The sequence below is a fragment of the Malus sylvestris genome, chromosome 14 (assembly GCF_916048215.2).
Source record: "Malus sylvestris chromosome 14, drMalSylv7.2, whole genome shotgun sequence".
In the NCBI taxonomy this organism is placed as follows: Eukaryota; Viridiplantae; Streptophyta; class Magnoliopsida; order Rosales; family Rosaceae; genus Malus; species Malus sylvestris.
The window spans coordinates 20369461-20441549 of record NC_062273.1 but is presented as its reverse complement, the minus strand read 5'-3'; the positions used below and the strand labels follow the sequence as shown (position 1 = coordinate 20441549).

The following is a 72089-nucleotide window of genomic DNA, read 5'->3' as shown; positions in this document are numbered from 1 at the left end:
CAAGGCTATGATCAACCAAGCAACAACATGTTTTCCAACGCTTACAATTCGGCTTGGAGAGATCATTCAAATTATATGTGGGGGGAACCTCAACAATTCCAACAAGAGGGATATTGGCAGCAAGAGGAGGATTTCTATTCAAAACCTATGCAATATGCTCAATCAAACTCAGGTTCGTCAATATTCTTTGGTGCAGGGCTCACAAAATCAAGCCAAGGAGGCTCAACAAGATGGATATTGGCAGCAATCTGAGGAGTTTTATTTAACGCCTATACAGCCACCACCGCATACCCCACAACAATTCCAATCAAATTCAAGTATGTCCATGGAGAGTGATCAAATTCTTCAAGTACTAACCTCTTTGACGCAGGACCAACAAAATCAAGACAAGAAGTTGGATAAATTGAAGAGTCAAATGGGAGAGATTATGGAATTCATGGTACAAATTCAAGAGCAAAGTGAACTCTCCAGCTCAACTGTTGAAAATTCGAAGGAAGATTTTGAAATCCACGATGCTATCACTTTGGAAGGTGACATGAAGGATGAAGCTGTCCCAGAACCATCCAAACACATCCCGAACATGGATGAATTGTTGCTGCAAGCAGAAGAGGAGGAGGACGACCTGGGCAGTTTAGAAGAATTCTTGCTGCAAGCTCCTCAAATCCCTATGTCATCCAACTCAGGTGAGGAAGTTCTAAATCCACTTCATTCTAACATTATTCCACCAAATGTCCTTTGTCCTTGCAGGTTTTTGATTCCAAATATCAAAGAGAGTGAAAAAGACATTGTGGAAGCTCTTCCAAAGGTGCAAAGTGATATCCCAATTCTTGGTGCACCAAAACAAGTTCCCGATGGTATTGAAACATTCAAAGAACCTTGCACACCAAGAAAAGGGATTCAAGAGAATGAAGTGGTTGAAGCATATCAAGAATACATCCAAGAGGCTGTGCATGAGACAATCAAGCCCAAAGCAGTTGAGTTTGATGACACGGGACAAGCCACAACCATCATAGTAAACCTGGCCAAGTTCAAAGTCCCGGAAATGTTCAAAGATGTGGTGTTTGTCATTGAGTTTGTGTCAGAAAAAGAAAGTAAGCCATCTTCTCCAATTTTAATTTTAATTTATACTAACATGTTTCTGATTTTGATGATTCAGGCACCCACTCTTGAATTTAAACCATTGCCGAATCATTTCAAGTATCACCTCCCATTAAAAGATAAATTCCATGCTTTGGAGCCGAGGGGAGTTTAAAGGAAAGATTCGTCCGACTGCGGACGTTAAAGCAAGCGCTTCTTGGGAGGCAACCCAAGCATTCAACTTACACCCTTATCTTTACTGCTTTCATTTTGTTTTGTTTAGTTAGTTGTGTTATTTGGTTGATTTCTGTGAGTTTGTGTTATTTAGTTTAAGTGTGGGGGAAAGTTAAACAAAGTCTTTTTACATTAATTTACATATTTAAAAAAAAAAAAAAAAAAAAAAAAAAAAAAAAAAAAAAAAAAAAAAAAAAAAAAAAAAAAGTAAAAATATTTTACAATGATGTGTAAACTAATAGCATTCATTGGTCAGGTGGTGCTTCAGTAGTCGGCGGAGCTTCAGCAGTCGGAGGGGCCACGGAAGGAGGAGGTATCGGAGGTTGATCAGTTGGAGCTTCACTACGCGGTGCCGCCCCAGAAGACGAAGGAAGATGCGGTTGGGACAAACCCACAAACCTCCGATGATCAAGTAAAATTTGACCATCAGTGTCTTGCAGCTGGTCAATTTTCCTCTTCATGTTTGTGGCATAATTGTGTGCAAGCTTGTGCAATTGTTTATTTTCATGCTTGAGTCCTCTAATCTCCTCTTTGAGACTCTGTATTTCAGCCACCAACGATTCAACGTGACGGGTTCGAGCATATAAGCGTTGGGCCATGTTGGACACAGAACCAGCACACTGCACGCTAAGAGCCAGATACTCCTTAACCGCCAATTCATCAGATCGTCTAGCGAGCAGTCTGTTATCTCTGGGGGTGACAAGGTTCCGGGCCACCACCGCAGCTGTCATATCATTTTTCATCACCGAATCCCCCACGGTAAGGGGACCGGTAGGGGATATGAAGGATGGGCGCCATATGTTGTCTGGTGAAGGCGGAGCTGCCTCTTCACCAAGGTTTAAGTCAAAACGACGATCGGAAGGGCCAGACATTTTTCAGAGGTGGTGAAGAAAGAAGAGAGTCGGACAGATCAAGATTAAACAAGTGCAAGAAGGGAGTGTTTACAGGAGGGAGCTCAAGTGTGTTGTGGAACAAAATTAACGCCTCTATAAAAAGAAGAAATCAAAGAGGCGCTCCTCAGAAATTGAAGAGGCGTCCTCTTGCAAATCGAAGAGTCGGGGCTCCTTTCTCAAACGCCTGATTCTTTTCTCAAAAGAGGAGTTTCCTTTCTCAAAAGCCGGATTCTTTTCTCAAAAGAGGCGTTTCATTTCTTAAAAGTTGGGCTTGCTCAGAAACCACGAGCCGAACCCCGGATTTCAAAAGATCAATTTGTCCAGACGTGTCGTCACTTGTCACACGCAAATTGCTTTGCGAAAATCTCGGGCAGTTTGTCGAAGCACCAATTCAGAAATCGAAGAGGGAAATTCAACAGTCAAAGACACGCTAGCTTTCTCAAAAGCTGGGCTTCAACCCACGGGCAAATCTTATTTTCCAGATTTATCCGCACGTGTCACATGCTACCTCTACAATCGACGATGCTCAGAGCTCGAAGCGCCGATTCCAGATATCAATGAGGAATCTGCTTTGCGGAAATCACGAATAGCTGGTCGAAAATTTATGGTGAAGTGGGAAAGCACGTTGCACTGTTCTTTTACTCGTGTTGGTAACCCTGGGATAATTGAACAGTACCTCTACCAGCCATTAAGAAAATTCTATAAATGTTAAACTTCATTGCAAAGTAGCCTCACTCAAACCTTCTTCATCTCCGAAAATGCATCCCCAAAGAATCCTCCTAAGTTACTCTGTGTTCCTCATTCCTTGGGATACTCCTGCGAACAACACATTCAAAGCAAAAGTATTTCATATCATAAAGGTTGAAAGCAAGAGTATCTCATATCATGCTTTCTCCCTGTCCTTTCTCTAGCCAGCACTTGCTCTCGAGTACTCATCATCTTGTGTTTCCTCTTCGTCTCTTACATATAAGGGAAGTGAAGATGATACCTCGAAGCATGTGGAGACAACGTGATGATTCATCCTCAACTAGGGACAAGGAGAAAGAAAGCAAGAGGTGGGCACTTGGAAAGATTGAAGAAAGAAACAGACCAATACCTCTACCTCGTGCCTGCCCGCCATGCAGAGGAAACAAGCAGAGAAGAATGCAGCTCGTACAATCAACCCAGCACAAGGAGTCCGAGCTGAAGAACTAGAGAAGCTGCCACATCTGCTTGGAGAACAAATAAAGAACTGCAACATCACCAAAGAGAAAAGCTCCGCCGTACAATATCATCAAATCATCACTTGCAAGTAAAAAGCTAAGTGTCACCCCGTTCAAGAGGAAAGCTGTGGAAAGTCAACAAGCACGACCAATGATCACTTGTTAGTTATATTCATTGTCTTTTATCGTGATTTTCAATTTTTCGTTTGCAATTTTTTTATATTTTCTTGTGTTACTTAACTGAATTATTTCTTTTCTTTGCAGGAACTTTTGGTTATTTCCACCCTTGAAGTTGATTGCAGAATTTTAGCTTGGGGGTCATCGCTTGATTTTACTGCAAATTAGGGAAGTTTTCAGTCCAATTGCTTTATTTTGTTTCTTATTATTTATTTATTTTATTTTTATTTGCATTATAGTGTTTTCTGACATTGGGGACAATGTCCAGTTTAAGTTTGGGGGTAAAGAGTATAAAAAAATGACCAAATTGAAATTTTTTGTACCTTCAACTACGAACGGGTTTCATTTGTTTCCGTGTTGTTGTTTTTTGTTTTCTTTAAAAAAAAAAAAAAAATTATTAAAAAAAAATCGGAAAAATTTAAAAATCCAAAAATATTGTCTTGTTTCCCTTATTGTTTTGAATTAGATTTTTGTTAGTTTCCCGACCCAATGATATAATTGGATCAAATTTGAACCATGATCATCAAGAACTTAGTTAACATGTGTTTTGTGAAATTCCTAATTCTCTTGTTAGTTTTGTACATGTTTGACCATCTTTGAAAAACCAAATGCACATAGCCTTGTTAATGTGAAACTAAAGCATGACTTAAAGCTTCATATGTGAATTTAGTGACCATATACATCCTATGTGAGTTTTTGAGCCTATTGAAAGTGTGTGCATTTTTCATACACTCCTATTTTTTTTCATGTGTGATGAACTTATGTGAGATACATCTCTAGAACTTGCGTAACGATCTTTCGAAATGTTTGTCATTGATTGCATGAACTTGGAAATGATAGAGGCATTAGGTTTACCACTATGGCCCAAATAACCATGTTTCCCAAATAAAAATGATATCATTAGATTGCCAATTTGAGCCGTGTATGTTGAGCCTTTTATTTCTTATCACCAGATATGTCTACCCTTATACCTGAAACATTTTTTCCTTACCCTTTCCAAGCAAGCTAGTGAGCAATGTGAGATTGTCTTATGAGAAATGTTTGTGAAGTACTTTGAAGGTGTTTGGCAAAAGAATAAGTGTGGGGGTATTTCATGTTTGTATTTAGTTATGTGTAAAAAAAAAAAAAAAAATTGTATACTAAGAAAATAAAAAAAAAATATTTCAAGTTTCAGTTAAGGGTGTGGTTAGAGGTGCTAAAAGAATCGTTGGAAAGATTGAGTTCTTATAAATCTAAACAAAAGAATTGCTTGCAATGTAGCTTGGAACTTGTGTTTACCTATTCTTTCATTTCAATAACCCTCTCCCTAAACCTCATTACATCCAATAAAAGTCCTCTTGATTTAAGTTTTGCAATTATGATTGTGGAGATGAGATCTTTATGCAAGCTTATGGTAGAAATTTCACATTTGATTCTTTGAGCGAAACACATTAAAACTAAACACATGTGTGATTGAGTGCATATCCCGTGAGAAGGTCGCTAGTTTGCATATGATGATTTTAAAAATAAAAACTTGAAATTGCATTAGCATGGCTATCTCACACACTACACTTCAAGGATGATTCAAAGATTACTGCTAATATTTGAATAAGGAAGATGAACTTGGATTAGTTTGTTGGTGCTAGCTATGGTTCTTGATGATTTGTTTTCTCGAATGAAATTCTATGAGGGTCACATAGGGGGAAACTAATGTTTTTTTTTTATGTTATTACTTTTTCATGTTCTCTTTGTTTTGCTCGAGGACTAGCAAAAGCTAAGTATGGGGGTATTTGATCGGATCATATTTATATATATTTTTACTTCAAATTCACTCGTCTTTTCTTAGTTAGTTCCTTATATTTTTGAGCTATTTACGTTATTTTTGTGTTTATAGGATTTGTTTATGCAAAGAAAATAAAAATGGCACAAATGAGTTTTAAATAATAAATTCGTCGAAAATTGCTTTAGTCGTTCTCACTCTGTCATGGGTTATTGGTAGAATTATGTCACGGATTATAGGTCATGGAAGTTAGGCTAAATTTATTAGGTATGCATTAGAAATTATATGATATATCTAAAATTGAAGTGTTTTGCAGTTGGTGAGTAAAGAAAAGTGTGAGTGTGGTGGGTGAGGCAACTTAGAAAATCAGAAAACAAAGGAATAAGAGGAACACACGGATCAGTGGGAGAGAAGTGGAAGGCAGCGAGGCTGCCTTCAAGAAAACAGAAAAATAATAGGGTCAGAGGGCGGACAGAATGAAAGAAGAATAAGGAACAAAGGGGGGAACGCTGCCCCTTGGCAGCGAGAGAGAGGAACCAAGGAAAAGAAAACAGAAAAACAAGCAGAAAAGCTGCCTTGCGCAGCTTGTTTTTCTGTGCGTGGCTGCACTTGGCAACACTGGAGGCGGAAAGGGTAGAGCAGTGCGCAGGAGGAGAGAAGCACAGAAAACTGTGCAGAAACCAGGAGGTCAGAGAGGGATTGACAGAGGCAGCGTGAAGCCTCGGCAGCAATAGCACAGAAGCAGAAGCTTCACTCAATCTTTCGGTTAAATCTTTCCAAATTTATATTTCATTTATATTTTAATAATGTGTAAATAAACTTATTTTGGCTAGAGGTTAATTCAAAGCCATGAATATATTTGTAATATGAATTGATTACCTTCAGTTGTGATTTCTGAGTTGTGATTTAATTTGCTTAACTGCTTGATTGATAACTTATTTTTGTATGTCGATTAAGAATGCATACTTAATTTACATGCATGAATTTGATGCTAGAATATAAGTAAATTTCACCTAATCGTTATGAACTTATATTCACAAGTAGTGAAGGTTGCTAGTCACAATCACGTTAAGTAAATTCTTGGCATAAGTTTCATGCAAATCATAGTAACGAGTGCCTCGTCAATGCTTATGTTTTTCATAGAACTTAATGATTCTTGCTTGTATCTCTATTATGCAATTCATGTAGGGAACTTGTAGGGAATGTTTTGGGTTGTCGTATGCAATCATCCAACCCAATAACTTGTGGAAAAACTGAGGGTTAATTAGTGCAATTCACGGTTAATTTGAGGCGTTGAGATTTACAATTTATTGAAAGAACAACTGAAAATCAATTTAGGTTGCATATGTGTCATGTGTGGAGAAGAACCCTCTAGCTAGTCCGTCACCTATCCTTTCACCTTAATTCATGCTTTTGTCAATTCTGTAATTTATTTAAGTTTAATTTACTTCTCGTCAAAACCAAACCCCCCCATTATTAAATTATATTACTTAGTTAGTTTTCATTGTTGTTAGTCTTTTAATTCAATTTCCGTCCATTTCAGTTCCTAGTGTTTAATTTGATTGTTTTCATTATTTTGAGTCATTCTAAGTGTGTTTCGAGTTATTAGAGTTTTTAGCCTAGTTTTGTGTCCTTGAGTCTTGTTTAATATTTTTAAATTAATTTAGAATAGATTAGCAATCCCTCCTAATCCCCGGCCTAGAACGATACCCTACTTACATCTATACTACAATTGTCAAAAAGAGGGTTTAATTTGTGTGTCAAGTAATTTTACGCATCAGGTGGTTCACATGTGCTCCAAATTTTACTAGCCACACGTTTTAACCAAACTCCTGTATTTATGATAGATATGAAGATGTGGCAATAAATGTTGCTTCCTTGATCGTTGTAGGATCAATTTATTTTCATATGTAAATACAAATCATTTCTGAGAGCGATTTGTACGCATGCTAGAGAGATATTCAAATTTTTGCTTGCCCAATAAGACCATGGCTATTAATAAGTTCTTCGAAATAGAATAAGCACATGTCTATAATTTCCTAGAGTTATCAAAGGATAAGCTTTACTTCATTCTAATACCATATGTTGGTATTGTGCTTTACAGGAAATATAACATCTGACTAAGTGTATTGTACTAAATACAGTAAGGCACATACCTCACTAAAATATGGTACTTCTGGATCAAATATCAATTCATCAATTCCCTCATGAGGATGAATGATCTTTCTTAGTGTCTAAATATTGGTTAATCATTTGAGTATTTAACTCATAATCTTCAATCCATATGGTTTTTTAATACTATAAACATTGTGGATAAGATTTGTATTGGCATATTGTTTGATCTGCAGCTCGAGACAATATTTCTTTCAACACTTTATAATCTTTCTAGACTCTTCAAGAGTTCCAATCTAATATCAACCCTTGCAAGAGATTCAATGTGTTGCAACAATATCATAACGAAAGCACTCATTAAGGCAGTTTATACCATTCATTGGTATTGAGTACATAATTTATGTTGTACCCTTCTAGGGCTTTCTTTAAGCAATTTGAATCATTCAGGAAATTTCTACACTTTATGACACATTCTCCTTTTGAATTTATATAGAGCAACTTGCTTCCATGTATACTTAAGGGATCCAAAACCACTCCAAACCCAAATCCCACCCACGCCAACATCTCCCCCCTCAAACCCACCTCCTCATTCTCTACCGTTGCCACGTCATCCTCCTCCTCCTCCTCCTATCCATCCCCCAAACCCAAATCCTCAAACCTAATTGCACCCTCCTCTGTAAGCACTCGCCGTTGGCCACCTTCGACCTCATCATCCTCATTCTCGTCCTCTTCTCCAGGACCTTCCTCATCACCTCCTACTTTTTCTACATCTTCAACTCCATCTCGCTCTTCCTCTCTCACTTCACCCTCTACCTCCACCACATTCCTGTCCCCTACGTCGTCGGCTTTGTTGATGCACAAAATCGGTGAGGACTTTGGTACAACAGAAAGTGTTAAGTTTATAACCTTTGCTAGATTGCCCTAGTCACTAGTGTGGATAAGTATGTAAATGGATAGAGACAGGGAAGCAAACACAAGATGTACGTGGTTCACCCAGATTGGCTACATCCACGGAGTAGAGGAGTTCTTATTAATTGTGAAGAGTTTACACAAGTACATAGGTTCAAGCTCTCCTTTAGTGAGTACTAGTGAATGATTTAGTACAAATGACATTAGGAAATATGGTGAGAGAATGATCTCTATTTATAGAAGAGAGTTTCTAGTTTCATACTGACATTGACACGTGTCGTGTTGTGATTGGTTTCTGATGTTGACACATGTCGCGTTATGATTGGCTTCTGATGTCGACACGTGTCACACTGTGATTGGCCTCCTGGTTGGAAGGAAACTCTTTTGGGTCCTTGACGGTATAACGTTGACCGGTGCTCAGTAGTTTCGAGATTTGTCAAGTATGGTACAAACAATGCTCCCCTAAGTTCCCGAGTGAGGGAAATTCCTCGGTTGGGGACTTGCAAGATCTAAGGCATTGAGTAATCACGAAACTTCTAAGTACCGAAATGTGGTATCATTTTCACTTGCCTTATCTGTCTCATACATAGATGTGGCATTTTCTCTAGAAGTACTTTTCCTCCATCCAGGGGTGGTATCTTTAACCGATGAAGATGCACAAGGTAATGTATCAATTTTACTTGAAGCTTACATGTAGTTTCGGGCTTGGTCAAGTGCGATACAAAACCCTATAGTAGGAGTCCCCCAAGTCGCCGAGCTAGGAGATTTGCCGAAAGAGGTAACAGACAAGGTAAGCGATCAGACTTCCAAGCAAGCAACCTGGATCGAAGGTTCGACTTCGGCTTCCGGTTGATTGTTCTCTTTCTCCTTGTATCGTAAACAGCAACAAGGATAAGGAAAAGCAAATGGAGAAGAGATGATATGAGATTTTTTTTCTTTTGAAGGAGTAACTTTCCACAGGCTTATTCTTGAACTAGGCTGGAGAGTTTTCTGGTTTCCTCCAGAGTATAAGGCTGACTCAAGAATTTGAGGGTCAAAACAAGTCCATCAAATCTAGAGTACGTTCGACCCTGATGATATGGGATACTTTTGATGTTGACAAAGTAGTGGATGTATCGGCACGTGTTATGTTACGCTTCTCTCCACATGCTTCCTTGTATCATTCTTACTTGCCCTATCTGTTCCTCAGGTAGATGTGGTATCTTCTCTAGAAGCATAAGATGTTGAAGATGAGTACTCGAGAGCAATGCCAGGTAAGTAATCAGGCAAGGGGTTCCAGGCAGTTGGTTCCTGACTGGAAGCTTGATTCCAAGTGCTGACTGATTGCTCTCTTTCTTCTTGTTTTGTAGGTAAGAACAAGGCCAAAGGAAAAGACAGGGAAAAAGCATGATATGGGATACTCTTGCTTTTAACCCTGATGATATGAGATACTCTTGCTCTGGTATGGCTTGTTTGCAGAGGTATTATCGGGATGAAAAGAAGCTAAGTATTTCAAAAGACTCTGTTGAGAGTGCCCTCTCGGATGTGAAGAAAAGTTGAGCATTTTTTTTTATTTGCAGGTCTGCCTGGCTGTGGAGGATGAAAGTCGACATATATAGGAGTCTTCCTAACAACAAGTAGTAGTATTATTCCTTTACCCTTCTTGGTCGTAGCAATGTAGTGGGAGCTGCAAGCTTCACGTGTTTTAACTTTGTTAGAGCACTTTGAAAAAGTGGTCTGTGCTATATGGAAAGCTGATGTTGCGTGTGAAGATTGCAAACAAGCTTTATCCAAGGAAATCTGGCTCTCGAAGTTCGGAGAACGGTGCCTCTTCAGTTTTTGAACAAGCAATCGTGTTGGAAATCTGGCTCTCGAGATTCAGATAACGGTGCCTCTTCGATTTTTGAGAAAGCAATCATGTTGGGAGTCTGACTCTTAAGATTCGGAGAGCAGTGTCTCTTCGATTTTTGAGAAAGTAATCATGTTGGAAGTCTGGCTCTCGAGATTTGGAGGGTGGTGCCTCTTCGATTTTTGAGCACGTAATCTTGTTGAGAGTCTGGCTCTCTAGATTCGGAGAGCGGTGCCTCTTCGATTTTTGAGAAAGCAATCCTGTTGGGAGTCTGACTCTTGAGATTTGGATAGCAGTGTCTCTTCGATTTTTGAGAAAGTAATCCTGTTGGGAGTCTAGCTCTCAAGATTCGGAGGTCCGTGCATCTTCGATTTTTGAGCACGTAATCCTGTTGAGAGTTTGGCTTTCAAGATTCGAAGAGCGGTGCCTCTTCGATTTTTGAGCAAGCAATCTTGTTGGGAGTGTTTTCTCGGATATGAGTAACGGTTGGGCATTTTTGCCAGTCTGCCTTGCCACGGAGCACGGAGGTTGACACACATTGGGACTTTCTAGTTATCAAGCAGTGGTGCTGTTCCTTTACCCTTGTGGGTAATAGTAGGGTAGCTGGACCTTTAAAATTTATGTGTCTAAATTTTGTCAGAGATCTTTGGCAAAGTTATCTGTGGTACCTAAGGAGCTGATGTTGCGTGTGGAAAGTGGTGCCTCTTCGGAATTCGGAGAGTGGTGCCTCTTCAATTTTTGAACCAACGGCCCTGTTGCCCTTTCTTTTATAAAGGCACCAATTGTGTGCAAGAAGTACATTCAGAGAGTTATTTCTTTTAGGAATTTTCCCTTTACTTCAGAAATTTATTGCACCTTATTTCTCCTTCATCATTTCTGAGAATGTCTGGCCCATCCGACCATCGTTTTGACTTGAACTTTGGTGAAGAGGCAGCCATGCCTTCTCAAGACAACATATGGTGCCCATCCTTCTTATCCCCTACTGGTCCTCTTATCGTTGGGGACTCTGTGATGAAGAATGATATGACCGCTACGGTGGTGGCTAAGAACCTTCTCACTCCCAAAGATAACAGACAACTTTCCAAACGGTCTGATGAGTTGGCTGTTAAGGATTCTCTGGCTCTCAGTGTTCAGTGTGCAGGTTTTGTGTCTAATATGGCCCAACGCCTATTTGTTCGAACCCGCCAAGTTGAATCATTGGCGCTGAAGTGATAAGTCTCAAACAGGAGATCAGAGGGCTCAAGCATGAAAATAAACAGTTGCACAGGCTCGCACATGACTATGCTACAAACATGAAGAGGAAGTTCGACCAGCTATAGGAATCCGATGGTCAGATTTTACTTGATCATCAGAGGTTTGTGGGTTTGTTCCAAAGGCATTTATTGCCTTCGTCTTCTAGGGATGTACCGCATAATGAAGCTCCAAATGATCAACTTTCGGTGCCTCCTCCTTCTGGGGTAGTACTTAGGCTCCGAATAATCACCCTATGGTGCCTCCTCTTTCTATGGCTCTACCGACTGTTGAGACTTCTCCTGAGCAACCTTTGTGAAGGCTCCTTCTTGTTTGTTTATTTTGATTCATGTATATGTACATATTTTTGTAACTTATCAGAGATATCAATAAACAAGCTTTGCTTCATTTCAATGTATTGTGTTAAATACACCAAGGCGTTCTTCACTAAGTTCTTTGAATTTTTCCTTTTGTTGAAGCTTGTATGTTGAAGCTTTGTGAGTAAAACATGTAGGTTGAGGTAGTGCTCCCTTAATTTCCCGAGTGAGAAAAACTTCTCGTTTGGAGACTTGAAAAATCCAAGTCACTGAGTGGTCGTGAGACTTCCGAGTATCAAAGTGCAGTAGCATATGGTAGGAGTCCCTTAAGTCTCCGGTCGAGGGAATTGACGAATGAGGCATTTCCTTTCTAAGTGGTAGCCCAAAACTCCCTTTTCATAAATATTTGTTATGAAAGTTGTTAGACCCAAAGAAGAAGAGGCCTAGGCAATTTTTTTTTTTCGAAATTTTTGTTTTCGATTTTTCCAATTTTTGAATTTTCAAACTTCTGAAAATATATATATATATATATATATATATATATATATATATATTTTAAAGCTTTGTAGGTGAAGCTTTGGTGTTGGAGCTTTGTAGGTGAAGCTTTGAGGTTGAAGGTTTGTTGGGTACCATGAATTGATTTAGCTTCACACTATCTTGATCAATATAGTGTGAAGCTTTTGTAGGTGAAGCTTTTGTGGGTGAAGCTTTTGTGGTGGGTGAAGCTTTTGTTGGTGAAGCTTTTGAGGGCGAAGTTTTTATGGACGAAGCTTTTGTGGTGGGGGAAGCTTTTGTGGTGGGGAAAGCTTTTGTGGGTGAAGCTTTTGTTGGTGAAGCTTTTATGGGTGAAGCTTTTGTAGGTGAAGCTTTCGTGGTTGGTGAAGCTTTTGTGGGTGAAGCTTTTGTGATGGGTGAAGCTTTTGTGGGTGAAGCTTTTGTGGGTGAAGCTTTTGTTGGTGAAGCTTTTATGGGTGAAGCTTTTGTTGGTGAAGCTTTGAAGTTGAAGCTTTTGTTGGTGAAACTTTTGTGGTGAAGCTTTGGAGTTGAAGATTTGTAAGTGAAGCTTTGGAGTTGAAGATTTTGTTGGGTACCATGAATTGATTTTGCTTCACACTATCTTGATCAAGATAGTGTGAAGCTTTTGAGAATTTGTAGTTGCCCTCTATTGATGAAGCTCTTGTTGGCACCATAAATTGGTTTTGCTTCACACTGTCTTTATCAAGAGTGTGTGAAGCTTTTGAGAATTGTGGTTGCCCTCCTTTGATGAAGCTCTTGTTGGCACCATAAATTGGTTTTGCTTCACACTGTCTTGATCAAGAGTGTGTGAAGCTTTTGAGAATTGTGGTTGCCCTCCATTGATGAAGCTCTTGTTGGCACCATAAATTGGTTTTGCTTCACACTGTCTTGATCAAGAGTGTGTGAAACTTTTGAGAATTGTGGTTGCCCTCCATTGATGAAGCTTTTGTTGGCACCATAAATTGGTTTTACTTCACACTGTCTGATCAAGAGTTTGAAGCTTTTGTTGGCACCATAAATTGGTTTTACTTCACATTGTCTGATCAAGAGTTTGAAGATTTTGAGAATTGTGGTTGCCTTCCATTGATGAAGCTCTTGTTGGCACCATAAATTGGTTTTGCTTCACACTGTCTTAATTAAGAGTGTGTGAAGCTTTCTACGAGTTGTAGTGTTTGCATTGTTACAGAGGGGAAATGTCTGAAGCAGATGCAAGAAGGCTGAATAACTTGATCTTCGTATGCCATGCACTGAAGTTGTTGTTGGCTTGCAATAAGACTTTGTTGGTGACAATAACTCTTGTTGGGCATAAGTGCTCCCCTAGTTGAGTTGTCAAGCTTGAGGGTTTTTGATTATTTGTGAATGCTAGGAGTTCACATGTACAAGTTGTAACACTCATCTTCTAGTAGGTGGAATGAATGGTGAGTTGCTTTCATCACTTGGTTGGTGGTATGAATGTGAGTTCCTTCATCACCTTTCATCACATTTCATCACCTGGTTGGTGGCATGAGGATGAGTTCCTTATTCACCTGATTGGTGGTATGAATGGCAAGTTGCCAAATGATATTAGAGTACGGGTTGTACATTTTATCACCTAGTTGGTGGCATGAAGGAGAGTACGGGTTGTACATTTCATCACCTGGTTGGTGGTATGAAGATGAGTTCCTTCTTCACCTGGTTAGTGGCATGAGTGGCAAGTTACCAAATGATATTAAAGTACGGGTTGTACATTTCATCACCTAGTTGGTGGCATGAAGAAGAGTACAAGTTGTACATTTCATCACCTGGTTGGTGGTATGAAGATGAGTTCCTTCTTCACCTGGTTGGTGGCATGAGTGGCAAGTTGCCAAATGATATTAGAGTACGGGTTGTACATTTCATCACTTGGTTGGTGGCATGAATGGTAAGTTGCCAAATGATATTAGAGTACGGGTTTTACATTTCATCACCTGGTTGGTGGCATGAAAGAGAGTACGTGTTGTACATTTCATCACCTGGTTGGTGGCATGAAGATGAGTTCCTTCTTCACCTGGTTGGTGGCATGAGTGGCAAGTTGCCAAATGATATTATGTATGGATGTGTTGGAATGTATGATGTTTATGTATGAATGTGTTGAAATGTATGATGTTTATGTATGAATGTGTTGGAATGTATGATGTTTATGTTGATTGATATGAGTGATGCTTATGAATGTTTTGCTATGCATGAAGGGATCCATGTTTTTTATATGTGAACCATGTTAGTTGTAACCCTTAGTATCACATACTTTGTGTCAAAGTACGCATGTTGAAGCTCTGAGTTGGAGTATAAGGGTAGGTCAACGTAGACCAAATGTTTTAGTGTTAGGAACGCAAATGACTCAGAAGAAGTTGTCTGAATTCCCTTTTCTTTAAATATTTGCCAAATGGCTTGTGTGACAAAAGATCTCAAGCAGTTGAGAGTCAAAACATTTGTAATGTGTATGCCTCCTTATAATAGCATTTCCTTCAGTACCTAGTTGTCCACTTTGAAAGAGTGAGGCTTGGCCCCATAGTCATAATAGTCGACGGTACGTTCACCCCTGGTTGTCTTGATAGGAACTTTTATCCCTCTTGTTGTAATGGGCTTGCTGAGAGTAAAAATCATTTCTCTTACCAAGAGACACATACGTTTGGTGACTTAGCGAGTAGCTAAATGAGGCAGGAGATGATGCAATGGGTGTCTGAATGGCCAAGATCTCCTCACTTGGTAGAACTTGATTTCCACTTCCCACTTGTTGATAAGGGTTAACCATATGAGGGTTCTTTTGGTATGTCCTTGCTTCGGCGGAGGCGTGGTTGTAAGTCTGGCGAATAGTGTACAAGTCATCTGCATAATGCAAGTGATCGGTCTGGAAGATGTGTTGAGAGACAAACAATTTCCTCAGTTCCTCAAATGAGTCTATTGTCTCATGTGGAAGACGACAATACCAGTTTGGAGCTCCGCCAGAGAGGGTGGAGGGGAAGAGAAGACATCGCTCTTTGTCGGAGTGCATCCAATATGCCATGGTGGACTAAAAGAGGTTAAGGTGTTCAATTAGGTCCTCCCTTCCAGTATAGAGTTGTAAACCAAGCTTTTGTTTTGTCTTCGCTTGAAAATGGGTGTTGAGGATCATTCTTGTGAGAGGGTCAGGCCTGGGTTGGTTCCAGTTAGGTATCTTGGCCTGAAGTTCGGCTTTCAACTTATTTACTTCCTCAAGGAGCTGTAGGACAAGGGAGTCCTGAGTGGAGTCATGTACCACTGGAATTTTCTTTCGTAAGTTTCCATCGCCTCTTGGAAATAGGAAAGTTTGAGTAAGAGCGTGTAGTTTTTCCTTGGACTCGCCGTACTGACTTCTAAGACAAGTCTGTCGGAATACCTTAGAGTCCCCTGTACCTTCATGTTCTTCTGAGACCTGTCGTTCCTTCTCTACATTGGCAGTTGGCCTGGGTCGTGGGATGGGACTGAGTCTTTTAGAAACCCTTGGGTCATTGATCTTCGAGCATAAGTAGAGGGGATTCTCTCGACGTTGCTTTAGGAAGCCTCGGCATTCGCGATAAACGACTTTCGATCCTTCCAACCCTTCTGCAAGGAGATGTCTTCATCTACTTCTCCTACTTCGGGTCGAAGCATCTGGTTTGAGAGAAGTCTTATGTTGATCAATGTTTTAATGATTAGCTCGCTCCTCATCAGGGATACCCATGTCGAAGGGAGGTGACCCTCCGTGTTGGGGGGCACCCAGATGATGGTTGATGTCCATAGGGGCAACGAGCTCGCGTGTTTGAGTACGCCTAGTTTTGTGGAACGTCTCAAAGAGCTTCTCATACTGCTCCTGGAGGACCTTATTCTTCATTGCTATCTTATTGTTCTAAGCTTCTAGCTCATCGACTTTAGCTTGAAGAGCAACCTTATTTCCTTCCTTCTTTCGTTGCTTCGCACTAGGTGCAAGAAGGGTGTCATTCTGTGTGTTGTGGCTTCCTTCGCTCCCCATGTTGGAGAGGGATGCCTGGTCAAAAGAGAGTGTACGAATGGTGAAAACCACATTGACAAAGCTGAAGAGAGTGGGAATAAATGTCGTTTCCCATAGACGGCGCCAAATGTTGATGCACAAAATCGGTAAGGACTTTGGTACAACAGAAAGTGTTAAGTTTATGACCTTTGCTAGATTGATCCGATCACTAGTGTGAATAAGTATGTAAATGGATAGAGACAGGGAAGCAAACACAAGATGTACGTGGTTCACCCAGATTGGCTACGTTCACGGAGTAGAGGAGTTCTCATAAATTGTGAAGGGTTTACACAAGTACATAGGTTCAAGCTCTCCTTTAGTGAGTACTAGTGAATGATTTAGTACAAATGATATTAGGAAATATTGTGAGAGAATGATCTCTATTTATAGAAGAGAGTTTCTAGTTTCATTCTTACATTGACACGTGTCGTGTTGTGATTGGCTTCTGATGTTGACACGTGTCGTGTTATGATTGGCTTCTGATGTCGACATGTGTCACGCTGTGATTGGCCTCTTGGTTGGAGGGAAACTCTTTTGGGTCCTTGACGGTATAACGTTGACCAGTGCTCAGTAGTTTCGGGATTGGTCAAGTATGGTACAAACAGGCTTCGTCACCTTCTTTGCCGCCATGCTATTGGTAGTCGAGTTCTGCTACGTCAGCGAGGGCACTCGTAATTACGAGTGCCTCAGTACTGAGCTTAGGCGGATGGCACTGATGAATGGCCGTGTTGTGCTGCTGTTTCGAGCGCGATGCAAATGCTCAGTGGCCAAGCTCGAAGGCTTGGGGGTTAGATAGGATAAAGATGAAGATGACATGGCAGTGACAAAGAATGAGGAGGTGGGTTTGGGAGGGAGATGTTGGTGTGGGTGGGATCTGGGTTTGTGGTGGTTTTGGATTTGGGTTACAGGGAAGGGGAAGAGGTTGGGGAAGATGGGTTTTTTTTATTTTTTATCTAAAGGTAAATTATTATTTTTTAATATTTTAATAGGGAGTGGGCCCCATCTCAAGTCACGTCACTATTTAACAAAAGAATTGACAGACAAACTAACGGAATGTATGAAATTATAACAAATTCGTAAGATGAGGTATGGCATTGATATTTTTTAAAGATGGGGCTGTGACTGGCCCAATAGTTGAGGTAGTTTTATGTAATTTATCCTTAATTGTTGCATGATTAAGCTTCCAATTTCAATTGACATTTATAATTGTTTCAACCATACATTTGAAACATAAAAAAATTTAATAAAAAGAAGTTGTTATTAGCAGTTCAAATAAAATTCACCAATATGCGCTCTCTCTTACAAATGTAAAAATAAATAAAGTACACTGGTTCATGATAATATTTTAAGGTTCTAATCAAAGTTGCCTAATTGATAAATATTTACACATATTAATCAAACTGTTACAATGCCTACAAAATTGTTGTTGGTAATATCAAACAGACAAAAAGTTCCCCATCTTGTGCATGTTTAAAATCGTTTAAATGTTGTACTGCTAAATTATTATAGCCGATGATACTACGGAACTTCTTACGTAACTAAAGAAAAAACTATATAGTCCTACATACTGTGATCGAGTCACGACTAGGTTACAGCCAATATTGAATTTTTGAAACCTCCTTGGACTACTATTGTCCCCTTCTCTATTGAATCGAATTCAAAAGCAGTCATTTTTCTTGTTAGAAAAGACTTCTCGGAGTCCCGCCATTGTTGCTTCCCCACTATAACAAAGCGAAAGGGACAACCTTCATTGGTGTAGAAATCTTGTATAAGACTGCCCTCATACAGGTTCTCCCTAACAAAGGGTGGGATGCATACTGGCATGTAGGTATCATATCCAGAGCCCACCTCAGCCATGTGCAGCACCCCTATGCCATAAATCCCACCTTATTTGTTGTCATTTCATGACCCACAACTAAAGGAAACCAATTATTTCTTGTTTTTCTCTCCGTTGTATATGCAAAAGTTCATCTTAAACATCTCTAGTGAAGGTAGCAATGTGATAACAAAATTCAGAAATAAAATTTGGCTCACTATTGAGTGCATAAACTTATACTTTTACGTCATCTTTTACTTAGGTTTTTTACTTAAAATCTCTATGCATCACAAAGTATTTTGTTGTTTGTATTGTATTTCAGGATGAAAGTAAGGGTTTCAAGAAATCATCTTATTTTGAATATTTTAAGAGCCTAGAATGGATAGTTTGAAGCTTAACTCGCTCAAGACCAGACCATAGCCCACAAGTGGCCCAAGATCCGTCAGAAAAGGCCCTTGCAGAACAGCCAACTTGCGAGTTTTTCCTCGAAGTACTCAAAACGAATTAGAAAATGAGCCATATATGGTTGGAAAGCCCTAGAAGTCTTCTTTCTGATGATCTTTACAACTTGTGATTTGGAGGTTTCGACTAGAAATTATGACAGAATAAAGAGGAGTTGTTCAGTTACAAATTCTGAAAACAACTAATTTCCTGTTACTCCTATACTAAAAGCTTATTGTAATAAGCTATAAATGAGAGTCAATTTAAAGATGTAAATATGTCAGATGTTAGAAAACTCCTAAGCCTTTTAATAGGAAAAAAATACACATAATCTAAAAGAGGAAATGGAGGAGATACACAACATCAAAGAGGAGAAGAAGTCCTCCACCTTGAGCCGTTTCTAGGTTCTAGCTTTCCTAAATTTTTATGTATTTTTTTATGTTTTTAATTTAGGTTGTGGATACTTAGGGTTGTTTTGAAGCCTTAGACATGATTGTTTCATTTGCAAGCTAGAATCAGTTTTCTGTCTCAATTGTTTCAAGCACATATTTTCAAGCTTAGCTACCTTGTTTATGTTTGCTTTCTATTGAGAATGATAAAGATGATTGTCATATCTTATTTCATTCATTAGCAACATGTGGTTATGTTCAGAACTAATCATGTAAACTGATTCCATGAAAATCTAGGATAAATGCCATGTTCTAGGATTCATGTGATGTTCATAATCCTCTTCATTCTTAATGAGTTTATAGGTGCTGCATTTGAGTATATGTCATGCTAGGTTGCACCTACAAATATAAGTTTGATGTATATGCCATGCATCTCACATGCAAAGAAAGTGAGGATTCATACAATCTAGTTATATGCCATGCTAGATATGTGAACATCTTAGTTGTGCATTTGAAATGGATAAGTTAAAAGATCATCTCATTGATTTATGAATGTTTAGGGGAAGGCCTTAGCTCATTTGTGTCAGATATATGTCCTAAAAACATTTCTAACCTATTTCATGTCTTAGCTTTATTTTTAGGGAAGTGTTATTGAAATTCCAAAAATCTTATTCTACACTCCTCACAAGTGTATTTTTCTTTCCTAATATAGAAAGTTTGGAGTGTAGAATGAGATTTTTGGAGTGCTAATAACAATTCCCTATTTTTAAATAGTTATAATTTTTCCCTTTTCTTTCTGTCTTTATTTCTTTTCCAAAATTACTTAAACCCCCCAATTTTAAATCATAGAAGTCATTAACTGATGCTAATATGTAAGAGTCAAAGGTTTAACTAAGTTGTTTATTAGTCCCTGTGGTTCGACACCATTACTTGTGCCACTATATTATCCTTATATTTGCACTCGAAAGGAACTTCAACACTCACTAGATAAAATAAAACGTAAAATACTATTATTTTAGGGAATTGTTATTGGCACTCTAAAAATCTCATTTAGCACTCCAAACTTTCTATAATTAGAAAGAAAAAATACACTTGTTAGGAGTGTAGAATGAGATTTTTGGAGTGCTAATAACAATTTTATTATTTTAATGTGAATATAAACATTTGATGAGTTTGTTGTGAGTTAGAGTGACAAATTTTTACGACAGGATATAACTGTCACATAGGTAACAAATTACACTTTTGATGATAAAGCTTGTTGGCTCTCTCTTAAAGATGTTGTAATGGCTTTCACACATGTAATTGTTGAATGATTTGAGTGTTTCTAAATGGCAGAGGTACTTCTCTTATTTTAGGTCAGGTGAAATTAGACATCAGAAATATTTTTGGTCTCTATCGTACGAGGAAGCATTTAACCCTCACGACCATTAAAGTTCACACGTGCAACATGCGCGCACGCACATATATATACATCCAGAAATTCAATCTATACTAAAACCCAAAAACAATTGAATCATTGTTCATAAGAACAGTGTAGTTCCGATTTTGCCCTTGCTTAGTTTGTGTTATTACATATCTGCCATTCGGTGTTGAGTTATTGAGCTGTCGTTCACTCTCTTCGACAGCACAGCAAGAAAACTCAGTTTCCTCCTCCATCTGTTCATTCCTGCTCACTTCAATTTGAACCAAAAAGATCCCCACCGAGTCCGGAGGGCTACTCCATTCCTCCCTTAGTTTGTGTTATTACAAGTCTCCATATCTCTTCCCTCCGTGACTCAGCTGACGACGACGGGCTATTTCTGTTTGAAGGTCGGCGTCGATGATGGTCTCAAACTATTCCTCAACAACTCAGGTACCTTCTTCATGTATTGTATGTAAAGATTCTGCTTCAAATATTTGATTTATTATAAATGGGTTTTATTTAATTTTTCGTATTTTTTTCCTTCAAATTTCTGGGTTGTGCTCAAATTTTCGTTAAATTTGTGGGTTTTTTGGTGTGATTTTATCTGAAAGTTTTGGTTGCTCTGAAGGATGTTAAGCCCCCTCCCTCTCCTCTCTCTCTAAACTCTCTGTAGATTATGTTGGTTCTTAAAAGTCTCCAATTTTTTTATTTGGTTTCCTCTTAATTTTATTTATTATTGATTGTTGCCTAAAAATCTATGAAGGGTTTGCTCCTTTGATCGTGGACTAAAAGATTTGAATGAATTATGATAATCTCTTTAACTTTAACTAGCTTTGATCATTTGCAATTAGAAGCCCTAAGTTTTCATGTTGGAAAAATTATCCCCAAAAGATCCGTATTTTATAGTTAATTTATTTTGGACCCTTGAGTATGAGTATCAAACGCTTCATAAATAGCATTGCAACTTCCAGTTCATGCTGAGACCAGAAAGTGCTTTTGGCTCATACATTAAAGCAGTTCATAAAGTTGTTCTCTTGCTTGATAGTTAGTTCATATTTCGATCTTTGATCATATTCCCATAATCAATCCAAGATATATATGTTTTTCATTACTCTTTCATCAGCAGGTCTCAATCAAAGTTGTGTATGCTTTGTGCAGATAGAGAAAGCGGCTGGGATATGAGCAATAAGTGTTTTTACAAAATCTTAATATACCAGTGCGAGTGAAGTGTGTCTGTTTGCAAAATCTTAATATACCAGTGAACATTCAGGTAAATCTGTCTTTCATGGGTTTTTCTATTATTCTTTGCAGTTTTTCCCTGTTGCCTGCCATTAATTACCAAATTATCTATGTGAACTAGGTATCAAGTTCAACTACTTATGGTTTGGCATTATACTATATGATGAATTCTCCAGTCGAAGATACACCCTTGCTACAGAGTTTTATCAAGGGGGATGATTCGTATGAAATTCAAGGTTTAACTATTAACTGATTCTTCTCTCCTCAGGGTTCATGGATTGTTAAGCAATGTGTGGGAAGAAAGCATGCGGGCACTTGAAATCAATTATTTCCACGAGAAGAACTATTTGGAGGTATATCAATTTTTAGTATGCTTTTATATATGTTCTTTGATCACCCTACTTTGTGGACAGCTTATTGATACTTCACTGAAATTCAAGGCCTTCTATTTTCGGGTTCAATTTGTTAGAGTATATAGAGTTAAGGTGATTCCAAGTGTCACATGATTTGTCTATATGTTTGTGAGGTTCAATCAATGTCATATGAAGATGGTAGCATGTGTTACAAGATTAAACCATCTCAGTGTAGTGTCAAGAGGCAGTTAGTGAGTCAGTTATTTTAGAGGGATATAATCGTCACTCAATGTGTAGTATTGCTTTTGGTAATTAATTAATTATTTTAAATGCAATATCATGAATATTTATTTTCATATATATATATATATATATATATATATATATATATATATATTTGTAAAGAACATCAGAACACACGAATGTAATATATGTACATATTAAACACTACTCCTTAACACATATTTTCTACATTTTCTACATTTTCAACAATTTTCTAAATCCCACAGCAACGCGCGGGTATACTTGCTTGTTAGTAGCACTAAAACCCAAAAACAACTGAATCACTGTTCTGTTCATAAGAACAGTGTAGTTCCGATTTTACCCTTACTTAGTTTGTGTTATTACATGTCTGCCATTCGGTGTTGAGTTCTTGAGCTGTCGTTCACTCTCTTCGACAGCACAGCAAGAAAACTCAGTTTCCTTCTCCATCTGTTCATTCCTGCTCACTTCAATTTGAACGAAAAAGATCCCCATCGAGTCCGGAAGGCCCCTTCCTGCAGCCCGTCCCCCGTCCAAAAACGAAGGTTGGAGTTGCTCTTAGTTTGTGTTATTACAAGTCTCCATATCTCTTCCCTCCGTGACTCAGCTGACGACGACGGGCTATTTCCGTTTGAAAGCCGGCGAATCGGACCTCAACATTTTACCAATCGTCTCCCTTTCATCTCAGGAACAAGAAACACTCGTTGCATGCCTCGATTCGTTACGGTTTCGATGAGGATTTTTTTAATACTCCTCAGAGTTTTCCTACGTTTATGCGACGATTCCGGCAAAGGTCGGCGTCGATGTTGGTCTCAAACTATTCCTCAGCACCTCAGGTACCTTCTTCATCTATTGTATGTAAAGATTCTGCTTCAAATATTTGATTTAATATAAATGGGTTTTATTTAATTTTTCGTATTTTTTTCCTTCAAATTTCTGGGTTGTGCACAAATTTTCGTTAAATTTGTGGGTTTTTTGGTGTGATTATATCTGAAAGTTTTGGTTGCTCTGAAGGATGTTAAGCCCCCTCCCTCTCATCTCTCTCTTTAAACTCTCTGTAGATTATGTTGGTTCTTAAAAGTCTCCAATTTTTTTATTTGGTTTCCTCTTAATTTTATTTATTATTGATTGTTGCCTAAAAATCTATGAAGGGTTTGCTCCTTTGATTGTGGACAAAACAATTTGAATGAATTATGATAATCTCTTTAACTTTAACTAGCTTTGATCATTTTCAATCAGAAGCCCAAAGTTTTCATGTTGGAAAAATTACCCCCAAAAGATCCGTATTTTATAGTTAATTTATTTTGGACCCTTGAGTATGAGTATCAAACGCTTCATAGATTGCAACTTCCAGTTCATGCTGAAACCAGAAAGTGCTTTTGGCTCATACATTAAAGCAGTTCATAAAGTTGTTCTCTTGCTTGATAGTTAGTTCATATTTCGATCTTTGATCATATTCCCAGAATCAATCCAACATATATGTGTTTTTCATTACTCTTTTATAAGAGTACCCTTTTGTGCATATAGTTCATCAGCAGGTCTCAATCAAAGTTGTGTATGCTTTGTGCAGAGAGAGAAAGCGTCTGGGATATGAGCAATAAGCGTTTTTACAAAATCTTAATATACCAGTGCAAGTAAAGTGTGTCTGTTTAGTACTAATATTTCAGTTCAAGTAAAGTTTACTGCATTTTTCTACAAATAGGTACAATAATGGTTTATAGATTCCCTATTTATATCATTGGAACATATTTGTTCAAATTAATATTACAATGATTTCGAACAAAGCTTAACCATAATAGGCAGTAGACATTATATATCTGCTAATTTGTTGAACTATTGGTGCTCTATAAAGAGATAATATATCTGTTACCCACAAATATAATGTGAAGATTATAAACTGTGAAGGGGATCTCTTACTTTATTGGAACAATAACTGATGCAGAACTATGGATTGAACCCCGATATCTACTTATATGTTGAGTTACACACTAAATCTATAAATACTTTTTACAGATAACATGCAAATTTCCTTCTTTCAGTCTGTTGTATGCCTACGACAAGATAAACATATAAAAAGTTTGTGAATTGATGGCTCATGTCATAACAAATACTTTTTCAAATTCCAAGTTTTTATCCGCTTTCGTTCTTTTTTGTTCAATGGTTTCAATTAATTGCTTTTAGTATAACATGCCTATCTATTTTGTTGAGGTATTTGTTGTGCATAAAGTAATATAGCATGAAGTAGAGTCCTTTTTTGGGTGATGTGGCTTGAAATTATGAATTAACTGGTTCTATGTTACCGAGTATAGCTTGAGGTTATGAATGTCCTTGAAAGCACCTTAATTTTGTGTATAATTTAAGTTTTTGCATTGTGAAGATGATATTGGAGGCCTTGCGGGTAGAATCGTTCAGGTCATTATTTGAGGATTTGATTTGATTTTTTTTCTTCTCTTTATTACTAAGATTTTTCCTTACCACTTTACATATGGGGCTACCAAAAAACATTGAATTGGCACAAAAATGGCCGTAATTTTCATTTTACATAATTTTTGCAATCCTTTTGTTGAAATATGCAGCACATGGTAGGAGATAATTCTTCTTCATTGTGAACATTGAGGTAAATCTGTCTTTCATGGGTTTTTCTATTATTCTTTGCAGTTTTTCCATGTTGCCTGCCATTAATTACCAAATTATCTATGTGAACTAGGTCCAAGTTCAACTACTTATGGTTTGGCACTATACTATATGATGAATTCTCCAGTCGAAGATACACCCTTACTACAGAGTTTTATCAAGGGGGATGATTCATATGAAATTCAAGGTTTAACTTCTAACTGATTCTTCTCTCCTCAGGGTTCATGGATTGTTAAGCAATGTGTGGGAAGAAAGCATGCCTCATTGACCAGGCACTTGAAATCAATTATTTCCACGAGAAGAACTATTTGGAGGTATATCAATTTTTAGCATGCTTTTATATATGTTCTTTGATCACCCTACTTTGTGGACAGCTTATTGATACTTCACGAAAATTCAAGGCCTTCTGTTTTCGGGTTCAATTTGTTAGAGTATATAGAATTAAGGTGATTCCAAGTGTCACATGATTTGTCTATATGTTTGTGAGGTTCAATCAATGTCATATGAAGATGGTAGCATGTGTTACAAGATTAAACCATCTCAGTGTAGTGTCAAGATGCAGTTAGTGAGTCAGTTATTTTAGAGGGATATAATCCTCACTCATTGTGTAGTATTGCTTTTGGTAATTAATTAATTATTTTAAATGCAATATCATGAATATTTATTTTCATATATATATATATATATATATATATATATATATATATATATATATTTGTAAAGAACATCAGAACACACGAATGTAATATATGTACATATTAAACACTACTCCTTAACACATATATTTTCTACACTTTCTACATTTTCAACAATTTTCTAAACCCCGCAGCAACGCGCACGTACACTTGCTTGTTAGCTACTAAAAGGGCCACTTTGAACAATATTTTTTCTTTCGGTCAAGCACTTTGTACAACATTAGGACACATAAACATTACTCATTGGTCACACTTTGTACAATGTTGTCTTTTGGTCAAGCACTTTGTAGAATACTAGGGGAAAAGGTCCCTGCCCGATCCTTTTCCTGGGGATCCTAGGGATCTCGCAATCGTGACCATTCATTGTAAATCGTGCGGTTAGTTTTTGTTAAGTACTATTTATATTTAATTTTAAATTTTAAATTTTGAAATGATTTCTGACGGCACGATGTACGATGAACAATCATGATCACTGGATCCCTAGGATCCCCAGGAAAAGGATCTGGCGAGGATCCTTTTCCGAATAATAGGACATATAAACATCATTCATTGGTCCCTTATGTACAAATGTATATTTTTATATTTATATAAATGTGATGCGTGTGTGCAGAGTCAAGCTTACAAATGGGATCAGGATCCTCTCTTGAGCTTAGGAGGCTGAGCCTCCTGAGCAAATCACATTGGCCGTTGGATCAAAATCCAACAGCTACAAACAGGGGGTCTTTGTAAAAGTTATAATAATTGTAGTTGTTGGATTTTGATCCAACGAGCCATGTGATTTGCTCAGGAGACTCAACCTCCTAAGCTTAGGAGAGGATCCTGATCCTTACAAATGGTCAAAAGATAAAGCATGGCTAATTACGTAAAGGCCGCTAGCTAAGGCTTTTTTTAGTAGATTATTTAACTTATATAATTTCCAGGCACAACTCATTTTTAATGAACTACAAATCTAAGATTTTATACAATTCCTTGTAGGATACATGAAGAAATATATTCTGTGCAATAAGCTAAATTATGTAGTGTTCTAAAAGGTAGTTTAGGTGGTGGTCAATCACCGCGATTAATCTTTAATTGGTCACTAAATAAGTTTATTAGGCGGTTGCTTAGGCGGGGGTTAGGTGGAGTTAGGCAGCGCTAGGCGGAGCTTGGCAAGCTGGATTAACACTCTCTCCTTGAGTGGGTTCAACATGTATTTGCTCCAAGTGTTGCTTTTGGTTTCACTATCAAGGGATGGCTCACTCTCTCCTTGAGTGGGTTCAACATGTATTTGCTCCAAGTGTTGCTTTTGGTTTCACTATCAAGGGATGGCTCGAGAGAAAGAGAGAATATGCAATGCCACTATTGGAGGCTACTAACATACAATGTGTTTGAGTGTGTGTTTAAGTTGCACACAAATCTGACTTTTTAACTAAATGTTTGTGCATTGAGTGGGACACTGGTTCGGTTAAGTTTGTGTAGCTCGAGTGAATGAGGACTTAAATTTCAATGTAACTTGTGTGTTTTTGGCTAAAACATAAATAAAAGAGAAATGGAAACTAATGCGAGAAACATAATGTAATTCATTTCATGATGAAGTCAAGATTACAAACGTTTATAAAAATAAACTCTAGGCCAATGGGCCGAGCTACATGACATAAAATGTAAATTAACTAGAAATGTAAATAAAGTAATAAAACTCTAGCTAGATTCAGGCCATGTAGAGTGAGATAATGCTAGAGGAATCTACATGGTGGCAGATAAAATCAGGGTGGTTAGAATTGCACGTCAACCAAATCATAGCATAGGGTGGTAGATCTATAAAGGTTTTAAATCTCAGGAATCATATACAATGTTTGCTTCAAGTGAAGGCTTTGAGACTATAGATGGTGAGCAAGCAAGTTTGTTTTAAAACTAGTTGGGTTGATTGAAAAAATCACTCAAGGTATATATAATTGTATAGACTGAATTTGACGAAGGTCCAAAGCTTCTAGGCCTCTGACTCTATTTATAGACAATGGAGATTGAGCAACCTAGATCTTATCGCTGAGCTAGAGTATTTAGCGTTGCAGTGACTATAATTCTTGGTTAGCACTGCATTCATATGTGTCTTGTGGCGTTTCGCAAGTTCGCTTCGATGACATCAGCATGTTGGATGACATGTCCATTGGTCTTTAAAGAAGCAAGATATTCTCAAGTTTGGTCGTCCATGTAGCATAAGCACTTCCAGGAGGAACCTGTCTGAGCCATCGGATGGGTTGGAGTGATTTAAGGAGGTTGTCTAAAGCACAGGATACGATCCTAAATTGGATTTCGAAGTTAATAGACCGTAGTCTTGCGACTTTATGTAAATACAAATAGATTAGTCGAGTAGCAGGTCTTATTTTTATTTATGGTCCAAACAACTTTCTTTTTCTCTTTCGCCTGAAACCCAAAAACAGAACAAAGAGTAACCATAAACGAGAGACCCAATTGTTCGAACCCAGAAGCTGAAATCCATAATTAAGACATGGGTTTTTCTTAATCACCATGTTAATTGATCTGCTTCTATTCTCGGGTCCGCATCGGAAAAATTAGCCATGCTACTTACTAGAGGTTTCCATGGAAAGAGAGAAGAGCTTCTAGGTTATTCTATTCTGAGTTCACGAGCAGACGGGGAGGGATTGAAATGAGTAGAAAGAGAAATTGCTTTGTTTTTCGCGTTTAAAACCATAAAGTTAATAATGATATTATTATCTTCTTCTTCATCCGACCATCGGCTAGTGCCTTTTAAAACCAAAAAGTTAATAATGATATTATTATCTTCTTCTTCACGGTTATCGTACATATAAAGGATCAATAAATCGTGTACAATGTGCAAATAATGTACAAAGTGGCCTTTGAATAGCAACTTGCACATGTGTGAACTAAATTGTAGTGAGGCTTAATTGTTTTCTTGTCGTTTTCTTCGAATCCATGTATAACGAGTCCAAAAATGACATGTCAAATGAAAGTTACATTAACCCGAACAATCCTAAAAGTTCAAAGCATCTAATTTTCGAGATATACTAGCAACAAATAACCTGTTAACCTGTAAATTATTAATTCTCCAATCACTTTTATTGATTAAATGTCGTTTCCTTCTTTTACTTTTTCCACATGATGAGACGATATTAATCCATATTTTACTCTACTCTTAGTTACATTTTGTGCTTTATTTTATTTGTAGGACATGCAAATCCATTTTGAGTAAATAGTGATCAAACAGAGAAATTTTGAAGTAATTCCAATTGGAGTGGGTTCATGAGTCTTTCAAGATGATTGTGTCAAAATTTCAGATTTTTACTTCATGCCATTTGACCATGGTGAAGAAATAAGTGCTGATTGCGTGGCTTTCCCAAATTGACCTTTTTAGATGTTTTTGGGCATTTTGACGATCAAGATGACATTTTTAGAGGAAAGGTACTTCTGAGGTTTTGAAAAGGGCATGCCTAGCTTTAAAAATAAGACCTTTTGGGACCAAATCAAAGCTAATTTGTATGGATGATCTTCACTATGAAGATTAAGAAATTAAGTTGTTTCGATTATGAAATTTCTACAGTGAAAATATGTTATTTGCAAGTGGGAGAGTGAGCTTATCTCCAAACGGGATAATGCAAGTACTATTCTTCTTTTAATCAAGTTTATCACTTTTGAATTCACAAGAAACCTATGGACGTTTTGATATTTGCGCCTAATTAAATTTCTAAAAAAATTGGTACCACATGTATGTAAATCTAGAGAGAGAAGAAAACTAACAAGGATTTTAGAGTACGTTAATCTGGTATTTCTTTCTTAATGAAGTAACTACATGAAGACTATTTATAGGTGCAGTTGACTGTTGGATATATGCCCTAAAATCAAATCTTTAGTGAATACAGGGATTAGTCCATAATCTAATTATTGGGCAAGACCACTATAGGTAGATTATCAATGTAATCTCATTAGTGAGTCCATGGATAACACTTGTAAGAGGTAAATTAATTATGAGATAATGTTAAAGAGACCATCTTCATATGTTCCTAGTCGTTAGACTATTTCGGTGGACATCTTATAATCCGATAAGGCTAGTACACACTATGTCTATAGTATTGTAGAACGAGATGCATGACTATTCTCAAGCCATTAGAGGAAGTCGCTAAGACAAATGTGTAAGTGCTTAATAAAGATTAAGTTCACTAAATGTGATCGCCTCAAGATCTTATGTATGTATACCAGATACATGTTCATGTCAATAAGAAATCGATTGTTGCAATAATGCAAATTGGTCCTTGAACTTGAGGCATCACATTTGTCTTGTTTTTAGGTCCTTAATCATAGATTATATTAAAGACAGTCTAGTGTGAGAGGGTGTTTGCGACATTATTGGGGTTAAGATACCTAATCAGGGAGGTAAGTGAATGTACAATAAGGAATCTCTAACCTTAACAATTAAAGGAGAATGCTCATCAACATGATTCAGAAGTCTTTGACCATATCATCATGATTTGGAATAAAGTTCCAAATCTATTGAGTTGGATCATGAGTTGATCACTTAAGCAATTGACATGAATACCCTAATCAATGTGAGCGAGAGCATTGTATTGCATCGTAATTACAACATAATAGGTTCTCTCGTGAATAGTACATTGACTAGGAGACCATGGCATGCGGCTATGCGTCTCTTATGGTCTATGAAATACTCGAAAACGATCATTGTTGTCTTCACAAAGAGGTAGATTAAAAGATGAGCTTTAAATCCGGCAAAAGAATTAGAAGAGTCTAATTCATCTCACAACCTCATCAATAGAATTAAAAGATCGCACAACCTATTCTGGGATTAATGTGATGAATATAATCAATTAGATAAATTAGTTTGTGAAATAATTAATTAAATTGTTTAATTATTATGATGGTTATATGTCTAAAATGCGCTTCGAAATAGTTTCGAGAGGTGCCTGGTCCATAAGGCCCAAGCACATTGGTCTTATTTCGAATTATAAGTTGACTTGGAGGTCACTAGTGGCCCAAAATAACCCAATACTCATTTTGGACGGGAATGATAGACAAAAAGGTGATAAAGGCAACTCGCCTTGACGTGGTGGTGTGTGGAGGAAGATTGGTGAGTAAGAACTTCCACAAGAAGCTTTATACACATGCAAGCTTCCTATACATGTGTAAGAGTTTGTCTTCCACCCATCCTTGAACATCCTTGAAAAGAGAGAGTTGTCTTCCACTCATTCTTATGAGAGATAGAAGCTCTCATCCTCACATGCATTTTCTCTAACTAATAAGATAATTGTGAGAGTTTTCAAGAGTGATTTTTCTCTCTAACTAAGAAGATATTGTGAGAGTTTACAAAAGTGAGTTTTCTCTCAAAGTCTCGACAAGAGAGAAAACTAGAAGAGTGAAAACACTGCCACCAACATGTATATAATGAGTACTAGGACATCACCATAGATTGCTGAGTAATAACTTCCACTAGAAGATTTAGTCTCACTTATTAAACACATCCAAAGCCATCCATCTCTTTTGAGTGTGTCCTAGTTTAACACTCTTGCTCCTCCTCCATCCTTACGTTAGTTCTGAGGCTGAAATACGACGGTTTGATCTTTGTTGGAGATGAAGTAAGTAGGCAACCTACTCTTGACAAGGCTAGGTGCAACCGAAAATCTATGAAGGGTGTTCTTGGTCTTTAGAGATGGAGCATGCACACAAAGGAGGAAGGCCCTTCATTAGAGTGATCAACCTTGATGAGAATCAAAATAGTGCTCCAAGAAGTGTAAAGTTTCAATCTCATTTAAGTTAATACGTCAACGTAGAATTGAAGATTGTGATATCCCCTTTTTTTAGTATGTATTAATTTGTAGATAATACCAGCTCACTAACGAATTTGAGTAACTAACATTCCAATCCTTTGACAAGTGGCACAATTTAAGCCATAGAATATATTTCTCAGTTTATTATACCAAACTTTATTTTTTACCCAAATTACAAGACCTATCACTGCTATAATCAGAGATGATGCCCCATAATGATCCTAAATTCTTCACTACTAAAAATCCCTAAATTTTTGCTAACTTATGTCCCAAAGTTTGATCAAAGTAAATTTTTGCTAACTTATACCATAACGATCCTAAAAGATGAGAAGCATTTGTACACAAGTCCATTAAAATTTCTAATAAACACATCATACTTAAAAATTCTAAAAACATATCATACTTAATACGTGTTTAACATGATGTTTACTTCTTATATGCACTAATTTTTTTTTTAGATTCACTTGTACAAGTAGCGCGTATCAACATTCCAATCAAAGTGTATATCCTTTTTTTGAGTGTGTATGTTTTTTGGATTCGAATATGAAAACGAGAGCGAGATTGGAGGGCGAGATTTCCAGAGGAAAGTGTTTTTCTTGGCTTTTGGGGTTTCAACTTATAAATTCAACAAATAAAATTGAGAGGGGGAACTGATCAATTTACAATCTGGGATGAAGAGAAAGAGAGAGTGAGAGTGGAAGAGTTGGAAATGTAAACGACGTCGGCGAAATAACGTTGATATTTTGGTACTAATAGATCAAAATTAAAGAGCATTATTAATATTTGGTACCACTTTCGTTGTTACAGTAGTGGGTCACCTTTGATCAACTCGTATTGTATGTTTAATCTAGTTTTAACTAGAGGACACCTGCAACCCCTCACAAAAAACCCGACAAGAGCATGGGCTCTTCAAAGGCCTAGTTTCTCCTAAACCCTTATACCTTCTTTTTGGGCACTTTCCCCAACTCAATCAATGAAAAATATACAATGATCTTTACTTTTTATTTTTTGGGCCTTTAGAACCCCATCAAACCCAAAAAAAAAAGGAATAAGGATAGGAGTATTTCTCATGATCATATGTGCAAAAATATGATTTATTTTTCGAACAAACGATATTATCTACATTAAGGGAAAGAGGAAGGGTGAGCTTAGCCTCATAATGAGCTAGCAATAATGTGGTTCAAACTCGTATTTGGTGAGAATCGAACCTAAGACCTCTCACTTATAAGTGTTGAGGAATACCGCTAGAACGTAGTACTAAATGACAAAAATATAATTTCTTTGAATAAACATGTATACAAAGTTTATAAAGAGGAAGGTTACAAAAAATTATATAGGTAAGATGAGTTTCATCAACAAACTTTCAGAGGTCATGGCCGACGAGAAAGGGCATATGACCTGACGGAAGCCAAACTGAGTAATTTGATTTGGTGACTTTCACAAAATGGGTGGTGTTGGGACCGGGGAGAGAGGTAGCAGAAGAGGAAGCCAGGGGAGGACTCAAGGGAAGAAACAGCTGGCTAAGGTGAGGAAGGGCTTAACTTAAAACCCTAAAAAAATATCGAAATGGGGAGAGAAAATAGGCGAGAAAAACTCTAAGGGACCTAATAGTGGCGAAGCTACAGAGGGGCAAGGAGGGGCGACCGTCCCTCCACTCGCCTGAAATCAAACCCAGAAGTGGTGGTTCCGCCCCTCTGATCCCGCCGGAAGTAATGGCTGCTCATGGAGCTATATGGTGTTCTGGGTTTCTGCAGCTGCAGTGCAGCAGTGTTCTAACTTTTCTTCTTTTCTGAAAAATCCCTAAATGAAACGACGCCGGTTCTTTTAGTGATTAAATAAAAAATTTAAAACAGTCCTCAAGTAAACGACGCCGTCCATTTACTTGGTTGTTAAAAATAATAATTAAAGGGGTGACCACTAGTTCCCCGTTACCTCTGCCTTCACAGCGTTCAGGCATTATACAATTCACTTGCAGCTGCAGGCTGCCAAATCTTTGTTCTACCATTGGAGAGGGCGACAATCAACAACAAAGGCTGCAAGAGTCTCTCCCGTGCCACCGCCGTCCACCCATTTGAACACCATGCGCCATCCCTTATTTATTGTCATTTGCATAATTTAAATTAATTGATGATTTGAGATCTCTGTGAGATGGGTTTTGTATGATTTAGTGTGAATTTATCTGGGTTTAGTGCTAATTGTGGTTTCCAGGTTGAATTTGTTCTCTCTAGATTGAATGGGGGCATTCTGTTGTTTTGAGTAAGTTTGGATGGAATCGGAGCTAATTCGGTATTTTTTTTTTGAAACAAAGAGCTAATTCGGTACTCTAGTTTGAATTATCAAGTGACATTCATTCTATTTTGTTTTAGGATTTTTATCCATCTGTTGCTTCCTTGTTGCAGGTTCTTCTCCTATGCTTCATTTTGTGCGCCATTAGGATTTAACATTAGGGATGTCATATTGATTAAAATCCTTTGTTTATGTTACATATGTCCAGGGAAGTTATTATCTGAGTCAATTCTCGGAGGTGGATAAATATAAGATTACTCTACAATTTGATCAGTTAATGAAAACTGTACAATGAAATGCTACTTACAAAAGAGGGCCAGTAGTTTCATTTCTACAGTTTGGCAATGGATTTTAGTGGATTTAGTTTGTCAACGGATTTGTAGGCAATTACGTGTAGTGTATAATACGATTGGCTTGATAAATTATGATATTGTCTACTAACTAAAAGAATTTGATTGTCTAAAATTTTATGAAATCTTTTACCCTTATAAATTTTGCCCCTCCCCTTGACAATTTCTGACTTCGCCACTGGAACCTAGGACCAATTTAGAAATATGATTTTCTTAATTAAACATGTGTACAAGTGTACAATATATAAGTTTAGACAAAATTTATGTGGTAAAATTTCTAAATATCATTTGATATTCTTTAAAAAATATGACTCGACTGTTGAGTGACTTTTGTTATCCTTATTGCAAATGAACGAAATTAGAACAGAAAGAGGAATAGTTACATGTGAGAGAGACAACGTGAATAAGTGGAAGTATGGCTAGCTAGTAGCTACTATGTATATAATGCCCTTAATGTGGTATCTTTTATCAAGCTTATTACATTCAAAAGGTGTAAAGATTGTAATTTACATGTTTTAGTATTTCACATATTCTGATTGACGTATATATTTTTGTAATAAGAATACTGATCTCTTGTCATTTGCGTACGTGTGTTGCAATTGACTTTTTTATTTTTATTTTTGTAATTTTCCTTATTTGAAAAAATGAATTAAATTTGTTTTGAGTAATCAAAAGAAATTTTTACTTTTAATGGGGTAATTAAAAGGAATTAAACGAAAAAAAGTATATAGTAACATAGTAACTACTATTGCGTGGGGTTGTTTTATTTTTTAATTTTTTTTTTAACAACGATAGTATCTTTACCAAGGTAGTGTGGGAATGAGATAAGCCTTAGAATAAGCTAGTAATAATATGACTCAAATTTGTCTTTGGCGAGAATCAAATCTAAGATCTTTCGCTTATCAATAAAGAGTAATACTATTAAGCTGTAGTACTAAGTGACAAGATTGTTCTAGTTTTTAATTTTAATTCAAACATATATTTTACTATTTTACTATTATACCCCTTGTCAATTAAATTTTTTGCTCTAATAATTATAAAGATAAATGCTAATAAGATATTCTTAAAAGCCTGCAAGATAAGACATAACAAGACAAGATGCGAGAATTGTAGAATAGTATTAGATGTGAACAATGCTCCTTTTCATATTCGATAGCCGAAGCTTTAACTAGTATTCTGATAAAAAAAAAATTAAAAAAAAAAAGCCTTTATCTAGCGTGATTTTGCTTTTGGGTTTTTACGAAAATCATCATTCGGTGGATAAAAAAGGTCCAGACCAGAGTACAGGAAACTGCAAAGAGAAACATGTTCCAGAAAATTTGATTAAATTTCATGATGTATACGAGCCAGCTGGCTTTGATTGCAATGTGATGTGTTTTAATTTATTCAGACAGGCCCTGTAGATGAGCCAGCTGCCTTTGATTACAATGTGATGTGTTTTCTTATATTATCTTCAGCGAATCTTATCTCATTGCATGTCCATCACACAATTTAATTTGTTTATCTTTATTGGGGATGAGAATCTTCCAGCTTAGATATGAAAATTGGATAACGATTTGATGACGACAAAAATCTAATTTTCTATTATACGAAGGCATGTGTGCAAATTATTACGTGAAGAAGTGAGATCAGTAACTAACCATGCAATAACATATGTTCCAATCTCAGCTTTGGTTGCCTGGTTAGCTACAGATTTCATGATTGGATTAGCTATGTGCCATGTCAGCATGATTGTTAGGTTGTTTGTTAGAGTATTTTTAGTTTCCAGGTAATGAAACACGACCTCTCATTTCTAATTTCTCTTTCTTTCTCTTTTCCATTGTTTTTGTCTCTGAAACTTCTATAGATTCATGACTGTTATGATATATGGTGAGTTTTCTGTAGCGGGTTATTTTCCCTAAAGGTTGGAAGAATTCAACTAACAATTTATCTTGTAAATTTCTCAACCAAACATTGAAAAAGTGATACATTTTGATAGGTTGACTAGTGTTCTCTGTTAAGTTTGATATTTCTGTATATTCATACTGCTGCAATGGCAGCATTGCTTTATACATTGGATACGTACACGCATGCATTAAACTAAATATAAATGAAGGTGGAGTCCTCGCTGCCCATAGTGCAGAAACTGCCCATAAAGCACAAACACAGATGCACAGCCCACGTGGGCAGTTTAGCTGTCAAGGCATGTGTTGAAACCATGTGCAATATTCTTCTGACAGGTTTGCTCTTTAACATTCCCCCTCAAGTTGGAATGGATGTTGATTATTCCTAACTTGTGGAGCAAAGTCGTAAACTGATGTAAGTGAAGGAATTATTTTGAAAAACATGTTCATTTGAGCAACATCATATAGCATGCAATTAACAATTAAAGGCGGAATCATGCTTACATGCACTCAAATACAAAACATTTACCCATGAAATTCAAAGCCTAGTAGATTGGTGAACCAATAATTAACTCAAAAATAAGTGAGTTGAAATTAATACCTTTGTAGATTCCTCTTTGCATAAGCAAAGGCTAATCACCCAAAGAGATAGGGCCTTCATTCCTTGCTTCTTAGATCCATGGATTTGGATGGAAGAATAGGTTCTCAAAGTTCACAAAATTGAGAACCTCTAAGTCTCTACACCAAGGAGAGATTGGATGATGAATGAGTGACCTTGGAGGATTAGATGACTAGCTAATCACCTCCAAGGTGTTGGCCTCTTTAGAGAGAAAATGGAGAGACAATTCTCACCCATTTTCCCAAAAAATAAACCCTTATTTCACTTAATGAATATTTGGCTATAAAGTCATTTATATAGTCACTTCTTTAAGTGACCTAAATAACCAAAACCCTAATTCATTCCTTATGGCCGGCCATTTAGGGATTTTTGGGCTTTTGGGCTTTAATGAATCTTTATTCATTAAATTGTCATACAACTTAAGTTAATGGGCTTGACGTTCGAAGCCCATTGGGCCTTAAGGTCCAAAACTATCCCGTGGTCTTTAACGAACTTATTCGTTTGATTAATTAACATATTAATTAATCCTTGCCATAAATAATTAAACCATTCAATTAATCTTACTCATTTCATTTATTTCGTCCATCTCTACCTTACACGGTGTACGATCCATTAGGTTCCTTTTAGCGAGGTAGTGGGCGATTAAAACCATTTTACATCGATTGTGAATTGAAACTATTTTCAATTCTCCCTTTAGTGATTACACACGTTTAGGGCTTCCACAAACCATGAGTGACACCTAGCCGTATGTCATGGTTACCCAAGCTAATCAGAAGAGGTGGAGAACCTATTCAGTCTGGGATTACAAATGCAATACGGTCCTTCTCTAATCTAATACTCTTGACCACATTGTTTGGTTTGATAGTTTATTTTCTCATGTCTACTATCCAATGTGTGTCTTGTGCTTATATGATTACCTTGAATGTGATTAGGAACGCATTCCCAAATCTCATTCATACTCTGGCCAGAGATTCAAATCATATCAGAGAGTATTCTCCTTCAAACGGTTTGAAGGTTAGAGATCCCTTGTTGCGCATTCACTTGTCTCCATAGCTAAGCGGCTTGACCCCAACGATGCCGTGGACACCCTCCTGGTGGGATGACTTTGACATAATCAAAGATCAAGGTCTTAACCACAAGACAACTATGATGCCTCAGGTCAAAGGACTACTTTGCATTATCCCAACCATGAGTTCTCATGTGACATGGAATATGAGAACTCTTCGTTGATCGCGTTCAGTGAACTCATTCTCTATTGAGCACCTACCGTACTTGTCTTGATGTCACACACACCAATGACTAGAGACTAATCACTCTCCCTGAGAGAAGACATAGTAGGTACCGATCTTTACGGACTGTCAATGCCCAATTGGCAATCCTATGATCAGGAACGTTTAGGATGTGTCTACGAAAGAATGGTCTCATTAATCTAACTTCATTAGATTACATTCTCCCAATCACATATTCCTTGGACTTTATCGTTTAAGCATATAACATTTATATGAGACGGCTCAAACAATAATGTATGCCCTTTATATGTAAAACTAGATTAGTTTAACATGTGAAATGTCCGTAAAGTATCATCACATGATTGGCTTTAGGGCACATTTCCAACAATCTCCCACTTGCACTAGAGCCAATCAGCTTGATCATCAATGATGATATCTCTTCTGTAGTCATTTCATAAATGGCTGAATAGTAGGCCTAGACAGTGGATATCTATATGTGTTATCCACAGAAGCAACCTTGAGAATAACGACGTCACCATTATACATGATTCTCAATCATGTGGTTCAGTCTCTCATTTGTGTTCGGATCTTGATGAGACCTTGATTCCCAGGCTTGAGCTATCGCCCCATTAGTGTCATACACTTTCTGGTTGGAACCGAATAGAGAGTTCATAAATGAACTTTCCCATCCAAACAACATTGTTGTAAACTTCTATATGGCAATATATCTTGCATTCATAATGGAACACACTAAAGTCATTACTTTAATGTTTCCATCCAAATATCTCTTTAGTCATAATAAAGAGATATTCGTTTATCTCTTCATTCATAATGAAGAAACATCCAATGATGGATTAGATTCATAATCTAATACATTTACGCTTCCATTACGTTACTTTGATTCTTCCTCATTCTTTGAGGAATTTATCCTTTAGTATTTCTCAAATACTTAAGGACTAACTTGACAGTTGCCATGGTTCTGATCCTGGGCTTGCACTGATATCGTCTTGTAGCGTTCTAGGTACAACTCATATCAATGTTTTTCATACAATATGAAATACATAAATCACCTTTCTGCGTATGCATAAAGGATTCTATTTACGCATTATTTCTTTGGGAGTCAAAGGGGTACATTCCCTTTGAGAAGGGCAACTTGCTAGTCTTACTAGAATCGTCCTTCTTATTGAAGTTTATCATCATATGAGAAACTTCCTAGCATCCATTGTCTATTATTAGGCATTGATATAATCCAATTATATCATGAAATATATCATTATAGATTTCCATCCCATGTATATAGACTATATCTCCCATATACATTCTATCTTCATATAATGTATTAAAGTCATGACTTTAACGAAGAAGTATTCTTTTCATTTCCAAAATTAATATATCATATATATTTAAATTTTTAGGAACATGATTAACTCCCACTAATCTTTTGTAAAACTAGTAAACAAAAGATTCATTTACATCTATATGAGAAATCAAACGATTTGATCCTTTTTCTCATAAAATGCAAATAGCTCCCACTAACTTGCTAAGATCCATGATGGATGGATCTCTACAACTTTCATGTCTTGTGATTCATAGTTTTAGACATATATTATCAAGACTATCTTAATAATGGTTTCGGAAACCCATATTATGTCAAAACATTGAATCACCATTTAGTTGTAGCTAACAATCTTCGAATTAATTGAAACTAAGACTACGTCAAAAATGGTTCCTTTAAAGTCAACCATTCTATTTGATTGTAGTCACCTTAAGCTACCAATTAGCTATTAAAGGTTTCATTATTTCGAGTCATATGGTACTTTACCATTTCCTTGAGTATATATCGTATATGCACTCAATGTAGTCATAAGGATTTTCATTCTTATTTCTTTCGAATTAAGAGGTGCAACTCTATGACATAGTCATAAAGTTCAAAACCATTCAACTGAGACGGTTTATAAATCCTTATCGACTACCTTGGAGCTTGTGGTATAGGAACTAGGTTGTTATATTTGTTGATTACTTTCTTGTCTCTCAAAGAACCCATTCTTTGAGTTCTATCTCTCGTTCATTTGCTTTTAGGCAAATCACATTGTAGAATTACAATGAACTACCCAACAAAACAACATTTGTTAGTTGGTTTATAGAAGCGATATCCAAAAGTTATTTTAAGGATATCCTACAAGATTATTATCAAACAAATATTGCTTGTTAGCACACAACCCCAAATCTTTAACATGCTTAAGATTTGTCTTTCTTTCCAACTACATCTTATGGAGTCATGAAAATATTGGAAGATCTTCTTATTGACAATCATATTGTTTTAGAAGTATATATCCTATATATGGGTAATAGATAACATCTAACGAACTAAATCTTATTCAAGTTCGTTCTTCTCCTAATGGAGAAATACATTATCTTATGATGCTATTTTCCTTGATATCTTTCAAGGAAACTTATCTAAAGTGTTACCTTTCCTTGGATCAAATCTAAGGAGGTAAATACTTTAGATGTCTTACTCATCAACTTACATTACTTGAATTCTTTGAAACATTTTGCAAAGTATTCGGACTTGTGTTTATTCAAAATAAACTATAGTCCAACCGAGAGTGATCTTCGGTGAATGTTATCCAACATGAGTAGTATTATGTTTGTGGACAAGTGCCACTAACATCTAAGTGAATTACCCTCAACAACTTTGTGATTCTTTCTTCTTTCCAAAAGAATAAAGATTCGAACATTTCGCCTCCATACAATTTTAACAAGAAGGTATTGGATCCGGACCTAACGATCCAAAGCGTCCATCTATGACCAACTCGTAATTTATGTTTTAGAGGTATCACAACTTTAGTTGAGATTAGTCACTACCTTGCAACCTTTTGGGTTTTAAGCATCATTATTTTCTAAACAGTTAACACTACCATATTATCTCTACTATAGAGACAATTAATTAGATTACCATAATCTAATCATTGATTAATAAAGAACATTGTTTTGTCAAACAAAACATTTATCCATTTCACATAGTGACGGAATTTAGTTCCTTAAAATTGGAATATAAAGACAATCTATGTTTTTCCAATTTCTTTGGTAGTTCATATGAGGAAGTAAGTACCATCTGCTTTCGCAGAGATCTACATTTGATTCACGTTTCCGAATGTGAAGCACTTTCTCTTCTCTCATTAATCTTCTACTTCTTATTAGCCACACTTTTACAACGATTGTAAAACATAGTCACTAATACGGAATCACGCATTCAAGTAGAAGAACCAACTGTTTTGAACTTTTCAAGAACAATTTACAACACCTTCGAAAAGTGTGTTCTTGACACTTGCAAGACATTTCTTGCAAATACCCCTTCCAATGTCCATCCTTTCATAAAGAAAGTTTGTTCCCTTGGAGTTATTTATCTTCTTTATTTGACTTTCACCTTTGACTACATTAGTCATTGTCCCTAAACTCCCACTATCTCTCTTGAAACCTTTTTCAATTGTGTTATACACATCAAACAATTTTGGAGAGCATGTGGTTTTTGTTCACTACATAGTTTACAATAAACTTAGTGAACAATTAGGATAGGGAAACAAAGGTGAAGTCCTTGCCTAGTTTCCGTCTCGTTAAGTGGTTTATCACTTCAACACTTAATGATTCAAAATCATCATAAGTCCATGTTAATGGACTATTTTTGTCAACCAACCATTATGTTCTAAACATAATTACAAACTTTAAAGAGTTGTACAAGGCAACTCTTATTTCTTCACACAACAAATTGTAAATGAAGAATCAAGGCACATTTAAGTGTTCATGCCTTTGTGCTTTCTTCTCAAGTTCTTTGTTCATTTAACAAAGAAACAAGCACTAAGTGTTTGCATTGACTAAGAGTTGTTCAAAGCAACTCCTATTTCTTCATACAACAAATTGTAATTGAAGAATTATGACATTAAAAATGTTGTCCTCTTTATGATAGACCTTTTCTAACATATTCTTCTAATGATACATTATCAATAGTAAGATTGTGAGGATGAGACTACTTTGGTACTTTTACAAGCCATTAAAGACAATCTATGGTTTTGTAGTACCAAGTCCTTAAACTAAACGTTCGGTTTTGTCAAGTGTTGGATAGCGTTTGCAAATATATTGGTAATCAAATACATAACGAATATAAATTGATTGATTTTAAGCCATTTGATTTGGGTCTTTAAATCAAATAGCACCACCCACTATTTTTGGCAAATTCCATATCCCTCATAGGAATTCGAGAGTTTTGGATGAAACTCCTAGTAGGTTATGGGAGGCTCACTATTACCAAGCCCACCTCACGATGATACGATGTATGGCTAGCAACAATAATAATGAGAGAGTACACTTACTCATTTGCAACTAATGCAAGTACCCATCTTATTTGGCCTCTAGAGAATGTCACCTCACAATGATATGATGTTGGCTCCATTTCACTTAGTTAAGTTCTTCCCACCATGCTTAGTGTGTGAAGGGGTTCAAGAATAGCCTCACGATGATACGATGTATAGCTATCCTCGTTGCCTACACTCACCTCATCATATGTATATGGATTCCTCCTGAGTATAAGCATGCACTTTGTACTCCCCCATGATAGGGTGAAGCCGGTGTACAAGTCATAAACGATTGGATCCCACCACGGTGGAAGGCCACGAAGAGATATTCTAAACATCTCTCGCTTATCAACTTAATATTGGTTTGATTGAGGGTTTTAGGTCTCATCACATATAAACATACATTTTAATCTCTATTAAAACTATTTTGGTCCTATTACAACTATTGGTCCATCCCTTTGTTTTAGTTGTACATAATACTCCCACTATGCTTTTAAAACGATTTTTAAAGCAAGAGTATATGATACTACTAACATAAACTTTGCATTCATTTGATGGACTACATAGTTGCCTTAGGGCCTAAGGATGATTATGAACCTTTGTTTAGATTCAACACGAGCCTTGTGTTGAACCTCGGTCTAGGAATGAAGATTGATTTTAGTTACGCGTTTAATCACATTAAGGCGTGTTGTCTTATGGGCGTTGGACCCAACTACTTCATTTTCATGCATATCGTATAAAGCAAGAAAGAAGTACTTCAAAGTAAAGGTGAGCTTATGCTCATTACAACATTTGCATATAACAAATTACTTTAAAGTAAAGAAGAGCTTAAGCCCTTTTACAACATTTGATCAAATCAAATTACAACCAAAATCTAATCTACACATTCCCATGGTTCAAACAAATTTGAAACGCCTTTCACATAGCTCAATTATATTAGGCTTAGGTTCACAATCACCCTTTAATTAATTAACACTTTAACTAATTAATGAATGCAACATTTTCATTTGGTTTTTGTATCTATAAAATTGATTTAAATGGAGCTAAACAAAATGAAAATCCAATTCTCATTTAAAGAGACAAAACAATTTTGTTCTCATCCTATTTGGGCCATCTTGCAATTAACCTCAACTTTTGGGCCATATTGCAAATACAAAAACCTTTTGGGGTCACTTTGTATAATACACAAAAGTCACAACTTCATGTAAATACAACTAGAACCCAAACTTTTAATAATGCAAAAACATCATTAAAGGATCAAAACAATTTGTCCTTTAGCGTTTTTGGACCTAAACGTAAAAACGTAAACTTTTGGGCCAAAGTGCAAATACACAAAAGTATCAAAACTTTATGTAATTGCATAAAAGCCCCAAAAGTACTCCCTTTGAGGGAGTGGCCGGTTTTAGGGAAGATAAGGTGGGAGTGTGTGTTGATTTGTGAGTTTTGTCAAAAACAATCATGCAAGTGTATGTAAGATAAGTTTTTGAAATAATTCAATCACAATTATTTCAATCATCATTTATACAAATATCTAACACTTTAAATACATAATAAATCATTTAAAAACATATCACATATACTTTATGAAATAATTCAAAACTTTGAATCAATACACCAAACATTTTTGTTCTTGGCAAGAACATCAAGAACAATGAAGAACATCCATGAAAAACCCAAATTTTTCCATGAACTTTTTCCACCCAAAAACATTCCAAAACCATTCTTACTTAAGGGAAATAACATCTAACCAAACTAGGGTACTTAGGGGTTCCAAAGAACACATTAAAACACTTTTAACAAGTCAAACAAGAACCCAAAAATTCACCCTTTGATTTTGGCCGAATTTTCCCAAAAGCATGGCACCAAATTTTAGCTCCAATATTCATGCTCATATGAACAACATCTACAACATTTGAGATAGCAAATTTTCCAACAAAATTTACTTTCAAAGAAGCAAGAATAAAGCTTGTAACAATTACAACTTTTAGATCACAAACTTATGAACTACAAAACACAAAAGGATTCACCAACTACTAGACCTAGGCTCTGATACCACTTGAAGGAATTATTTTGAAAAACATGTTCATTTGAGCAACATCATATAGCATGCAATTAACAATTAAAGGCGGAATCATGCTTACATGCACTCAAATACAAAACATTTACCCATGAAATTCAAAGCCTAGTAGATTGGTGAACCAATAATCAACTAAAAAATAAGTGAGTTGAAATTAATACCTTTGTAGATTCCTCTTTGCATAAGCAAAGGCTAATCACCCAAAGAGATAGGGCCTTCATTCCTTGCTTCTTAGATCCATGGATTTGGATGGAAGAATAGGTTCTCCAAGTTCACAAAATTGAGAACCTCTAAGTCTCTACACCAAGGAGAGATTGGATGATGAATGAGTGACCTTGGAGGATTAGATGACTAGCTAATCACCTCCAAGGTGTTGGCCTCTTTAGAGAGAAAATGGAGAGACAATTCTCACCCATTTTCCCAAAAAATAAACCCTTATTTCACTTAATGAATATTTGGCTATAAAGTCATTTATATAGTCACTTCTTTAAGTGACCTAAATAACCAAAACCCTAATTCATTCCTTATGGCCGGCCATTTAGGGATTTTTGGGCTTTTGGGCTTTAATGAATCTTTATTCATTAAATTGTCATACAACTTAAGTTAATGGGCTTGACGTTCGAAGCCCATTGGGCCTTAAGGTCCAAAACTATCCCGTGGTCTTTAACGAACTTATTCGTTTGATTAATTAACATATTAATTAATCCTTGCCATAAATAATTAAACCATTCAATTAATCTTACTCATTTCATTTATTTCGTCCATCTCTACCTTACACGGTGTACGATCCATTAGGTTCCTTTTAGCGAGGTAGTGGGCGATTAAAACCATTTTACATCGATTGTGAATTGAAACTATTTTCAATTCTCCCTTTAGTGATTACACACGTTTAGGGCTTCCACAAACCATGAGTGACACCTAGCCGTATGTCATGGTTACCCAAGCTAATCAGAAGAGGTGGAGAACCTATTCAGTCTGGGATTACAAATGCAATACGGTCCTTCTCTAATCTAATACTCTTGACCACATTGTTTGGTTTGATAGTTTATTTTCTCATGTCTACTATCCAATGTGTGTCTTGTGCTTATATGATTACCTTGAATGTGATTAGGAACGCATTCCCAAATCTCATTCATACTCTGGCCAGAGATTCAAATCATATCAGAGAGTATTCTCCTTCAAACGGTTTGAAGGTTAGAGATCCCTTGTTGCGCATTCACTTGTCTCCATAGCTAAGCGGCTTGACCCCAACGATGCCGTGGACACCCTCCTGGTGGGATGACTTTGACATAATCAAAGATCAAGGTCTTAACCACAAGACAACTATGATGCCTCAGGTCAAAGGACTACTTTGCATTATCCTAACCATGAGTTCTCATGTGACATGGAATATGAGAACTCTTCGTTGATCGCGTTCAGTGAACTCATTCTCTATTGAGCACCTACCGTACTTGTCTTGATGTCACACACACCAATGACTAGAGACTAATCACTCTCCCTGAGAGAAGACATAGTAGGTACCGATCTTTACGGACTGTCAATGCCCAATTGGCAATCCTATGATCAGGAACGTTTAGGATGTGTCTACGAAAGAATGGTCTCATTAATCTAACTTCATTAGATTACATTCTCCCAATCACATATTCCTTGGACTTTATCGTTTAAGCATATAACATTTATATGAGACGGCTCAAACAATAATGTATGCCCTTTATATGTAAAACTAGATTAGTTTAACATGTGAAATGTCCGTAAAGTATCATCACATGATTGGCTTTAGGGCACATTTCCAACAGTAAGCTCAGTGGCTTTGTGAAGATGTCAGCTGGTTGCTTCATGGTTGAAATATGAGACGTCCTGATCATACCACTTTGAATCCTTTCTCGTACAAGGTGGCAGTCAATTTCTATGTGTTTGGTTCTTTCGTGAAAGACCGGATTCAAAGCGATGTGAAGTGCTGCTTGATTATCGCAATACAACTTGACTGGATGTTTATGTTTGATGCCCAAGTCTTGTAAAACATATTTCAGCCAAGTGACTTCACAACAAGATGCTGCCATTGAGCGATACTCCGCCTCCGCACTAGAACGTGACACAGTGTTTTGTTTCTTGCTTTTCCAGGAGATTAAGGATTCTCCAAGGAATACACAATATCCGGTGGTAGAACGTCGTGTGTCACGACATCTGGCCCAATCTGCATCACAAAAGGCATTCAGTTGGATTGGACTTCTTGCAGAGAGAAAAATACCTTGCCCTGGTGTATGCTTAATGTATCGTAAGACTCGGTGGGCTGCCTCCAAGTGTGGAGTTCGAGGCTTCTCCATAAATTGACTAAGAATGTGGACAGCATAGACCAAATCAGGGCGCGTGATTGTCAGGTAGATTAGTCTCCCAATAAGCCGTCGATAAGAAGAAGGATCAGTGATGCATTGTCCTTCGTCCTTTCTGAGTGATAAGTTTTGCTCCATAGGAGAGGTGGCTACTTTTGCACCAAGGTAACCTGCATCCTCAAGTATTTCAAGGGCATATTTTCGCTGTGAGAGAGTGATCCCCTTACTAGAGCGAGCAATTTCGATGCCCAAAAAATATTTTAGTTGGCCAAGGTCTTTCAACTTGAATTGCTTCGTAAGGAAAGACTTGATATCCTCAATTGCTTGTATGTTATTTCCTGCCAGGATAATATCGTCAACATATACAAGGAGAGCAGTGAATTTACCATCATGGTTTCGGACGAACAATGAATAGTCTGCCTTGGATTGTTGATAACCAGCTTTGCTAAGAGCACAAGAGAGTTTGATAAACCATTGACGAGAGGCTTGCTTAAGCCCATACAAAGATTTATGAAGTTTACAAACTCGTGTTTCCCCCTTTCGTCTGAAACCAGGGGGCAAGGACATGTAGACATCTTCTTCAAGGTCACCATGAAGGAAGGCATTGTGAACATCAAGTTGGTGAAGGTGCCATTGTTGGACTGAGGCAACGTCAAGAAGTAGGCGGACTGTAGTCAGTTTTGCAACCGGAGCAAAAGTCTCACGATAGTCTAAGCCTTCAATTTGGCTATAACCTTTGGCAACCAAGCGTGCTTTATACCGCTCAACTGATCCATCGGAACGAAATTTGATTTTGTAGACCCACTTACATCCAACCGGCTGCTTTCCAGGGGGTAATGGTTGAAGAGACCATGTCCTATTTGCAGCAAGGGTTGCCAGTTCTTCTTCCATGGCTAAACGCCATTGGGGGTCGCGTACGGCCTGTGAGAATGAACTGGGTTCTATGGCAGCTGAAATGGAAGTGGTGAAAGCACGATGGCGAGCAGATAAGCGATCATATGTGAGTACATCAGACAAAGGATAAGAAGTACCTACCACTGTGGTCAATGCCGAGTGAGATGAAGGGACGGACCGAGAAGGAAGGTTAATGCCAATGTGATATTGTTGAAGATAACCAGGTGCATGAGTGAGGCGTTTAAGACGAGGTGGTGAAGGGGATTGGTCGACTGAAGAGGATGGATCGACTGAAGTGGATAGGTCTACTGAATCTTGTTCTAGTGGAAGGGACGGATGAATGATGGTGTCATCACAGTCAATATCTTGAGTATATGGAAACACAACAGGTGAGACGGCAACGGAAGAAGAAAAAGGGAACACATTTTCATGAAAAATAACATCACGGGAAATAAAAATTTTACCCGTTTGAAGGTTGTAAACTCGATATCCTTTGGTGCCGTATGGATAGCCAAGAAAAATACAACGTGTGGCTCTTGCATCAAATTTGGTTGGTCTATGGTGGTGTGTGGAAGAGAAACATAAACAACCAAACACTCGCAAATGTGCATATGTTGGCTGTTTGTGATGAAGGATTTCATAGGGTGATTTTCCGTGAAGAAAAGGAGTGGGAGTCCTATTAATGAGATAAGTGGCAGTTAGGATTGCATTACCCCAAAATTTCTTGGGAAGATGAGATTGAAAAAGCAAGGCTCTAGCAACGTTAAGTAAGTGGCGGTGTTTACGCTCTGCTACCCCGTTTTGTTGGGGAGTAGAGACACAACTTGTTTGATGTAGAATGCCTTTAGATGAAAAAAAATGGGTCATAAAAAATTCTGGACCATTATCACTACGAAGAACCTTAACTCGTGTGGAAAATTGTGTTTCAACAAGGTGGATGAATGTGATGAGATATGATCGTGCATCTGATTTGTGAGTCATTAAATAAACCCATGTGCATCGTGTGAAATCATCTACAATGGTCAAGAAATATTGTGCCCCTGTGATAGTGGGAACATGGTAACCTCCCCAAATGTCAACATGAATTAATTCAAAAGGAGCTTTTGTTTTAATAGAACTCAAAGGAAAATGAGCACGTGTTTGTTTGGCTAAGGGGCAGATCAAACAATCATCAATGCTACAAAAATTCAAATTTTTAATGCAAGGGGAGATAGCCCGTAAGGTTTTGTTGGAAAGATGGCCAAGGCGTTGATGCCAAAGCTGAGAAGCAGAAAGAGTAACAACTGACACTGAATTGCACCTGGTTTTCGTCACATTATCAAGGTAGTAGAGGCCTCCTTGTTCAGTTCCCGTCCCAATCATCTTCCCCGATCGTTGGCCCTGAAGTAGACACTTTTTATCAGTGAAGATGACAAAGCAAGATGAGGTATTAGTGATTTTGCTGACAGAAATTAAATTCAGTTTAAATGATGGAACACAAAGCACGTTGTAAAGGACGAGATCGTTCGAGAGACGAACTGTGCCAATATGTGAGATATCGGCAAGTGCATGATTGGGTAGGTGCACTTGTCGATTGTATACCGGAACGCTTGTGGTCATCAAACTTGGTGAGCAAACCATGTGGTCTGTGGCGCCAGTATCGAAAATCCAGTTCCTTCCCTTATTGAGAGGAGAAGCACAAAGAACTCTACCTGATAAATCATTCATAGTAGAGGTGGTACCGACATGGTTAGATGTGGATTTAGACTAGCTCTTATCAAGTAGTGCAAGCAGGTTGTGGTATTGCTCGGGAGTGAGGCTGTAGGATGAAGGAGATGTTGCTGGAGGCGTTGGTTTGATGTCAACGTGATTAGCCTTGGAGTTGAACCCCTGCGAGTTGGAACCCCTGCGATCTTGATAATCTCCCTTATCGCTGTTGTCCTTTGCCTTTTTCAATTTGCGGCATTGGTCTATGGTGTGACCTCTCCAATTACAGTAGTCGCACTTGAGGTGTGCACGACAGGTTTCTGAAGTATGTCCGGTTGCATCACAACGGCCACATTTTAAATGGGAATTTCTAGGAGAAAAATTCCTACCAGAGTTTCGCATGTTGTCCCGCACGGCGAAAGCTGCGGCATCAGTGATTGAAGACCTTCCAGGAGCATGTATTGAGACTGCTCTCTGTTTCTCATCTTGAATAATGAGTGAGAAAGCTTTGTTGACAGCAGGGAGAGGATCCATAAGTAAGAGTTGCCCACGAACTGCAGCGTAGGATTCATTGAGACCCATGAGAAACTTCATGGTTTTCTGACTTTGCTGAAACTGCATCAATTCTTTCGCAGCTCCACATGCACAGGTTGGGAGAGCGCACAAGGCATCACGTTCATCCCAAAAACTTTTCAGTTTGGTATAATATGCACCAATGTTCAAATTTCCTTGAACACTTCCATGTATCTCTTGTTCGATATGGAAGAGATGGACACTGTTTGTGTGAGAGAAGCGTTCCTTCAACTCATTCCAAATATCAGCTGCAACATTGTTGTAGATGACACTTGCACCAATATCTTTTGAGACAGAGTTGAGCAGCCAAGATTTCACGAGGTTGTTGCAACGAGTCCACTGTTGGTATTCAATTGTGGACGTCAACTCAGGCCTTTGAATGGTTCCATTGATGAATCCTTCCTTGTTCTTGGCATTGAGGGCCATGGTCATGGCTCGGCTCCAAGTGGAGTAATTTTCGTCATTCAATGGTTGTGTGACGAGAATCGCTCCAGGCTGATCGGAGTGATGAAGATAAAGAGGATCGCTGGGATCTTCGTATTTGGTGTGTTTGCTGGAAGAGTCAGTTGCCATGTTCACAGACAGTGTGCAGTGGCTGTGCTTTGCGGCTGTGCTTAATGGCTGTGACAGGTAGAGCAGCGACGATGGCTGTGTAGCGGTTTTGCGACGGCAAGGCAGCGAGTGTGCAGCTTGCAGTGCACTGGTTGCTGCAGTAGCAGATGTCGCTGTTCACAGTATAGCAGCGAAAGAGTGAAGGCAGAGCAGAGCAAAGGATTACCTGCGCTCTGATACCATGTTAAGTTTGATATTTCTGTATATTCATACTGCTGCAATGGCAGCATTGCTTTGTACATTGGATACGTACACGCATGCATTAAACTAAATATAAATGAAGGTGGAGTCCTCGCTGCCCATAGTGCAGAAACTGCCCATAAAGCACAAACACAGATGCACAGCCCACGTGGGCAGTTTAGCTGTCAAGGCATATGTTGAAACCATGTGCAATATTCTTCTGACAGGTTTGCTCTTTAACATTCTCTGAGGGGAAAATGAGAGACATTTTGTTCCACCACAAATAATTATTTGGTTTTTGCAACATTGCAATATAATTTAACTTTGTGTTACAACTTTTTAAATATAAGATATTGGAACTGAAATTTGTGGAAACTTCAAAGGTTCAGAATTATATTAACCCAACTTAATAATACTGCCCGTGGATGCAAATTTTTGTCTTCTTCTTTTTGGGCAAAATTGCACCTATAAAACAAATAACACCTTAGGTCAAGGCCAAGAGCCTTACGCGCTCATGATGAAGGGGGGCTTTGGCCAAAGAGTTTCCGATCCAAAGTTAGAGTTTTGAGGGAAAAGTGTTTGGAGAATTTAAAGAATTTAGCAAGAGTGTAGAACTTGGGTTTTGGAGAAAATGAGGGTGTGGCCGGCCCCTTTGGGAGGAGATGGATCGGGCACTTGGATGGTTTTTTGGGTGAGATTCATGATTTGTAGCTAATTAATAAATTAATTGAATAATAAATCAACTAATTAGCTAATTAATATAATTAAAAAGAAATGATTTGGGAGTTACCTTGTGGAGAAGATTTGATGAGGATGGATGAAATAGGTTTGAAATCAATACCTATTTTGGGCACTTTTTGACTTGATTGAGGGATGATTTCCCACTGCTTGAGCGTAGAAATCCTGGTGTGTATCGAGGGTAATTTTGTCTTTTTCACCCAAAAATCCACCTGTCGCCTCCATATTTTTGGCTCCACAAATGCTTCCACATCTGTTGGGCTGCTCGCAGGAAAGGGTAGCAAGTGTTGAGATCTTCTTGCTTTAGGAAACATAAGATTGTTTCCTATTTTGATGTAAATTCCTTCTTTAATAGGAAATTAGATCATTCTAGGAAAGGGAAATAAATTTCTCTCAAAGCCTATTTAAGTCTACCTTAAGTAGATGATTAAATCAACTTTAGAGAGCAATTATTTCTACCTTACAAAAAAGAGAAAGCTAGAGGATATTTGTTCCCCCTCCCCTAGCAATCTTCTACACTTGCCCGTGCAAAGGACCTTCTTTCGTTGCTTTCTTCGTCTCCTCCGCACTGTACCAAGGTAAGAAGAATTTAATTTTCCTTGTCTCCTTCTTGGTAGGGACCACTACTTGGGCTGCTCGGCTCGGCTAAAGCCAAGGGTAGCTTGTGCGGCTGGGGTCGAGGATTGAGGCGTTGGGGCGTAGTGCTAGGCGAGCCGCATGGCTCATGTCCTTTGGGCTCTTGGACCTAACAGGGGCTAGGCTGGCGATTGAGAGAAATGAGGAAGTTGCGGGCCTCATGGGCTGCTGGAATGCTGGGCATGCAGACCTCTTGCCTACTGGTCTGAGAGAAAAAAATGAGGGAAAAACTAGTATGGGTTGAGTTCCCCTGCTAAGTACCGTGAATGGCGTTGGCTGCTTTGTCCTCTTTGCCAGGAGAAAGATAGGCTGTTGTCGAGAGAGGAAGTAAAGACGATCAAGGCGAATGCATTGGCAAGTCTGATCGCTGTCATGGAGCCTACTATGAATGAAGGTGGAAAGAAAAGATCTTCCTTGCCTACTTAAGAAATGTCGGTTAAGAAAACACTGAAGACTTCCTCCGTTGCTCGTGAGGGTCCGCCTATTGCCGAAAGGCCTGTGAATGACATGATTTCTTCCAATGGGAAGAAAAATGAGGCTGTTAGATCCGAGCATGTGGCACCTGCCATGTCAAGAATGGCTAGTATGACTGCTGATAGGATTGCTCAGCGTAAAGGTCCTGTTATGCCCCCAGTGCCGAAGTCTGTACCAAGATGTCCATTAGGAGCTAAGTTCGATTCACATTTGGAGAGGCTTGCTATTATGAAGAGCGATAAGGTGGACTTTGCTGCTAAAATGGTGCCAAAGCCCACTCCCCCTGCTGCTGAGACTAATTCGCCTGTTAGGAAGGGGGAGACTGCTTGCGTGGGCAGCTGTGAGAAATCCACTAAGCCTGCTTCTAGGAAGGTTGCTGAGATCTATGCATTTTTTAAACCACATCTGTTTGAAGACATGCATGCTTGTGCCAAGTTTGTCGATGACGTTAAAGGGGTTGTTTACCCAAGTTTCTTTGTGAAGCATACGACCAAGTATAAGAAGACTACCCTACTTGCCATGATGTAGAAAATGACTATTCAGGCAACTGAGTCTATGCTTCTTGACCAACAAGATACCAAGGCTGCTAGGTGGCAAAGGTTGTGGCAGCCGAAGCTTGTCGAGAAGATTAAGATGTTGGAATCTAAGCTCGTCGCTTTGAAAGGGTCTAATATCTATGCCTCCACTTCTCTGCAGCTTGAGATTGCTTGCCAAGAGATCGTTGACTTGAAGACTAGGCTTGACGCGATCCAACTTAAGTATGAAAGTGTAGAGAAGGAGATCGGATGTCACATACCTCAAATTAAAGATATTGAGCGTGCTGTTTTTAAGCTTCGTTCCGTTGCTTATGCAAAGGATAAAGAGTTGATTGTTGCTTATAACCAAGTGATCCACTTCAAGAAGGTAGTTGATAAGCTTGAACCCCTAATGTTGGAACTTCAAGGTACATTGAAGATCAATGAAAGTTTAAAGAAAGAAGTGGATGAGCTGCAGCGCGTCCGTGTTAGTTTGCTCGAGGAGATCAGGCAGCTGAAATGTGAGAAGGCTGGGCTCGAGGCTCCGCTTGTTCAGAGTCAGGCCAATTTCTACAAGCTGGTTATGTAGATCATTTTTTTGGTAGGCTGTCTGACTTCGAGTTTGCTGGGAGAGACTTCAAAACATTATCTATTTCTTCGAAAGACTTACTTGCCTTTACTTTTGAGGCGTCCATTGGTGAAGTAGTCTGATATGTTGGTGACCAAGCTGGAACAGCCGGGGGTGAAGCACTGGATGGTGCTGCTGCTGAGAATGTTGCGATTGCTGAAGGTATGGCGACCGAGTAGTCGTGAAGTGTCCAAGCTGCTAAAGAGTAGTCTTCTAGGTAGTCTTTAAGATTTTCTTTGTTTCCCTCGTTGCTTTTTGCTTTGCTTGAACACTTTTGGTATTTGCTAGTTGTTTATCAATTTTGCTAGAAAATTTAATAAATTTGCTTCCTTCGTTTTTCTCCATGTTCGCTTCTTTTGTTCATACCATAACCTTTAGACTATATAGACCAGTGGCAGGCGTGCTACTTTTCTATAAGTAGACATGCCCGCGTAGCTGATGCAGCCGTAAGTGTTGGTGTACAACTTTGCAAAGTTGTTAGCCATAGGGTCGGCAGCCGGACGCCTTACTTATAGAAGCAGACAAATCCGCGTGACCACTAGGTTATTAACCTTGGCTTTCTCCAATTATGTAGGTTGTATAGCAAGTATCACAACACTTTAGAACTTGGTGTAAGTCGTTCCGCGCTTTAGCAGAAATGAAGCCTATCGAAGGACAAGCTGTAGGCTGTCTTCTGGAAATCGTAGGCTACTTTAGTGTACTAGCAGCTTTAGGGTTCCAAGGTAGCCGTCCATAGGGCGTACTGCGTAATATGTCCCCTCCGTCTTTAGGGCTTAGTTCCCTGCATATTAGGCCAAGAGACCCAAAATCCTTCAGTTAGCTAAGCTTTGAAAAAGACCATTGTGGTTACTTCTAGGAATCCTGACGCAAGCCATCGTGCACCTAGTTATACTAGGGCAGCCTGGGTCATACACATCTGGATATTTGGAGTGTAAGCTTATCCTCCCGCCTTGGAGAGCGACCCATGCGGGTGTCGGGGAATTGGTTTACCCTTTCACATTGGAGATCAATTAGTTTATCCTCTTGCACTGGAGAGTGGACCCAGATGGGTATCGGGGAATTGGTTTACTCTTTTTCACTGGAGAGCATGGTTGGTCAATCGGGGGCACAATTCCAGCGATAAGTCCCTAAGAAGGGTGCGGTCTTCTTTTGAAGTGCAGGAATGATCAGTTGTTGTAAGCATGTAATTGAGCCAAGTTGTAGATTACTTCCGAATTCCTCATTGAAAAACGAGTGAAATGAACGAGAACTTAGCTGTAAGGTAGGAACTGCATAACAACTGGATAGTTCTCGGCTTGCGAGCTGGTGCCCGTCGAGCTGCTTGAGTCTTCAGGCCTTGATGTAGCGGGAGGTCACACATGGTACTTCCTTAGATTGTAAGCATTCCATTACTTTTCAATCTCTTTGTCGTTCATGGTGGCGAGGGTGTAATACCTTTGCCGCATACTTTGCTGATCTTACACAGACCTTCCCAGATGGGATCCATAGTTTTAGAACCTTCTTTGTGGGCAGTAATGAAGGCTTTTCTTAGGACTAGATCTTCGGGCTGGAACTACCGGATCTTGCCCTTTTTGTTGTAGTTGGAGAGGAGCTGCTGTTGGTAGGCTGCGATGCGGGTGATGGTTTGCTTACGCTTCTTCTTTGCTAGATCTATGTTTGTGGCCATCTCCTTATTGTTCTTCTCAATGCTTGGGAATAAAGTGCTAATACTTGGCACGATGACATCAAGAGAAATGATTGCTTCTGAACCAAATGCCAAAGAGAAAGGAGTCTCACTGGTTGCTCATCTTTTCGTAGTGCGATATGCCCATAGACATCCGGGGAGTTCGTCTGTCCATTTTCCCTTCCTGTTGGAGAGGGATTTTTTGAGGGAGTCGATGATCGCCTTGTTGGATGCTTTGGCCTTCCCATTGCCTTGAGGATATCTCGGCATGGACATGTGCTGTTTGATGCCATACTTTTGGAAGAACTTTGCCAGATCTTTGCTCACGAACTACGGGCCGTTGTCGGTAACGATGAATTGAGGGATGATAATCGATAAATGACATTCCTCTATATGAAGCACTCTATGTTCGTTTGAGTCGTGGTTGTCATGGGCTTTACTTCTACCCATTTGGTGAAGTAATCGATTACCACGATCATCATACCTCTGTCCCCAGTAGCGGTGACATTGACCTTACCAAGTCTATTGCCCACTGCATGAACGACCAATGACTCGTTTGTGGGTGTAATTTGCTGGCAGGCAATGTTAGTACTGGCTTGTAGTGTTGGTAGCGGTTGTACTTTTGTACGAACTCCTTAGTGTCTTAGTGCATGGTAGGCCAACAGTAGCCTGCGTTTAGAGCCTTCTATACTAAGGATTGGCCTCCGGAGTGATTTCCACAAACGCCTCTGTGGATTGAGCTTAGAACCTTTAGGTCGTTAGGAGACGCTAGGCAGCGGAGATGTGGTCCAGTGTAGGATATTCGGACGAGAATGCCATTCCATATGTAGTAGCGTGTAATTTTTCTTTGGAGCTTTCTAGACTCCAATCTTTCCATGGGGAGTGTGTCATTGACCAGGTAGTCTATAATGGAATCTTGCCAGTTTGGAGTTGTACTAACTTGTGACACCTCGGCTGATGGCTCCGCCTCTATGCTTGGCTTGTCTAGATACTCCACCGGAATAGAGCGTTTGAGTTAGTGGTCGAGGAAGAAGCCTAGGCCGACTAATGTGTCCGCGTGAGTGTTGTCTGCTAGCGGAACTTGAGTGAGGGTGTAAGTCTGAAACGTTTCAAGTAGTCTGGCTAGTGATTAGTTGTGAATCAGAATGAACTGCGAGCATTTACACCGCCAAGTCTTTTACCATTCAGAGGCTTGTTAGTAGGGCCTCATACTCTGCTTTGTTGTTGGTTGCTTTGAAGCCTAGATTGATCGCCTACTCGGGCATCAAATTGTCTGGGGTGACAAGGGCCACGCCTATTCTCGAACCTTTGTAGTCGGATGCGCCGTCGACATGCAAATGCCAGAAATCTCCATCGGGTGGAGCAAACGCGGCTAGGGTATGCTCAGCTACCTCCGGGGTGTAATTGGGCTGCTCTATTTGAAGGATGATTTTGTGAAAACATGTTCATTTGAATAACATCTATAGCATGCAATTAACAATTAAAAGGCGGAATCATGCTTGCATGCATTAAAAAACAAAACATTACCCATGAAATTCAAAGCCTAGTAGATTGGTGAACCAAGACTCAACTCAAATCAAAGTGAGTTGAGAAATAATACCTTTGTAGATTCCTCTTTGCATAAGCAAAGGCTAATCACCCAAAGAGAGGGCCTTCATTCCTTGCATCTAAAATCTATGGATTTGGATGGATGAAAAGGTTTCTCCAAGTTTCCAAAATTGAGAACCTCTAAGTCTCCACACCAAGGTAAGATTGGAGAAGAAATGAGTGACCTTGGAGTAGTGGGATTGCTAGATGCACCCTCCAAAGGGGCCGGCCTCCTAGAGAGAAAAGGAGAGACAAGTTCTCACCAATTTTCTCTAAAAGAAACCCTTTTATGAATTTAGGCTATAAAGTCCTTTATATAGTCACTTCAAATAAGTGATCTAAAGAACCAAAAGGCCATTCTCTCTAACATGGCCGGCCATAAGGGTTTTATTGGGCTTTTGGGCCTTTGTGAATTAAGTTGTCATACAACTTAAGTCAATGAGCTTGACGTTCGAAGCCAATTGGGCCTTGAGGCCCAAAACTAACCCGTGGTCTTTTAACGAACTTTATTCGTTTGATTAATTAACATATTAATTAATCCTTGCCATAAATAATTAAACCATTTAATTATTCTTACTCATCTCCATTGTTTCTTCAATCTCCACCTTACACGGTGTACGATCCATTAGGTTCCTTTTAGCGAGGCAGTGGGCGATTAAAACCATTTCACATCGATTGTGAATTGAAACTTACTTTCAATTATCCCTTTAGTGATTACACACGTTTAGGGCTTCCACAAACCATGAGTGACACCTAGCAGCATATCATGGTTACCCAAGCTAATCAGAAGAGGTGGAGAACCTATTCAGTTTAGGATTACAAATGCAATACGGTATTTCTCTAATACAATACTCTTGACCACATTGTTTGGTTTGATAGTTTATTTATTCATGTCTACTATCCAATGTGATTCGTGTGCTTATATGATTACCTTGAATGTGATTTGGAACGACTTCCTAAATCTCATTCATACTCTGGCCAGAGATTCTAAATCATATCATAGAGTATTCTCCCTCAAACGGTTTGAAGGTTAGAGATCCCTTGTTGCGCATTCACTTGCCTCTATAGCTAAGTGGCTTAACCCCAACTATGCTGTGGACACCCTCCTAATGGAGTGACTTTGACATAATCAAAGATCAAGGACTTAACCACAAGACAACTGTGATGCCTCAGGTCAAAGGACTACTTTGCATTATCCAAACCATGAGTTCTCATGTGACATGAATATGAGAACTCTTCGTTGATCGTGTTCAGTGAACTCATTCTCTACTGAGCACCTACGTACTTGTCTTGATGTCACACACACCAATGACTCGAGACTAGTCACTCTCCCTGAGAGAAGACACATCACGTACTGATCTTAACGGACTATCAATACCCAATTGGCAATCCTATGATCAGGAACGTTTAAGATGTGTCTACGAAAGAATGGTCTCATGAATCTAACTTCTTTAGATCGTATTCTCCCAATCACATATTCCTTGGACTTATCGTTTAAGCATATAACATTTATATGAGACGACTTAAACAATAATATTTGCCCTTTATATTTAAACTAGATTAGTTTAACATGTGAAATGTCCGTAAAGTATCATCATATGATTGGCTTTAGGGCACATTTCCAACACTGTTGCATCGCCTAAGCTAAGTGTGAAGGCATAGTAGGGAGCCGTGTAGGCATCGTTGGGTTGCCCTGTTACGTCGTAAATGCGTGGTAGGGAGTCGTTGAGCTGGGGCCATGTTACACGTAGCAGGAGATGCTTAACTGCTGGTATTAGGCCACTCTAGAGTTGAATTATGGAGCAAGGGTCGGTTGGGGCCGTGTGACATGTAGCAAGAGGTGGTGTTCAACTGCCGGCATATGATGCTCCTATGTAGAATCTTTTAGGGTGACAAGGACAAAACTTGCTTCTAAGTGTGTCCTTCTAGTATTCGTCTGCCCTTGGCCCGCCTTTTGGGCCGAGTTGTTGCATTCGTCTGAAAACTTTGCATCCACCAATGTCTACATTTTTATAGTTGCACGTCTGGATTGGGTGGGATAGTGTGTCATAAGGATGACTGCGTGCGTCTGAAGGTAAAACTTGAGCTTCCGGGTTGCAATAACGATCACCAAAGTTAGCTTTTGAATTTCTGGTAGCATCGAGGAGAGCTTTTGAATTGTGGAATATAGGTAGTCGGGCCCTCAACTTTTCTCATATGAGGATAGAGCTTATTGCTGTGTCATGCCCCAGACCCGGAGTCGGTAATAAAAACTTAAACCCGAATCCGAAACACGAGTTAAAAGTAAAAATAAATCAAAGGAAATTGACACGAGTTGGAAAATTAAACTCCTCTTATTAAAATAACTCCAAAATCCTTACAGGGTGTACAAAAATAATAAATTAAAATCCTTAAACTTCTCCTCAATCACAACCTCAGCTCTTCTAACGCCTGTCTTGCCAAATAACATTTGTCTTGCCAAATAACTCATCTGTAAAATAATAGGTGAGGGGTGAGCAACAACCACCGTATCTCAGTGAGTAGAATATGTAATATGTCAGTCAAGCAATGCCTTTTTACACACACTAGAAAATACAATAATAATATCAAAGCTTTAACCACATAATTTCATGTCACATCATCCCTTTACGTGTTCATTACATCCTTCATAAATTGTAACACACCACGTGACCCCTACTGGCCTTTCCGCCTTAATCTCCCCGTGTGCAGTTTACATTTATCCCTCGGATTAATGCAACACTAAAGTTCTCATGCTCCATGAACATATCCAAATAATCCACATATCACCATATTAATGATTCCAAAGGTATTTCAACAAATCCAACATGCTTGACTTAAAATAGATAGAGATTTATAAATAGATAAAACTCATGATAGTTTGTGGTTTTCATTTATCAAAAAATAAGAATATTTTGAAACACATTACATAAACCACTCACCTCAATAATCCAAGCTTTGGCAAGACGACCCAACTAACATCTCCGCACACCTCAAACTAGCTTTCCCTTTTTCTTTTCTTTCTAAGCTCTCACTCTAACGTATATATAAATATATATGCACAACACACACACACATACATACATACTTGTATATATATATATATGTATGTATGTATGTATATATATGTATATACACCAATCTCTACTTAATGCATGCTCTGCATGTTTCCTTCTTTTTATGCTCCAAAAACAATGGAGCAAAGCTCCTATTTGTAGTGAAATAGAACGGCTCTAAGACTTGACGTCCAAGGAAAATATACAATAAAATATATGAAGTCATATCCGTAAACTCCTACGTGTGTATGAATTGCGACACCCATTGTAGTATCAAGATCTTAGTCACTAGTTATGGAAGGTGTCAATTGCATGTGTGCAAAGGATGACACGTCCAGGTAAATAGCCTTGTAAAATCAGTACACTAGAGTGCTTACTAATCACCCATTTCTCTCTCCCAAGATAATTAAGACTAGTACTGATAGGAGCTAGGCATGTGGTACATAACAATAATAACAAATATTTACTTTTAAAATATGGGGTCTTACGTGCTGCTTCAGATATGGCTGCTCGTACAGTCAGACCTTGAATCTTCTTCAGAGTAGTAAGGGACTTCATATTCAAGATTGCTTGGATTTGCCTAGAATGTGCATCGGTGAACCTTGTCCCAAAGTGCATGCTTCTCTGCCAGAACGGAAGAGTTTGCCAGAGTTAAATCTTCTTTCATGATTAACTCTCCAAACAACGGGTGATCTGCTGGGAGTTCTTTTTAGAAAGCTGCTTTAGCTATTGAGCTGTTGCATCCGACTATCTTTGCCTTCTTTGCTTTGAACCTCTTCACATAGTTGCGAAGCGACTTTTTTGGGTTCTTCTTGATGTTGAACAAGTGGTATGACTTTTTCTTGATTGAGCGATATGATGAATATTCTTTGCTGAAAACCAAAGAAAATTAATCAAAACTCTAGATGGATTGTGGCGGCAGGGTGTATAACCAATCTTGCGCCTCGCCTTGTAGAATGGTAACGAATATCTTGCACAACGGATCGTCGTTGTTTCGATAGAGGTTCGTTGCACTTCGGTAGTGCTTCAAGTGTCCATCCGGGTCTTTATTTCCTTTGAAAGATGTGAAATGTGGCATGCTGAACTTGCATGGAGGTTATGCCTGCTCGATCTCGTCCGTGAAAGGTGACTTGCTTATGTTGGTCATGTCCTATCGTAGTGCCTCATTAGTGACCTTATTGCTTTGGAAATCGCGCAATCGCTGAGTCAGGAACCTTTTTACTTCTTCCTGAATTTGCCTTTGTTAGGGTAACAAAGTTTTCGGCTGCCCCCGATCGTGATCTACTGGTCTAGGCTGCTCTTCTACGTGCTCGGCTTGTCTATGCAGTGGTTACAGTGCATGTGGTTCGTTCCTAGCAGGCGAGGGAATTCTTCGCAAGCTGTTGGTTGAGCTTGAGCCAGATTGAGTGATTGTTTTTCTCCGTCCTTCGTATGCCTACTCCGATGTGAGATGGATGATGCTTATTGCAGGCCTAGCTGTGAATGAACATTTTGCCTGGAAGGTTGCTCATGTTGACTATCGGAGTGTGGCCCCAACCGTGAATGTATGTTCGTCCGTGGGCCTAGTCGAGAATGCATGCTCCTCCACATGCTAAGACGGGAGTATACACTGTCTCGGGGGCCCAATCGGGAGTGTACACTGCCAGAACGCTGGGTTTGTTTGCTGGAACTCTACTGGAGAGGTTTTTCGTCTGCCATTGTCCTACTTCGGGATACCTCGTATGGGGCACATTACATCTCGGTGTGCTGCAAGATCTGATTCACCAAGGTCGTCTATTGTGCGATGGCCGACAAGTGTTGTTCCCCATTTGGGTTAGAAGAGCTTGGAAGGAATGTGTCTCATTGAGCAGTGGAAGTGTGGTAGACTCCGGGGGAGAGATTTGAGTTAGGAAATGTCAAATCCGCGGAGAAATGTGGTGAAAATGCCCATGGTTCAATCATAGGCCTCTAAGTTTGAAGCCAGAACGATTGAACTAATCTTGGATCGATTTAGGCTGCTTGGAAGGCCACATGAACAGGCTGGGCCGCGGGAGCAGACTAGGCCGCTGAAGCAATCTAGGCCGCTAAAGCAATCTGGGCCACGAGAGTGGGCTGCTCGGTGTGTGGCGCACGTGGGTGCGAAGCTAGAGCACGGCTTGGCAACGCGTTGGGTTCGGTCGAGCTTAAGTGTTTCGGGTTGTCTCACCTTGGGCTTTGCACCCGTGTAGGCTTGAATGGCATAGCTTGGGCCGTGGTTGTGGCGCTGTGGTGGTTGCCATGGTGGTGCCCTATGGGGGTGGTTCCGCTCCACTCATCGTTGTGTTTATAGATCGTCGAGGTCCTAATCCTAGAAAGTTGGAATTTTCGTTCGTCGAGGTTTCCGAATCTCTTACCATTGTACTTTTCTTTTACGTTTTATCGAAGAATTTTTAAAAATAAAAATTCCAAGAATAAGAACGTACGAAAAATCTACAAGTGAACATGAAAACGAAAAACCTTGAATGTGAGAATCTTCTATGAGTGTGTGACTTAACTCTTAATGAAAGCACCAGTTTGTGGATGCAAATTTCCGTCTTCTTCTTCTTGGACAAAATTGCACCTACAAAACAAATAACACCTTAGGTCCAGGCCAAGAGCTTCACGTGCCCCTGATGAATTTGGGGGGGGGGGGGCTTTGGCTGAAAAACTTCCAATGCCAAAGTTAGAATTTTGAGGGAAAAGTGTTTGGAGAATTTAAATAATTTAACAAGAGTGTAGAACTTGGGTTTTGGAGAAAATGAGGGTGTTTATATGGAGGTGTGGCCGGCCTCTTTGGGAGGAGATGGACTGGCCACTTGGATGGTTTTTTGGGTGAGATTCATGATTTGTAGCTAATTAATTTAATAATAAATCAATTAATTAGCTAATTAATATAATTAAAAAGGAATGATTTAGGGGTTACCTTGTGGAGAAGATTTGATGAGGATGGATGAAATAGGTTTGAAATCAATACCTATTTTGGGCACTTTTGACTTGATTGAGGGATGATTTCCTACTGATTGCGCATAGAAATCTCAGTGTGCCTCGAAGGTAATTTTATCTTTTTCACCCAAAAATTCACGTGTCACCTCCATATTTTTCTTGATTATTTTTGGCTCCACACTACCAACATGTTAAAACTAGCACAAAACTTTTTGCACTCATGTCTAAATAGTTGTGTGTTTTCTCTTTTTACATCCAATTTTAAACTTTTCCTTTTTTTGTTTTTTTGGAAACTATTTTAAACTTTTCCTTATGTAGTTTAAAATCTTTAAGTTAAATTAGATTATTGTTCGAATAAGAAAAGTAATTGTTCGCCATAATGAGCACCCTAACTATTTTATTGCCTATTTATTGATTGTCTAATATAGTTTATCCAATATATGTGAGAATCGAGAAAAACTTATGTGGGGCTTGGCTTGTCGCTGAACGCTAAATGGCACTACAATCCACTCAAAACTTGCCTCGTGGCAAGTCTTAAATATAATCTTCTATTATTATTTTATATTTAAAATTCTCATAATTATTTTTGTACAAGATTAATGTTTCCTTTTTTTTTTTCCTCTTTCCCATTTTTTCCCCTTCTTTCTCCGTTTTTTTTTTCTTCCCAAATTTCCCTCCACTTTGTTTTGTTGTTCTCTTCACTCCCACTTCTTTCTCTCTCAGTCTCTCCCAGGTGTGGTTCTTGCTTTTTATGAAATTCTGCACTTCTTTTCTTCACAAAATTTCTTTGCTTTCTTTCCCTCCCAATGTTTCTCTCCTCTCTCCAAATACAAACCTTTATTTTCCCCCCACTGTTTCTCTCCTCTCTCTAAATACAAAAATGCACACTCCAAATTATCAAGTTAATTTTTTTCATAACCTATTTGTTATCTTTCACTTTGTTTTGATCGTAGTAGCTTTCTATTTTCATAAAAGTATATCTCTACTAAATATAATTAAGAAAAAAAAATAACCCTAATACGCATATATATGTGGGTTATTCATGTCAGGTTCACATGATTAAAGCAACTATTTATAAAGAACAAAAAGTAACTTACAGATTCTTGGTTGCTTTCCATGATAAAATCGGAGTGGGTGTTGAATTTTTATTTTAAGGAAGGTAAGAAACAAAACTGGGAGAGAGAAGTGGGAGAGAGTACTAAAGAACTACGGCAAAACAAAGTGGAGGGGAATTTGGAAAGAAAAAAAATAGGGGGAAAAAAGAAAAAAAAAGGAAACATTAGATTAATATATATTATTTAGTAGAAAAAATAATTATGAAAATTCTAAATATAAAAGAATGATAAAAGATTATATTTAAGATTTGCCATGTGGTGAGTTTTAAGTGGGTTGTAGTGTTACTCAGCAAAGTCTAGTGGCAAGCCAAACCCCACACAAGTTTTTTTCGTGAGAATAAACCCACTATAGCGTAATCCAGTGGGGACGAATTTTAGGCATGTAATCCACATGACACATTTTGAGTTCGATTTTTGGTGTTGATGAACACGATGGTGGCCATAGGAAGGTTGAAATTCCTTTGTGAGTCTTCCTAGTTCTCAGAAGAATAGATTGTTGTGGCGAATCTACCAACTAATCTCCTTTTAATGAAAAAAAAAAAAACATATGTGAGAATAAATGAAAATCATGTGATTAACTTTTTACACAAATTTATACATAATAATAAATTAGTTGTAATTAAATTGCACTGTGAAAATCTTGCACCCCTCCCTGACTTGCTACATCAACAACAGTCCAACTCACACCTAATTAGTTAGGATGTTAAGTTCTGTTACGAGTAATAATTCGTCATGGTACGATTGCTTTATATTTTGAGGAATTCGTTCCTTTTTTTTTTTTTTTTGTGAACTCGTATGAAGTTGTCAATTTTCTTCTTGAAATTTAATTTTAGCCAATAATCCCCTTTAACATTTATAATCAACCAATTTTCTTCCTGAATTTTAATTTTGTTACCCCCTTAACTTTTATAATTAGCCAATTTCTTTCTGAACTTTAATTGTAACCAATTACCTCTTAAACATTTATAATTGACCAGTTTCTAATAAAGAATTTGCTGAAATGAGTGACTACTTTTCTTATTTGATTTGGATCTTGAATTGAAATAGATGAACCGAGACGGTCATGTGAATCAAGTCACAAAGAAAGCTAACAAAATAGCATCATAATTCCAACATGCTATTGAAAATGCAAGACCACATAGAAGACTCGTAGTTGTTCACACTAGGTATAAAATTCAAACAAAAAGTATATGGGATGAACTAGTGGAAGACAAAAAAGAAAAAACAATATGTTATCCACATTAGAGATACAATTATGTTTTTGCCCTCAGAAAATTGCCATGTGATGTGCACTTGGCCAAGAGGGATTAAACATTCCAAAATTTAACACCAGGGAATAAATTGGCCAATTATAAAAGTTTAGGGGGAGTAATCGGTTAAAGTAAAAGTTCAAGGAGAAATTGGCTAATTATATAAATTCAGGAGGTAATTGGTTAAAATTAAAATTTCGAGAGAAAATTGGTAACTCATTGCTAGTTCTAGGAAAAACATTAGCAAACACCTTCTTATATATATTTTTTTTTGCGCGGGTGAAATTGCATTTAGTGGAGTATAAGATGACATTTTTCATCAATATATTGTTAATTGAAGCTAGCTAGCTAGCACAAAATTTACTTTTCACTAGCTAGCACTTTAAGGGTGCGTTTGTTTCATCTTCTTAAGTGAGATTGGACTGGCTAGGATTATTGTCCCATGTTTGGTATGCTTGGGGACTAACTTAAATGAGACTAGCCTGGACTCGTGTGGACTCCGGGCCTCGTTAGGTTGTCCAAATTAATCCGGCGTTGAACCATGGGATTGCTAAGAACTCCTTCCTCACAACGTTGTCTCATTCGCCGTTCCTTATCTCTTTGTCTCTCCCTCTCCCTCTCCCTCTCTCTGCTCTCGCGTCCTGTCTTCGCTGTCATTCTCTCACTAATGCTTGTGTCCTTTTTCTCTCTCCTTGCCCCGAACCCAAATCACGTCCTCTCCCTCTCTCTCCTCGTCCTGCTAGATGCCGAGTCGATTTGCACGACCCAACCTATATGTCAAGCCGATTTGCATGACCCAACCCAGATCACGTCCTTTCCCTCTCTTTCCTCGTCTTGCTTGAATTAGAGTGTCGTTGGGTATACAAGGAACGCAACTGCGATTTCAATTTCGATTTCGATTGAAATTGAGTTTTTGATTGTTTGTGTTTTGGGAGCTTTATTGATTCAAATGGAGGAGAAAGATGTGGTTGCAAGTAGTGGAATTTGGAAGGAGAGCTTTATTAATTGAAATGAAGGAAAAGCTATGATTGGAATCTATGGAGTTTGGACAGAAAAAAAAGGAGAGGGAAGAGAGGTTTCAGGCAGGTAAAGGAAATAAAAAAAGAAAAAAAAGAATTAATTTTATTATTTTTATTATCATACTTCTAATCTGACACTGCACCAAACGCTTCACCAAGTTAGTTTTGCTTAGTCTAGTTCAAGCCAGTCCAGCTTAGTCCCTGAAACTAGTCCAGTCCGAGATAGTCCGGTGTAACAAACGCACCCTAATAGTGTTACTCTAATAAGAATCCAAAACGAGCTAATTAGCTGAACTTACATACTAATTCTTTTTCCTAAAACATGATAAAAAAGGATAAACAGAAAGGCATGTGTGATAAAAGGTGAACAGAGGTTTTTTTTTTTTTATTAACGAAAGGTGAACAGAGGTATTATTTTGTGAGAAAATTTCAATGACCCGAGCGGATTGCTAGGGAGATTAACTTTTTAAATTAAATTATGTAAACCATATGACATAGTTATTGATGCTTGGATTATTACTTATTTTTTATTGATGACAAATCATATGGTCTAAAAATTTGGTCTATCAAGCATCACTCTTGATAGAAATAATTTTTAATGAACTAACGCCACTATTTTTTTAATAAAAAATAATTTATATGTCATGGATACATCCATATAGTGGTGTTCATGCTAAATAAATAAAGACGTGTAAATTTTTGTCCACATGTCCTTATTTCATTGATACAAAAACCACGTTACGGTGTAATTGTGTCATGTAAGTTATTCTTTCAATACATACCAAAACCGGAATTGGTTGAAACCTTGGAATTGTAAAATGAATAATCAATCACCAACATGTTAAATATTCCCCCGATAATGTTGTAATGCAGAGCTCTTTAGAGGCCGATGCATTTCTATTAATTAGAAATAGGGGCAAAAATTGTGGATTTTTGCACTTAATAGTTATGAAGGGCAGATGTTATTATTATTACAGTTTGGGAATTGGATTAATAAAAAAACGATCTCCTGTTAACTATTTGATTGTATTCTCACATTTTTAAGGTCAAATATATTTATGATTATTTTTATTTTCTATCTCCTTACATGATCTGTTAACATGACATATAAACGACACGAAAATAATAAGTTTCGGGTCAACACAATAATTAATTAGGTCATATGATAAGAACCCGTTAATAACAGGTCCTTAACAGGTTTACACGAATATGACATGCGGGTGACCTGTTTCAACACGTTAAAAAAAGAAGTTATTTTGATGATTTTAATTTTTAAACTACAAAGAAAACTTACTATGAAATACAATACCCATAGTATATATGTATATATTGTATAGTAAATATGTATTAGGCTTATTTTATTAACTCCTCACATTTTGTTGACTACACCCCACATTTACTTTTTAAATTAAAATTTTTCTTAACACACCCCACTATTTTCCAATACTACCCTCACACCTCACATGACACATCCCGACCCGGATTGTCCACTAGACTCCGAATCGAGTTGTGTTGGCCGACACCTGAAAGGTGACGAAGCAGTAAAGTGTAGTGATGTGGAATATGTGAATAAATTTAAACCTAAAAGTGCCTAAATACGAGAGTGCACTGTGAGCGGAAATGAACCCATTTCACACGTGACGTCAGAGTATAAGTAAAGTATAATAGAGTGGATTGAGAATCATACCATCGAAGGTAATCTCCAATACCAAGATTTTCCACGAATTCTCGTCGATAAGAAAACTCAGCTATTAAAACCTAGAGGAGTGAAAACAAAACAAGGGTGAGTGAGCCTGGAAATAAAGTTTATGAAATCAAATGTAAATCAATAGTAAATCCGTAAAATATTCCAAATCATTACATATCAGCAGAAGCATAATAAAATCAAGTGCTCATCAATCTATGCTGACACACGAGTCGGAGTTGCCTAACGCAACTTGTACGACTTATAAATTAATCTATGATAACACATGAGTTGGAGTTGCCTAACGCAACCTGTACGACTCATAAATCAATCTATGATAACACATGAGTCAGAGTTGCCTAATGCAACCTGTAGGACTCATAGGCAACCTGTACGACAATGTTGGAGTTGCTTATTATTGCAATCTGTACGATAGTGTCAGAGTTGCCTATAACACAAATTTAGTCATGCCATAACTCAATCATTTCAAATAACACAATAAACTCACCTGAACTTACTTTCACGTCCCGCGTTCACCTTAGCACTTTAAGGCATTCACGGTAATTGTATGTAGGTAATATGCATATGGATATGCCATGATGCAATCTAAAACTCAACCATATCATAGTATTTTAGAATATATAAATATATATGACATGGCATAAAATGCATAAATCAATTTAAAAGCCCCACTTACCTAAGGTCTGCGCTACGACTCCCTAGCACGAATATCGAGACATCACGAACCATCATCGCCTATAACAATTATCAAATCACGTCTCAGAGTTCTTATCGATAGAACACGTAACTTACATAAAACATATCCCCAAGGATGTTCTAGAATGACTTGTAACTCATTGACCAAAAGTCAACCGTCGATCAAAGGTCGACGGTAGGGTCCATAACCCTACATAACTAAATTCGGAAGATCGGCACCTCGGACTTCCAATACATAACTTCCAAAGATCCACATTATGCTTATAGAATAACATACTAAAATCCTACCACGATCCGACGGTCGGATCTCCGCCAATTGCCAAAATTAAGTGACGGCTGAAGTTTTATTATACGAACTTACAAATCCAATTCGGGAAGATCCGTACGTCGAATTCCCAATCCGTAAGTTCCTATGGTCCTCAAATATTACGTACTATAACATATTAAATTTTGGTGACAATCTAACGGTCGAATCATTGATTTATTAAATGGTCAAGTGATGGACCTTAATGGAACTAGGTTCAAATGACGGAAATGCGTCAATCGGACTTCACATATGGAATTAGAGAATCAAATTTAGTCTAGGAAGGTCAAGGGATGCCTCGACCCACGCGCCGTCGTAGATTTCGGCCAATGGCTTCCTTGGCACCCACGGGTATTTCTTCGTGAATCTCAACCAATCCGTGTCGATTTTAGCTAGAAATGGATGTTGGGGCGTGGTGATGAGGTTTGGTGGTGGTGAATGGGTGAAAATTGCCTGAAAATTTGATGAGTATCATCTGAAAATTCCACCGGTTCGAAACCGGGTTGTCGTGGGTGTACGGGTCGAATTGGTTGGGTGCTCTACACCTCCCTCCTTTCCCCTCTTTTCCTGCTCTCCCATTGGTCATCTCCTCACCTCCTTCTTCCTAATTGGGCAAAAGCCCCTTCCTTTTCTCTCTTCCAATTGGGTAGCAGCCCTCCTTTTCCTCTGTTCCGTTTTCCTTCTTCTTCCCCGATTCCTTTCTTTTTCCCTATCAGCTACCCACATGTGGCCTAATAATTTAGTAGTATAAAATAAAATAATATAATTAAAATAGTTATTTCTTCAAAATACTTTCGGGTTCGTAACTCCATAAAACTTTAACCGTAACTCCAAATTCACTTCTGCTTGCACTTACGCGTTCGTATTGTCAAGTACTTCAGGAATACGCTAAAAAAAAAAATTTAGCAAGTCTCACTATACGTTGGTCAACGAAAGTCAAAACATTCACCTCTAGGGCATTTTTGTAAATTCACACTTTTAAAATTTATAAAATCGTAGAACTAAGGAAGGGTTGTCACATCACATATCACTTCTCACACACCCCACAACCATCAACTAATTAACCACACACATCAAACTCTTCGTCTCTTTCAAACAAAAGAATAGTCCACATTTTAAAGACAAGAAAGATGAATTAAATTGTGGTATAAAATCTCCATCTTGCCATTTGATTTATAAACATATGTTAAATTTTCTTGAACAATCGCGTTGGATTCTAAGAAGCCTAATGGACAAATGGTAGGAATTGTTCTTATAAGGTCATGTCAGTTCCAACCAGCCAAAAAACATTGAATTTCTTCATCATCAAATAGCCACAAGAATATTACATTTAATTACATCTTAAAATTTTACAACATTTTCTAGTTTTCTTCCTATTTCTTGAATTCCAATAAGAGCAGGGCTTTGCTGTCAAAATTTTATTCCATTATTTAAATAATTTCTTGAATGTGACCAACGAATGAACGAGGAGCAAAACTCGATTTTTTGTTCCGTTCATCAAAAGATATTTTTTCATCAATGTGTTTGTTTGTGATTTTAGGGTTTTGTTCTACAATGGAGTAAGAGTAGCTATGAGGGCTCGAATAGTCATTTCATATTAGAGTTACAAGTTGTTTAGTATTACATTTTTAAGTGGGGTGTATTCAACATGTGGGGTGTTAATAAAAAAACCCTATGTATTATTGTATTATTATTCTATATAAATTTAAAAAATTTAAGTTTTATTTATCTATTTATTTTTATTGACACACCCCGACCTGGGATGTCCACTAGAACTTCAAATCGAGCTGTGTTGGCTGACACTTAGAAGGTGACGAAGCCATAAAGTGTATTGATGTGGAAGATGTGAATAAATCTAAACCTAAAAGTGCCTAAGTACAAGAGTGTGCGGTGAGCGGGTATGAATCCATTTCACATGTGATGACAGAGCATAAGTATAGTACATTAAAATAGGGTGAGAATTATACCATCGATGGTAATCGTCTACCCCAAGATTTGCCGATAATCCTCGTCGGTACGAAAACTCTGCTATTAGAACCTGGAGGGGCGAAAAACAAGGGTGAGTGGGTTTGAAAAATAAAGTTTTAATAAAAACCTTTTGAAAGCGTTATAACCCTTTGCCGTAAAACTCATATAGTTTCCAGAAAATAATACTACATAGGTACGAAAAATGAATGCACAGGTATAGTAAAAACAGAAACATGCCATGCCACAATATTTCAGCAATAATAAATGTAAGCCAGCTGTGAGATCAGTCTAAACAAACATGCTAGTCAGAGTCACCTGATGTGACCTGCACGACTGGACCTATTACTCATTAGTTATTCTGTCACATCCCAGTCTCGACTCTGCCATAGCACGATATTGTCTACTTTGGGCCCTGGCCATGCCCTCACGGTTTTGTTTTTGGTAACTCACATGAGAACTTCCTAGGGGGTCACTCATCCTAGGAATGCTCTCACCTGAACTCGCTTAACTTCTAAGTTCCGATGGAATCCGAAGTCAGTGAGTTCCCAAAATGCCTCATGCTATATGGAGGTGGGCATGTACATATAAGACATATCACACCTTCTCCGTTGGTTGATGTAGGATCTTACAATCCACCCTACTTAAGGGGAACCTGATGTCCTCGCTGGCACATCCGCACCGAACGGCAGAGTGGTTCTGATACCAAACTAACACACCCCAACCCGGAATGTCCACCAAGTCTTCGAATCAAGTTGTGATGGCTTCGTCACCTTCCAAGTGTCGCCCATCACAACTCGATTTGGAGTCCTAGTGGACATTCCGGGCACATCCCACATCGACCAACAGAGAGGGGGTGATGAGCCTTATATGTACATGCCTACCTCCATATAGCACGAGGCCTTTTGAGAACTCACTGGATTTGGGTTCCATCGGAACTCCGAAGTTAAGCGAGTTTGGGTGAGGGTAATCCTAGGATGGGTGATCCATTGGGAAGTTCTCGTCTGAGTTTCCAGAAACAAAACCGTGAGGGCGTGGCCGGGGGCCAAAGCTGACAATATCATACTATGGCAGAGTCGAGACTGAGATGTGACATTTATAGTATACTATAGGTATATAGTGAGATTAAAAAAATTGTAAAACACATTAAAAATAAAAGTATCAAGTAAATTAAAAAAACCATCCACATTAAAAAAATTATAATAATTAACTTACAAGAATAAAAAATGTGAAATAATATGCAAAGACTCGTGATCGCATCATACGCTATGAGTATATATACATCATCGTTTGAATTTTTAAAATCATAGAAACCCTCATGAATAGTATTTTTAAGGGAGTTCAAAATAAATAAAATTCATAATCATTAATGTACAAGTCCAAAAAATGTGAAAGCATGCAAAGTTCCTCAACCTTGAAACGCAACTCCCTTCATTTTGCATATCCTTGAATAT

At 38.1% G+C, this 72089-nt stretch overlaps 1 protein-coding gene and 2 long non-coding RNA genes across 14 annotated transcripts in view; 2 read left to right on the top strand and 1 right to left on the bottom strand.

The window, feature by feature from the left end:
* LOC126600758 (uncharacterized) overlaps nucleotides 1–6261 on the top strand; it is a 7637-nt gene extending 1376 nt beyond the window's left edge. The window contains exon 2 of the long non-coding RNA XR_007615582.1: nucleotides 6178–6261. This is a non-coding gene — a long non-coding RNA (uncharacterized LOC126600758). The remainder of the gene's footprint in view (nucleotides 1–6177) is intronic.
* Nucleotides 6262–20536: 14275 nt separating this feature from the next.
* LOC126600751 (uncharacterized) lies at nucleotides 20537–29063 on the top strand. Of its 11 annotated transcripts, none has more exons than XR_007615579.1 (7): nucleotides 20537–20755; nucleotides 21464–21575; nucleotides 21813–21897; nucleotides 22578–22994; nucleotides 24735–24775; nucleotides 25012–25106; nucleotides 28672–29063. XR_007615579.1 is itself a non-coding variant. In XM_050267397.1 (7 exons), the coding sequence occupies exons 3-7, from the start codon at nucleotides 21833–21835 to the stop codon at nucleotides 28697–28699; spliced, it is 462 nt and encodes a 153-aa protein (XP_050123354.1). In that variant the 5' UTR covers nucleotides 20537–20755; nucleotides 21464–21575; nucleotides 21813–21832; the 3' UTR covers nucleotides 28700–29063. The 11 variants fall into 11 exon arrangements, 2 of the variants coding, with proteins under 2 accessions (XP_050123354.1, XP_050123353.1); XM_050267397.1 differs by lacking the exon at nucleotides 24735–24775 and having other exon boundaries at nucleotides 22578–22703; nucleotides 22847–22994; XM_050267396.1 differs by lacking the exons at nucleotides 24735–24775; nucleotides 28672–29063 and adding an exon at nucleotides 26583–28635 and having other exon boundaries at nucleotides 22578–22703; nucleotides 22847–22994.
* Nucleotides 29064–35904: 6841 nt separating this feature from the next.
* On the bottom strand, nucleotides 35905–44397 carry LOC126600750 (uncharacterized). Of its 2 annotated transcripts, none has more exons than XR_007615569.1 (2): nucleotides 44234–44397; nucleotides 35905–36187 (listed from the first exon to the last, which is right to left on the bottom strand). It is a non-coding gene; the product is annotated as an uncharacterized LOC126600750 (long non-coding RNA). The 2 variants fall into 2 exon arrangements; XR_007615570.1 differs by having other exon boundaries at nucleotides 35905–36183.
* Nucleotides 44398–72089: the final 27692 nt, after the last annotated feature.

Bases quoted from the DNA above. Each gene is read 5' to 3' on its own strand.
- LOC126600751 (XM_050267396.1), top strand. From the start codon at position 21,833: ATGTGTGGGAAGAAAGCATGCGGGCACTTGAAATCAATTATTTCCACG. The intron at 21,898-22,577 runs GTATATCAATTT...TCTCTTCGACAG, and splicing joins ACGAGAAGAACTATTTGGAG to CACAGCAAGAAAACTCAGTT. The intron at 22,704-22,846 runs GTTGGAGTTGCT...CTTTCATCTCAG, and splicing joins TCCCCCGTCCAAAAACGAAG to GAACAAGAAACACTCGTTGC.